Genomic DNA, 72089 nt, shown 5'->3' on the forward strand with positions numbered 1-72089 from the left:
AACCAAGGGCCCTTAAAAGGGCCTTTTGTAGGGCATTGCCCTAAGCCAAACAGCTCTTTTGCTAACAAAAAAACAAACACCCCCTAAAAAAATACACAAAATAATAAACAAATTATCAAAAATAATAAAAATTATTCACACACTACACATAAAATCTCACAACATGTCACTTGGGAAAGAGAGCTAGGTTTTTCCGCAGACATTGATATCTGGCAAGCTAGAATTATAGTAACTAAAAAGCTATTACATTCTGCTACTCTTTGGGAGCTACACTACAAAATCCTTATTCGCTGGCACCTAGTTCCGGCCACATTACACAGAATCTATGACACCCACTCACCTCAATGCTGGAGACGATGTAAACACATATGCACAGCACAACATATTTGGTGGTCTTGTCCAGTTATCCAGCCGCTGTGGAAAAAAGTTTATAACCTTCTCCACACCTTAGGAATCACCTTGCAGTTCACCCCAGAGACAGCCCTGCTCCACTTCCAGATGTCAAATCTTAATCCTCCAAAGGAAGCCCTTGTGATTTATGCTCTTATGGCCACGAAACTAACTATAGCCAGATCATGGAAGGAAGAGAGCCCTCCATCTCTCTCCCAGACCCTAGCTGTAATATATCATATTGGGCAAATGGAACAGTACTCATACAAATTGCTAGACAGAGTCGACTCATTCTTTGAGATTTGGTCTCCGTGGCTAATGAAATTCCCTAGTTGGGGCACAACCCGAATTACAAATCCTCCCACTTAGGCCCCTTCTCCTGCCTCATTAACCTATGTGCCCACGCCGATTCCTCTAAACCACCCCTTATGTTGTCTGCTGCCCCCCTTCCCCCCCTCCTTTTTTTTTTTTTTTTTTTTTTTAATCTTCTTCTTCTTTCCCTCTCCCCCCCCCCCCCCCGGGTTCGCATACTACTTCACTCTCACACCTCTTCCTGGTACCTATGTTTTACACCTTCTCTTATATAGCCACACTTATATCATGGCAATAACTACTCATTCTAATTGTACAACATGCAAATACCCCCCCCTCTAAAAAAAAAAAAAAAAGAATTGAGACTGTATTGAGTTACTAGTCAGGTCATTATTCCTTCATAAGAATGCCAAAAATATGAAGCTGTGATGATATTTGAGACTATATATTGCATGCAAATTTGTAATGACCATGTTAAACTTTGTTAACATTATAACTGTTTATTCAATGATCCTTTCATCAAAATGTTATTGTTTTATTCCTGTCTTAATAAAAAAACTTAAATAAAAAAAAATAATAATAAGTATTCCTATTCTAATACCCATTAAAAAAAACACACCACAAAATAAAAAAAAACCTTTTTTTCTAGAATAAACTACTAGTGGCCCTTAAGGGCATTGCCCTTAAGATATCAGCTCTTTTTCTGGAAAAAAAAAATACAAATACCCACTAACATTACAACCCCCCCCCCCCCCTCCCAAGCCCACAAAATAAAAAAAAACTATCTAAAAAACCTAATCTACCCATTTTCCTGAAAAGGGCATTTGGATGGGCATTGCCTTTAAAAGGGCATTTTGCTCTTTTACTGCCCAAACCCTAATCTAAAATTAAAACCCACCAAAAAACCCTTAAAAAAACCTAACACTAACCCCCGATGATACACTTACAGTTTTTGAAGTCCCGCTTGAACGATCTTCATCCCGGCATTGAAGTCTTCATCCAGGCAGTGAGAAGTCTTCAGGGCAATGGGTAGCTTAGTTTTTTTTAGAATTAGGTTTTTTTTATTTTGGGGGGTTGGATGGGTGGTGGGTTTTACTGTTGGGGGGTCTTTGTGTTTTTTTTACAGGTAAAAGAGCTGATTTCTTTGGGGCAATGCCCCACAAAATACCCTTTTAAGGGCCATTGGTAGTTTATTGTAGGCTAGGCTTTTTTTTTTTTTTGGATGGGCCTTTTTATTTTGATAGGGCTATTAGATTAGGTGTAATTCTTTTTTATTTAGGATAATTTCATTTGTTAATTTAGTGTTTGTTATTTCTTGTAAATTATAGTGGCGGCGGTGTAGGGCTTAATGACTTTAGTATAGTGGGGGCGATGTGGGCAGACGGCAGATTAGGGGTTAATAATATTTAAATAGTGTTTTGCGATGCAGGAGGGTGGTGGTTTAGGTGTTAATAACTTTAGCACAATGGTGACAATGTCGGGGATTGGCGGGATAGGGGTTAATAAATTTTATTAGTGGCGCCCAATGTTGGGAGCGCCAGATTAGGGGTTAATAATTTTATTATAGTGTTTGCTATGCAGGAGGGCCTTGGTTTAGGGGTTAATAGGTAGTTTATGGGTGTTAGTGTACTTTTTAACACCTTAGTTATAAATTTTATGCTACCGCTTTGTAGTGTAAAACTCATAACTACTGACTTTAGATAGCGGTACAGATCTTGTAGTTATAGAGTGTAACGCTCACTTTTTAGCCTCACTGCAAAACTCGCAAAACCATTGCTATGGAAATCCCATTAAAAAACATCACTTTTAAGTGCGGTACTGATGTTGTGGTACAGGCTAAAAGGCTTGCGGTACACCTATACCGACAAGACTTGCAATGGCTGCTGTGCTGTTTTAACGCTGAAAATACCATATTTTCAGCATTAAAGGACTAAAGCACAAACTTGTAATCTAGCTGAGTGTCAGCTACTTGCAATTAATGTCTGTAATGTATTTTATCTCTGTTAAAGGCACACTCTCTTAAAGGTACATTCATACAAGTTAAAGCAAGTGTTACATGAGCAATTACTTCAACCATTTTCCTTATACTCCCTTTCCTCATCTCCCCTTCTTCTGCTCACTTTCTTCATGGTATTTTGTTCTCATTTTCCCACATTTTATTGAATTCCGTAGTGTGTCTCTCTCTCTCTCTCTCCCCCGTGAGTTCTCTCTCTTTCTTTCCCCCTGTGAGGTCTCTCTCTCTCTCTTTCCCCCTGTGAGGTCTCTCTCTCTCTCTTTCCCCCTGTGAGGTCTCTCTCTCTCTCTTTCCCCCTGTGAGGTCTCTCTCTCTCTCTTTCCCCCTGTGAGGTCTCTCTCTCTCTCTTTCCCCCTGTGAGGTCTCTCTCTCTCTCTTTCCCCCTGTGAGGTCTCTCTCTCATTTCTGATATTACAATAAGCTGTGGACACTCTTACACTTTTCCAGTTAAATAGATAACATCTATAATGCAGTTAACCCACACTGTGCAGTTTTGTAATATCCAAATTAACAGTAATTAACATTGACCATGGAATTTAAGGGAAAGTAAAGTTAAAGGGACATTAAACCCAAATTTTTTCTTTCATGATTCAAATAGAGAATACAATTTTAAACAACTTTCCAATTTACATCTATTATTTAATTTGCTTCCTTCTCTTGTTATCCTTTGCTGAAAGCTTTATCTAGGAAAGCTCAAGAGCAGCAGAGAACCTAAGTTCTAGCTGTTGATGGGTAGCTGCATATATATATATATATCGAATGTGATTGGCTCACCCATGAGTTCACTTAGAAACCATTAGTGCATTGCTGCTACTTCAACAAATGATAACAAGAGAATGAAACAAATTAGATAATAGAAGTAAATTAGAAAGTTGTTTAAAATTGTATTCTATATCTGAATCATGAAAGAAAAAATTTGAGTTTCATGTCCCTTTAAAGTTAAACTTTCATGATTCAAATATAGTATATAATTGTAAACAACTTTTCAATTTACTGCTATAATCAAATTTGCTTTAAAGTCCTGGTATCCATTGTTGAAGAGCATACCTAGGTAGGTTCAAATGTAGGAATGCACTACTGGGAGCTGGTTGCTTGTGGCTGTGCATATATACATCTTGGCATTGGTTGTTTTCAGCTAGCTAACCAACAGTACATTGCTCTTCCTTCAACAAAAGATACAAAGACAATGAAGCAAACGTTGATAATAGAAGTATATTGCAAATATACGTAAAATTGCACTGTTTGAATCATGAAAGTTATATTTTGACTTTGATATCACTTTAACCATAATAATGTATCAATTTAAAATAAATTGTATCATAACTGGACTTGGTAGATTAATAGATCTTTATCTCCTGCTAAATGTTATAAAGTTTCTATAAAATTAAATATGCATTGACATTTAATAAGAGCAGGCAATGAAACAGAATCGCCCCCTTTTTGTTTTTTTCTTTTGCTAAACTCTAGTCCCATTTGAAGATAGCAATAGAGTTTCACTTGTTCATTTTAACCACATGCTGAAGAGAGCTGTATATTTCATCAGAATTAAAGCACACTGTCTCCTGTGAAACATGGTTGACAGCTCAGATGACCATAAGGTAAGCATTGTATTATCGGAATTATTTTAATTTATAATATTTTATTTATTACTTTCAAATTACAGAGAAAAAAAAATGAGTAAAAGAACTGAAAATTAATAAACAAAACTAATATTTTTATATATACACGCCTTGTACAGGAAATTCATATTTCTATACATGTATAGCTTTATAGCTATATAACTGTACATGTCATGTTTATGAAAACTTTATAGCAGCATACTTTTTTTTTTAAAAGAAGGTTTCTTAGTAGTGGAAAAAAACAGTTTGGACAAAATTCTTCCCTTTATGCAAAGTTCATTCACCATAAATTATGTCATTTTAGATTATTTTACAGGTGTCATATAATGGGAAACACAGATATTTATTAATTTGTTTTTATTAAAAATAAAGCAGCCGGAAAATAAATATCTCTATTTACACATAATAAATGGATCTCAGGTTAAAAAAAGAAAATTAATTCCATTTTGGTTCTTTTTAATACAAATGCTGCAAATAAAACATTTCAATTACTATTATACAGCTCTATAAGAATTAGCTTTAATGAAGCATTATTGTAAATGTATCATACCTGCACAATATGTCTGTTTTTTTATACTTTAATTTAAAATATAAATAATTAATCTAGATCAATAACTCTAATCCATGGTGTCATTTTGGGATGTAACAGATTATGCTGTAATAGAATCTATCTAATCTATCTCTCTATCTATCTAATCTATCTATCATCTATCTATCTATCTATCCGTCTATCTATCTATCTATCTATCTATCTATCTATATATCCATCTATCTATCTATCTATCTATCTAGCTGTCAGTCTATCGATCTATAAAAGCATAACATTCTTTATATTGATAAAACAAGATTTTCTCCTAATTACAGTAAATTCATTTTTATCTCCCGTACTTGCGATAGTGTTGATCTTGTTGCATCACTAGTAGGGTTGCCAAGTGTTCTATAATTAAATGGACACAAAAGTAAAAAATCAAATATGCATTAAGACACTTAAAATAATGAACTGTCTGGTTGAAGGGACATAGAATTTAAACATGCAAGTGAATTTTTTTAAATTGTAAATACATGGTTTTAGACAATATAGTGCATTAGCAAAACTGCTTATAGGTAACATATTCAGTGTTTCAGTTATAGCTATTAAAGTGCACAGGGCATATGTACATATGTGCACCCTCATTCAAGCACTGTGCCTTTTCAGAGAGCATTTATTGTGTTGATGATGACTTAATTTGTATCATTGCTGACAAATGGATCTCCCATCAGGCTTTGTTTTGTATGAGGGTGCATACAGCTTGTGTACACTGAAACATATAGGGCTGTTCAGAAAAATAAATATACAAAATAGACATTTAACTGGGTCTCATCAGTGGTCTAATGTGGGCCATAAAACTGACAGGAATTTCAGGACCGTGAGTCAGATTTGAGTTCTGATGTTGGCTTACAACTGACAGCTTAAGGACCATGGGTCCCATTTAAAGTCTGATGTGGACACACAACTGCCAAAGAGTTCAGGCGAAGGGGTCTAATCTAAGGTTTGATGTGGGCATTTGTTGAGAAGGGCTTCACTTTTCTACTTTTTTCTTGCTAAGTGATTTCTCTCTTTCTGCACTTCACATGGACCTTGTGCTCCTTGGCATAAATACATCACCGTGAAATCTGAGCGGATATGTTATTCTTTTATGAAATCAAAATAAGCTGTGGATGCTCCTACACTTGGCTAGTTAAATAGATAACACCCATATTGCACCCAACACTGTACAATTACATAATTCCCCAAATTGACAGTAATCAACATAGATCATGAAATTGAAGGGACATTAAAGGGACATTAAACACTAAATAAATGCTAGATAGAATGATGCATTTAATAAAAAGATTAGTCTGAGAATAACATGTAGATATATTTTCATAAGTTTCATTAGCTGTTTAAATATGGATAAAACAAGTATAAAGTTGTAATGTCTATAAAACAATGGGAGCTGCCATGTTGTAACTTAGGTTACTTTCTCTACTGTGGCCAATTAGAGACAGTTATAAATAGGTCACTACAGTGTGCAGCCAATGGCTGTGTGATATATAGCAGTGTTCTGCACTTCCATTTCTAACAGCAACTGAAAAGCTTACAATTCCAGGATTTAATTACAGGAAAAGTGGACAAAATAAATAACTAAAGTAAATTGCACAGCCCTTTTTTATATATATACAGTTTATCATTTTATATTTCCATCTCAAAGTGTTTATCCTTTGTTGAAAAAAAACATACCTAGGTAGGTTCAACAGCAGCAACGCACTACTGGAAGCTAGCTGTTGAGTGATGAATGCACATATATGCCTCTTGACATCAGCTCACCAGACTTGTTCAGCTAGCTCCCACTAAAGAATTTATGATGCTTCTACAAAAGATACCAAGAGAATCCAGATAATATAATATAATTACAGTCTGACAGCAACAAATGTGGCTAAATTGGATGAAGTATTAACTATAATAAAAACATTTTTGTACAGTATGATTTATACAGCAGCACATATACTAACATTCAAGGGACAGTCTGCAATATATTTTTTTATTATTTTAAAGATAAATAATCCCTTTATTACCCATTCCCCAGTTTTGCATAACCAACACTGTTATATTAATATACTTTTTACCTTTGTGATTACCTTGTATATAAGCATCTTCTGACAGCCCCCTGATCACATGACTTTTTATTTATTATCTATTGACTTGCATTTAGTGCTGTGTGGGGTAAATCTTAAATAACTCCTCATGCGTGAGCACAATGTTATCTATTAAAAGCTAATAAAAAAGCAAGTGATAAGAGGCTGTCTGTCGTGGCTTAGAAACAGGCAGACATTTAGAGGTTTAAATTTTACAAAGTATATTATAGGGCCACTGAACCCTATTTTTTTCTTTCATGATTCAGATAGAGCATGCAATTTTAAGCAACTTTCTAATTTACTCCTATTATCATTTTTTTTTCTTTCTCTTGGTATATTTATTTGAAAAGCAAGAATGTAAGTTTAGATGCCGGCCCATTTTTGGTGAACAACCTTGGTTGTTCTTGTTGATTGGTGGATATATTCACCGCCAATAAACAAGTGCTGTTCAGTGTTGATATTAGGAGTAAATTAGAAAGTTTCTTAAAATTGCATGATCTATCTGAATCATGAAAGAAAAAAATTTGGGTTCAGTGTCCCTTTAATATAACAATGTTGGTTGTGCAATGCTGGGGAATGGGCAGTAAAGGCATTACCTATCTTTTTAAACAATAACAATTTTAGTGTGGACTGTCCCTTTAACATTAGAGAAGCTAAGTTGATAAACAAAAATGCTAACATGGATGTGTGATGTACTACAATTATGTTTAGTAACCGATTATAGCACCTTTGAAGCACTTCCTTTTCATTTATATCACTTGTGATGGCATTTGTTTCAGTTTTGTTATTAACTGTTTAGTTCTTTCATATTTTACTATGAGCCAACTACTTTTAAAGTTGCTGAATATAAGAACACATTATAACAAAACTGAAAGCCTTATGATTAAATTAAGTAGTCTTGTAATATGAATATCTTCATGGACATTAATATATTTCCAAGACGGATTGTACTTAAAGGGACAGTCAAGTCAAAATTAAATATGATTTAGATAGAGAGTGCAATTTTAAATAACTTTCCAATATAATCATCATCAAATTTGCTTTGTTCTCATGCTATTCTTTGTTAAAAGCTAAACCTAGGTAGGTTCATAATCTGGTTTCTAAGCCATTGAAGCTGACTTTTATCTCAGTGCATTTTGACAGTTTTTCACAGTTAGACAGTGTTAGTTCGTGTGTGTCATATAGATAGCATTTTGCTCACTCCCATGGAGTTATTTATAAGTCAATACTGGCTAAAATGTGTCTGTCAAAAGAACTGAGATAAAGGGACAGTCTGCAGAGGCAAGTAGACTGTCCCTTTAACTCAATACCAGTATTTTAGTACTAGTTTGAATCTTTTATAACTGTCTTTGCAAATGTGTTATTACGAAATACTGAGGAGATTGTAAAGACCAGAGTAATTCTATTCTATCATAATGAAATTAAGTAAAGATCAGAGTGCCATCATGCTTGATGGGAATTTTCTTTCACAGAAAAATATGGATAAAAAGTTTTTGTAAAATTAAGTGTTTTAATCCATTACTGTAATTGTTGTGCACCATATCACCTGTCTTTGAAATTAAATATTTCAAGAAAATATATGTGTGCTATAACTAACACTATGGAAATATTGTCTTTAGCAAATGCAAGTTTTTCAACTTAACAACATCCTGGTATTTCATAGCTCTATAATTGGTCCCCCTTTAATGTGTTCTCAATTATCTTAATAATTATCCTAACTGGGGTTTGATAGAGAGACCAGCCCATTTGAAAGGATGCTTCTGTAGCATTTTTAAATACAATGAACTCTCATCAGCTGCTTTAATGTGTACATTGCTCCTTGTCACTATGAATTAGGACAGAGTAATGTTCTTGGTATTTTAGTGTGTAACATTTGCCTAAAAAATTGTCTTCTACATATCTCTGCAAATAAAAACTATAGGGTCCCTTTTATGCCACAATACACATAAAATGACTTTTTTTGTGATCACTGTCACCACATTGATCACCTGACTATACAGACCAAAAAAAATAAAAAAAAAATAAAAAAATAATAATATATATATATATATATATATATATATATATATATATATATATATATATTTTTTATTTTTTTTTAAGGGACTTGTCCACTATAAAATAAACTATACTGGGGGGGGTATACAAACTTTTCATTTTGTTTTAGTATGTGTCCCTAAAGACCCCTCCCCAGTAAAACCCTGTGTTTTAACTTTTTAAACTTTTTAGGGTTTGGTGCTTTTCAAATGAGGTGCCTTGTCTGTTGTTGCTATGGTAGTTGAGACCAAGTGGTGTGAATAACCTTCCCCAACCCAGCTCCCTTGCAGCTACACTAACACCGCCCCTTTGTGACATCACCACACATTTGTAGTGATGCCACTGGCCACCACTAAAGCCTTAGAAATAGGAAACACTGTTAAATTACAGGAAAAGGAGGGAAAATAAATAATGAAAGTTCTGTAATTAAATTATTTTTTGTTCAATTATGAATAATTCAAATATTATAGGAAATTAAAGGAAAATGAAACCCAATTTTTTTCTTTCATGATTCAGATAGAGAAAACAAGTTTTTTAAAAATTCAAATTTTCAGGGGGCGTGGCCAGGAGGCAGTCATGGCGGATGGAAAATCCTACAGCTCTGCAGCTTAACAAACTAAACTAATGATTTTATATGAAGCCATCTGCAGTCTGACCAGATTAATTATATATTTGGTTTGCTGAAAATACCCACATCTGAAATGTATGCTCTTATCGCCACTTCACATTTGGAGTTTGCTGGTATAAGCAGATTAATATGAGACGGAGGCCTACCACATAGATACGCATCTCATTCAGACCCAATTAAAGAAGCTAAAGTGAGGGAGGCACCAAGCTATACTACCGGAACCCTTATAGAAGAGAACATCGGACACCTCTTTAATACTCCCTGCTCTCGGCCGCTACATCGCTGCCTGCCCATAGCGCATTATGGAGATAGAGATTGAGACAGTGGTGGCCCTCCTCGAAGGCCTAGGACAATGGATGGACCTAAACTATAACCAGCTTGCCTTTGACATCCGCTCTTTGGGTGCAAGAGAGGACCGCCTTAATGTTTACATCATGCCAGTTGAGACATCAGAAAAGCAGTGCAGAGAGGAGCAATTCTCAGACGCTCAAAAATATATGAAGATCTGCGCTACCGCACTACTGCAAGTCTCTCAGTACACATCCAGGCCTCCCACCTACTTTTCATCCGATGTTACGTTCAGTCGGACTGACAGGGGGGAAGGCTTCTCTTCTGAGCAGACCGTGAGTGTACTAGACCTCTCTCTTTTGCCTTTCTCATCCGAAGTAGCTACACCTCCACTTCAGTCCAGATCCACACTGGGTATTCTGGTCCGCCAGCCCACTCAGCCAAGTACCGGACTGCAGATACAACCTAGACCACCCACCTGGAGACGACTAAGGGATCCTCACACCATAATAATAAGGTCTGATGAATAGCACGCTATCTTGCCTATCCAAGCTCCTTTAATGAGTTGCATACCCACAATAACCCACAGTAACTTGGGTATAGCTTTTTTGCAGGGTTATGAGAGGTATGGGATCCTCAGAAAAGCAGATGAACAAACTCATATTGGACAGCTGATTGACTCTTTTGATCCGGGAGGATAGCTCTAATGTTGGTCTGCCTGACTAATAGGTCTGTTTCATAAGACACTATCACAGTTGAATAGTTTTAAATCACTAAGGTTGAGAATGCCAGCACCCCACGCATTCCTTATTATTATAGAATATGTCGGTTTATTGAGCAGAAAATGCATGTTTGCTGTGTTTATATTTACATATATATGTACTTACATTTAGTTTACTGAAGATGATCCAAAATAAGGGGTAATATTGATCTCAGAGTACCTGTCGTCCCACTAGGACCCCTGTCACTCCTATTTAGGCCCCTGACTGAGCTATTATTTATGCCAGTGAATTCTGTAGGTTTTTATCAGTCTATGCAATTAATCTATTACAAGCACCTAGTCTTCTTTGTATTAGATGGGGAAGTGTATATGTACACTGCTCTTAGGATAGCCTCCTTACACTCAATATTTGACTCCACTTAATTTATGAACCTCTGTTGCATGGTATATGCAATATCTATTCTCCAATTGTTACTGTCGGGAGTATCGGGCCTAATTATCACTTATGGGGGCTTAGCTTCTAATAACCTATCAGTTTAACTAAGGATCCCTAGATAGTGTGACCTTCAAGCCCAGAAAACCACACAGTCACATGGTTACCTATCCCACTGACAGAAGCAGCACAACTAAGGCCATAGACAGGTTGCATACTCCATCCATCTACCATGTCCACATGCCTAGATGTCAACATTAGCTATAACCTAAATACCACATCTGCAATAACTGCAACCTTATATTAGGAGGCGCAGATAATAACCGGCCCATTGTATGAGTATTAATCCTCCACCTCTGATATATGCAAATAAGTTTATTCACCCTCAGTAACCTTCAATCCCACACTTCGCTATTAGAGAAACCTAACCCCCCAAATAACAGAATCATATACTGCTATCACGTTTATAGGGCTCCCTGTTCATACCAATAGTTAGCTAGATCCTAGAAATGCCAGCTGATCTTAGTAAGATGAAAGGATTGGACAGCTTTAACTACGTGTGGACCTAGAGTCATCTTTAAATGTGGTGATTAAAAATTAGGAATTGAACTACCGTTATACTTGTCTAATGCATTTCATAAAAGTCCTTTTTAGTAACTTCTAGGTAATTATTTCGGGGGACAATGTTTTGATGACATATGTTTCAGATTCTAGCTAATGGTTTATGTTATTGTACACCCCGTATAATACATCGTTGCTTCTGAAGCTTTGATTGTTTTAGTGACAGTGCTCTAAGTTATATATTCCATAGACTATACAATGACCATAAAAGAACCCTACCTGTACATGAGCCTCATTATCATAATTAACGTAACAATTTTTTGCCACGCCCCTCCTCACCCCCTCCCTTTTATCTTTGAGCAGCTCTTGCCTGCTGTAACCCCCCCACCTCTAAATCTATTTCATTTACTATTATGCACCAAATGTAGACCACCGGAAAAAAAAGAGATCCCTTTAAGCTAAGTCCACTTACTTTCTCATTGGTTGCTTCATAGATGCATGTATTACATGTCTATAATTGAAAATGTTTATTGTTGTTTCATATTCTGCTATATTGATGAAGACTTTCATACATATTGGGAACCTATCTAGTATTCCTCCACCAACATTTTCTTATTCCCTTTAAACGAATTAGCACTGACATGTACGCCTCTGGATTCACACATTTTTGGTATACCTTATAACGCATACTTCCAACCTGTATATATTATACAAGTATTGTTACTGTAACTGGACAAATGCCTTGTACTTTGAAAATCTAATATCTCAATAAAAAATATATTTAAAAAAAAAATATTCAAATTTTCTTCTATTATCAAATTGGCTTCGTTCTCATGTTATTTAATTTTTGAAGAGATAGGTAGGTAGCGTGCACATGCCTGAAGCACTTCATGACAGGAAACAGTGCTGCCATCTAGTGCTCTTGATAATGTAGAACATTGTTGCAAAACTGCTGCCAGATAGTGTTGCAGACACTTCACACTCTTGAGCTTACATCCCTGCATTTCAACAAAGGATACCAAAGAAAATGAAGACAAATTCATAATTGAAGTCAATTGGAAAGCTGTTTAAAATGGTATGCTTGGTCTGAATCATGAAGTTGAGTTTTGATATTGACTGTTTTACCTGTGCACATGTAGGACAATCTTCTAACTCTGGCCTGTTAGTTCTCCTTGAGGACTGCAATTGAGAAGCATTCTGTTAATATATGCTATGAGTTTAATGTCCATTTGTGTTTTATGTTAAAGGGACAGTAATATCAAAATTAAACTTTTTTAGCAAGAGTATGTCATTTTAAACATCTTTCTGATTTACTACTATGATCAAATAGGCTTATATTTCATTTCTTTATATTTAATGAATTGTGTTAGATATAGGTTTTTATATTGTGCATATACACTAAAGGCCAGATTATGAGTTTTGCGTTGGAGGTTATGCGGTGCTATCAAGCAGTTTTCTCTCAAGGCTCAGTTACTGCAGTGCTGGTATTACAGGTTTTTACAAACCCGGCGTTAAAAGACAAGAAGTGAGCGTTGAGCAAAATTTTGCTCCTTACCGCACTCCAATACCAGCGCTGCTTAAGTCAGCGGTGAGCTGGTCGTACATGCTCGTGCACGATTTCCCCATAGGAATCAACGGGGAGAGCCGGCTGAGAAAAAGTCCAATACCTGCAAAAAAGCAGCGTAAAACTCAGTAACGCAGCCCCATTGATTCCTATGGGGAAATAAAATGTATGTCTACACCTAACACCCTAACATGAACCCTGAGTCTAAACATCCCTAATCTTACACTTATTAACCCCTAATCTGCCGCCCCCGATATCGCCAACACCTGCTTTATATTTATTAACCCCTAATCTGCCACTCCGGACACCGCCGCCACCTACATTATACTTATGAACCCATAATCTGCTGCCACCAACATCGACGACATCTACATTATATTTATTAACCCCTAATCTGCCGCCCTCAATGTCGCCGCAACCTACCTTCACTTATTAACCCCTAATCTGCTTCCCCCAACGTCGCTGCCACTATAATAAACATATTAACACCTAAACCACCACACTCCCACCTCGCAAACATTAGTTAAATATTATTAACCCCTAATCTGCCATCCCTAACATCTCCGCCACCTACCTACATTTATTAACCCCTAATAACCCCTAATCTGCCGCCACTATACTAAATTTATTAACCCCTAAATCTAAGTCTAACCCTAACCTTAACACCCCCTAACTTAAATATAATTAAAATAAATCTAACTAAAAAATCCTATCATTAACTAAATAATTCCTATTGAAAACTAAATACTTACCTATAAAATAAACCCTAAGATAGCTACAATATAACTAATAGTTACATTGTATCTAGCTTAGGGTTTATTTTTATTTTACAGGCAAGTTTGTATTTATTTTAACTAGGTAGAATAGTTATTAAATAGTTATTAACTATTTAATAACTACCTAGCTAAAATAAATACAAAAGTACCTGTAAAATAAAACCTAACCTAAGTTACAATAACACCTAACACTACACTATAATTAAATCAATTAACTAAATTAACAACAATTCAATAAATTAAATTAAATTAGCTAAAGTACAAAAAACAAACACTAAATTACGGAAAATAATGAACAAATTACAAGATATTTAAACTAATTACACCTAATCTAATAGCCCTATCAAAATAAAAAGCCCCCCAAAATAAAAAAAAACTAGCCTAAACTAAACTATCAATAGCCGTTAAAAGGGCCTTTTGCTGGGCATTGCCCCAAAGTAATCCGCTCTTTTACCTGTACAAAAATACAAACAACCCCCCCAACAGTAAAAACCACCACCCACACAACCAAACCCCCAAATAAAATACTATCTAAAAAAAACTAAATTCCCATTGCCCTGAAAAGGGCATTTGGATGGGCATTGCCCTTAAAAGGGCAGTTAGTTCTTATGCGGCCTAAACTCTAATCTAAAAAATAAAACCCACCCAATACACCCTTAAAAAACCTAACACTAACCCCCCTGAAGATTTACTTACTGTTCTGAAGACCGGATATCCATCCTCAAGGAAGCGGCAGAAGTCTTCATCCAACCGATCCGAAGTCCTCAACGAAGCCGGGAGAAGTCTTCATCCAAGCCGGGCGAAGTGGTCCTCCAGACGGGCAGAAGTCTTCATCCAGATGGCATCTTCTATCTTCATCCATCCAACGCGGAGCAGCTCCATCTTCAAGACATCCGACGCGGACCATCCTCTTCAAACAAAGTCTTCTTACTAAATGACTGTTCCTTTAAGTGACGTCATCCAAGAATTCTATCAGCTAATCGGAATTAAGGTAGAAAAAATCCTATTGGCTGATGCAATCAGCCAATAGGATTGAGCTCACATTCTATTGGCTGTTCCAAACAGTCAATAGAATGTGAGCTCAATCCTATTGGCAGATTGGATCAGCCAATAGGATTGAACTTCAATCCTATTGGCTGATTGCATCAGCCAATAGGATTTTTTCTACCTTAATTCTGATTGGCTGATAGAATTCTATCAGCCAATCGTAATCTAAGGGACGCCATCTTGGATGACGTCACTTAAAGGAACAGTCATTCAGTAAGAAGACTTTGTTTGAAGAGGATGCTCCGCGTCGGATGTCTTGAAGATGGAGCCGCTCCGAGTCGGATGGATGAAGATAGAAGATGCCGCCTGGATGAAGACTTCTGCCCATCTGGAGGACCATTTCACCCGGCTTGGATGAAGACTTCTCCTGGCTTCATTGAGGACTTCAGCCCAGTTGGATGAAGACTTCTGCCGCTTCCTTGAGGATGGATGTCCGGTCTTCAGAACAGTAAGTCGATCTTCAGGGGGTTAGTGTTAGGTTTTTTTTAAGGGTGTATTGGGTGGGTTTTATTTTTTAGATTAGGGTTTGGGCCGCAAAAGAGCTAACTGCCCTTTTAAGGGCAATGCACATCCAAAAGCCCTTTTCAGGGCAATGGGGAGCTTAGGTTTTTTTAGTTAGTATTTTATTTGAGGGGGTTGGTTGTGAGGGTGGTGGGTTTTACTGTTGGGGGTTTGTTTGTATTTTTTTTTATAGGTAAAAGAGCTGATTACTTTGGGGCAATGCCCCGCAAAAAGCCCTTTTTCGGGGGGGTTTATTTTGACAAGGCTATTCGATTAGGTGTAATTAGTTTAAATATCTTGCAATTTGTTTATTATTTTCTGTAATGTAGTGTTTGTTTTTTTGTACTTTAGCTAATTTAATTTAATTTATTGAATTGTTGTTAATTTAGTTAATTGATTTAATTATAGTGTATTGTTAGGTATTATTGTAACTTAGGTTAGGTTTTATTTTACAGGTACTTTTGTATTTATTTTAACTAGGTAGAAAAGTCATTAAATAGTAATTAACTATTTAATATCTATTCTACCTAGTTAAAATAAATACAAACTTGCCTGTAAAATAAAAATAAACCCTTAGCTAGCTACAATGTAACTATTAGTTATATTGTAGCTATCTTAGAGTTTATTTTATAGGTAAGTATTTATTTTTAAATAGGAATTATTTAGTTAATGATAGGAATTTTTAGTTAGATTTATTTTAATTATATTTAAGTTTGGGGGTGTTAGGGTTAGACTTAGGTTTAGGGGTTAATAAATTTAGTATAGATTAGGGGTTAATAAATGTAGGTAGGTGGCGGCGATGTTGGGGACGGCAGATTAGGGGTTAATCATATTTAACTAATGTTTGCGAGGCGGGAGTGTGGCGGTTTAGGGGTTAATATGTTTATTATAATGGCGGCGACGTTGGGGGCATCAGATTAGGGGTTAATAAGTTTAGGTAGGTTGCGGCAACATTGGGGGCGGCAGATTAGGGGTTAATAAATATAATGTAATGTAGGGTTAATATGTTTATTATAGTTGCGACGATGTCCAGAGCGGCAGATTAGGGGTTAAAAATTGTATTATAGTGTTTGCGATGCGGGAGGGCCTCGGTTTAGGGGTTAATAGGTAGTTTATGGGTGTTAGTGTACTTTTTAGCACTTTAGTTATGAGTTTTATGCTATGGCGTTGTACCATAAAACTCTTAACTACTGACTTTTAAATGCATTAGGACTCTTGACGGGGTAGAGTGTACCGCTTACTTTTTGGCCTCCCAGGTCAGACACGTAATACCAGGGATATGGAAGTCCCATAGAAAAAAGACTTTACGAAGGTTACGTAAGTCGTTTTGCGGTAAGTCCAAAGAAGTGTGCGGTGCCCCTAAACCTGCAAGACTTGTAATAGCAGCGATAGGGAAAAAACAGCGTTAGGACCTGTTAACGCTGCTTTTTCCGCCTAACGCACAACTCGTAATCTAGCCGTTTGTCTTTCAAGTTGAATGTGGCATTGAGCTTATGTTTGCTTTGTTTTCATTTTGGGTTGATTAGATACAGGTGTAAAAAAAAAATTTCAACAAGTTAGTCAATTTTAAATTTTAATGATTTAGATAGAGCATGCAATTTTAAACAACTCCTATTTACTACTGTTATCCAATCGGCTAAGATCGGACTTCAGGAGTGTGCACGTCTTAAGCACTCCATAGTAGCAGTGTCAGCAACTTTATATTCCTTTGCTACAAACTTTGCTACACTGCCATCACAGAGTGCTAAAGACAAATGCACACTCCTGAAAGGGACATTAAACACTGAGGGCCAGATTACGAGTGGAACGCTATTTAGCTAGAAGTATACTTTCTGCTTGCGTCAGGTTGCGCTCGTATTACAATTTGAAAGCAAAAAGTTATTGCTTGCGTGCTAACCCGCAATGCGCACAAAAAGCAGAAATAAGAATATCATGCACTAACACCCCACTCGTGCGCTAACCTGAACACATATTCAATAGTATGCTAACCTGACATAAAATTATGAATCTTTCAAATGGCAATGTTCTGCACATAGAAGAATATGTTCTATTTATTCATAAATACATATTTCTACATATATCTGATGTTTTTTTCTGGACAATATATATATATATATATATATATATATATATATACCTACATATCTATATGATTATATAGATATAAAAACTAACACCCTACTCGCGCGCAGACCCAAACGCTTATTCTAAAGTGTGCTAACCCGAAAAGAAAATATCAATATTTCCCATTCCCATGTTCTTCACATAGAAGAATATTTTCTATTTAATTATTAATACATAGCTCTATATATTTCTAATGTCTTTCTGCGCAATACAGTATATTTATACCTTTGTATATAGATGATTATTTATAGTTATAGATATATACAGATAAATATAGAAATGTCTATTTATAAATACATAGAACATGTTCTGCTATGTGCAGAACATTGGAATGTGAAATATTTGCAGTAAATACACAGTATAACATTTTGTTAAAAATTAAAATTGCATAATTATGCTTTAACATGTTTACTTCTACTTAACTACAAAGGGCTCCAATGCATTTATATATATATATAACTATATGTGTGTACAGATGTATTTATGTGTTTATATGTGTATATATGTCTGTAAATACATAAAGACACATACAAATACATAAATACATCTGTACACAAATATTTATATATATATATATATATACTGTATATATATATATATATATATATATATATATATATATACATATGAATCTTTAGATATGTATATGTATGTATCTTAATGTTAAAGCCCTTTGGATGCCTTTTTTTTCCTAACACCTGAAATTTTATATCTTTGAGCCCTTATAACCTTTTTTTTTGTGCAATATTTTTTTATTATTTTTTATAAGATGGTGTTATGAGTGTAAATGAACTTTGTAATGTATTTTTGATGTGTTTTTTAACACTTTTTGTTTTGCAAAACAGTTACCAGAGTTCTAAGGACTCGTTATCCCAACGAACATTAACTTCAATTGTGCTCAAGCGATCGCGTTTACTTTCAACCAGCGAAAAACCCGACGCACACAAACACCTACGATAAAATCCTTTTCGCTTGAACATAACAGCAAGTGCTCTACTTGTAATCTGGCCATTTATAAGTATAGTATTTAAGTTATGCCCCACCTTCCTCTAGTCAAGGGTGTTGCCAGGTTTCACTACATTCCAGTGCAGTTGTTTTGCAGATGTGCTCTACTTCAGATACCTGCAGTGTAACCTATGTTACAAAATGGCAGCACCCACGATTACAGGGAGGTGCATGAAATGTATTTAGAGTTCAGTATCCCTTGAAGAGCAAAGCAAATTTGATAATAATAGTAAATTGGAAAAAAAAATTAAAATTGAATGCTTTGTCGGAATCATGAAAGTTTAATTTGGACTAACTGATTGGAAACAATTATATTTACATCTATATCTATTAATCCCAAAATAAGTTCATGGGCCCTTTCAACTGAAAGACTTATATGCACAATATAAAAGTCTCCCGTATCCAACACAAATAATTAGATATAAGGAACTGAAATTGGTTTTTCAATCCATTCATATTTAAATAGGAAGTTGAAAAGACTCTTTAAAAGACAACTTCTAATTATAAGTTCAAAAACACGAATAGAGTGTTAGTCATTAAATTTAAAGTCATAAAACCACACATCCCAATTTGGGCTAGAAGTAATCTTTTGTGTACGGGGGTTAGCGCGCGTATTACAAGGTGAAAATTAAAAGTTTTGCGCAAGAGCGAAGCCCGACTCGTGATAACTTCAGGACTACGGATATTGCAACCACGCTAACATATTTGTCTCATAGACTTCAATGGAGAGTGTAGACGAAAAAAAACTAACATTTATCTCTTGCGCACTAACCTGACAGAGATTAATAATAAATCATTATTAATGTTCTTGACATACAGGAACATTTTATTTTTATTGTAAATACAAACACACATTTATATATATTTATACACATATGTATATACCTATAACTGTGTATGTATTCCTATAGATAAATAGGTATATATATGTATTTTACTTTAACATTATATATAAAAAATTCTATTTGAAGAACATAGTAATGCAATTCGTGTTTCACAATGTAAGTCAAACTTCGTGTCGCATTAGCGCACATGAAAACTAAGTTATCTTAAAGGGATAGTAAACACCAAAAATGTTACTGTTTAAAAAGATAGATAATCCCTTTATTTACCATTCCCCAGTTTTGCACAACCAACATTGTTATAGAAATATACTTTTTACCTCTGTAATTACCTTGTACCTAAGCTTCTGCAGACTGCCTGCTTATCTCAGATCTTTTGACAGACATGCATTTAAGGCAATCATTGCTGACTCTTAAATAGCTCCACGTGCATGAGCACAATGTTATTTATATGAAACACATGAACTAACGCCCTTTAGCTGTGAAAAACTGTCAAAGGCATTCAGATAAAAGGTGGCCTTCAAGGGCTAATACAATAGCATATAAACCTACCTAGGTTTAGTTTTCATCTAAGAATACAAAGTGAACAAAGCAAATTTGATGATAAAAGTAAATTAGAAAATTGTTTAAAATTACATGCCGTATCTGAATAATGAAAGTTTAATTTAGAATTGACTATTTCTTTAAGGTGCAATAGTGAAATATTAAACAAAAAATGTTAAAAAATAATAATAATTATTAAAAATGATTATAGGTACTTTAAAAAAAAAAAAAAAAATAAAAAAATATATATATATATATATATATATATATATATATATTCTATGAATTATTTAGAAATGTTTACAGTATTTATAATCATTTTTAATAAAATAAGATAACTACGTTTTCATGGGTGCTTACCCGACATTGCGTTAGATTAGCCCTACATTGCAAAACGCAAAGCTTGTTATGCATATTTTACATTCCCATGTTCTTCACATAGAAAAAATTTAATTTGTATTATTAAATATATATTTATATATATATATATATATATATATATGATAATGTTTATTGTAAAATGTATATCTATACCTATAGATCTATAATAATAGATATACAGGTATAGGTGTATATATATATATATATATATATATATATATATATATATATATATATATATATATATATATAATATATATATATACATACATACACAGTTGTATGCAAAAGTTTAGGCACCCCTGACAATTTCCAGGATTTTCATTTATAAATAATTGGGTGTTTGGATCAGCAATTTCATTTTGATCTATCAAATAACTGAAGGACACAGTAATACTTCAGTAGTGAAATGAGGTTTATTGGATTAACAGAAAATGTGCAATATGCATCAAAACTAAATTAGATAGGTGCATACATTTTGGCACCCTTGTCATTTTGTTGATTTAAATACCTGTAACTACCTAGTACTGATTAATTGGAACACAAAATTAGTTTGGTGAGCCCATTAAGCCTTGAACTTTATAGACAGGTGCATCCAATCATGAGAAAAGGTATTTAAGGTGGCCAATTGCAAGTTGTTGTTTTCTTTGACCCTCCTCTGAAGAGTGACAACATGGGGGCCTCAAAACAATTCTCAAATGACCTGAAAACAAAGATTGTTCAAAATTATGGTTTAGGGGAAAGCTACAAAAAGCTATTGCAGAGATTTAAGCTGTCAGTATCCACTGTGAGGAACTAACGGCTAGATAATGAGTTTTGCGTTATGAGGGGTGCGGTACTAACTTGCACGTTATTGTCACCGCTCACTTACCTACAGCACTGGTATTACAGGTTTTAAAAAACCCGGCGTTAAAAGACGTGAGCATAGAGCAAAATTGAGCTTCATACCGCACTTCAATACCCCCGCTGCTTAAGTCAGCGGTGAGCTGGTTGTACATGCTCGTGCACGATTTCCCCATAGACATCAATGGGGAGAGCCGGCTGAAAAAAAGTCTAACACCTGCAAAAAAGCAGCGTAAATCTCCGTAACGCAACCCCATTAATTCCTATGGGGAAACAAAAGTTATGTTTACACCTAACACCCTAACTTGAACCCCGAGTCTAAACACCCCTAATCTTACACGTATTAACCCCTAATCTGCTGCCCCCAACATCGTCGACATCTACATTATACTTATTAACCCCTAATCTACCGCCCTGACATCGCCGACACCTACATTATACTTATTAACCCCTAATCTGCCACTCCTGACATCATCGCCACTATAATAAACATATTAACCCCTAAACCGCCACACTCCCGCATCTCAAACACTAATTAAATATTATTAACCCCTAATCTGCCGCCCCTAACATCGCCGCCACCTACCTACAGTTATTAACCCCTAATAGTGGTGGCGATGTTGGGAGCGGCAGATTAGGGGTTAATAATTTTATTTTAGTGTTTGCAATGCAGGAGGGCCTCGGTTTAGGGGTTAATAGGTAGTTTATGGGTGTTAGTGTACTTTTTAACACTTTAGTTATGAGTTTTATGCTATCGGCGCAGTGGAAGTCCCATTGAAAAAAGACTTTAGGAAAATTGCGTAAGTTAATTTGCGGTACGGCCAAAAAAGTATGCGGGACAGCTGTACCTACAAGACTCGTAATAGCAGCGGTAGTGAAAAAGCAGCGTTATGAGCCTTAACGCTGCTTTTTTGCTCATAACGCAAAACTCGTAATCTAGCCGATAGTGAGGAAATGGAAGACCACAGGCACAGTTCTTGTTAAGGCCAGAAGTAAAATATCGGAGAGGCAAAGGCAAAGGATGGTGAGAATGGTCAAACACAGCCCAAAGACCACCTCCAAAGACCTACAACATCATCTTGCTGCAGATGGTGTCACTGTGCATCATTCCAACAATTCAGGGTATGGGAGAGGGATGAGGAAGAAGCCTTTTCTGCACACACACCCCAAACAGAGTTGCTTGAGGTATGCAAACACACATTTGGACAAGCCAGCTTAATTTTGGAAGAAGGTGCTGTGGACTAATGAAACAAAGATTGAGTTATTTGGTCATAACAAGGGGCGTTATGCATGGCGGCAAAAGAACACAGCATTCCAAGACAAACACTTGCTAGCCACAGTAAAATTTGGTGGATGTTCCATCATGCTGTGGGACTGTGGGGCTAGTCCCAGTACTGGGAATCTTGTTAAAGTTGAGGGTCGCATGGATTCCACTCAATATCAGCAGATACTTGAGAATAATGTTGAGGAATCAGTCACAAAGTTGAAGTTACGCCGGAGCTGGATATTTTAAGACAACGACCCAAAACACTGCTCAATTCTCAAAATCTACTCTGGCATTTATGCAGAGGAACAAGTACAATGTTCTGGAATGGCCAGCCCAGTCCCCAGACCTGAATATCATTGAAAACCTGTGGGGTGATTTGAAGCGGGCTGTCCATGCTCGGCAGCTATCAAACCTAACTGAACTGGAGATGTTTTGCAAGGAGGAATGGTCCAAAATACCTTCCAGACACTCATTACAAGCTATAGGAAGCATCTAGAGGCTGTTTCTGCTAAAGGAGACTCTACTAAATATTGATGCAATATTTCTGTCGGGGTGCCCAAATGTATGCACCTGTCTAATTTTGTTTTGATGCAAATCCAATAAACCTCATTTCACTACTGAAATATTACTGTGTCCTTCAGTTATTTGATAGATCAAAATGAAATTGCTGATCCAAACACCCAATTGTTTATACATGAAAATCATGTAAATTGTCAGGGGTGCCTAAACTTTTGCATACAACTGTATAGTGTGTGTGTGTTTGTGTGAAGATAATTGTAATGTGAAATATTTACAGTAAATACACAGTAAAACACATTAAATATTATTATGCAATTATTATTTAGATATAAATCTATTATAGCCTTTTGCAGTCAAATGCATGGCCATATACCTTATAATTTTAACCCTTATACATATTTTTTAAAATATTTATATGACTAATTTTAATAAGATAGTGTTTAAATGAGCATATCAGTACATTTTAATGTATTTATGTTGTGTTTGTGCAACTTATTGTATCCCTAACCCTTTAAGCAAGGTTTTCAGTCGATCTAACCTGATGCACTTTAAATTTGATTGTGCTCAAGCAAACGCGTTTACTTTCAACTTCACATGTTGCTAATGTTAGCGTTCCACTTGTAATCTATCCCTATAGCAATAGACACATTAAATCAAGATATCAACAAAATACAGAATATGACCTAGATTACAAGTGGAACTCAAACATATTATTGTGTGTTAACATTACTCAAGGCCAATCACTTCTATTTTTGCTCCTTTTAGTCCAAAGTTTCTTTTTATCACTTGAGCGATAGTCTAGGGTACACTAACATGTTCATGTCAGATAGTGTGCATGTTGTATTCTCTAAGCATGTTACACCTGCAGGACTAGCTGTTTCATCTAGCCAAATAAAAAGTGTCACGTTTGTCTCAACATAGTTCATGTATTCATGCACTGATAGAAAATGATATGTAAAAATAGAAACAAATGCCAGTATGCTGAAAATAAAGAAAATTGTTATTTGTGCTTCAAAATCTTATCAGTGCCAGGTCCACACTGTTGCAACTGCTCGCCCCTGTAAGATTCTGCATTCCAGGAAGCTTTATTACTTTCTATAGGAGGAGGCAACTCCGCACTCAAAGAAACCTTCAGGATCTTTTAGGTTATTTTTTTAAGAGAATTGAATAAGGTTTGCCCATATGTATTATTTTAGATAATAAGGCCCTTGCACTCATGTCTGTTCCCTATTATGTTTTTACCTTGAACCTGGATTCTATCTTGCATTACCATTTGTGGGACTGATCATGTGAATGGTTGGGGCTTGTAAGAACCCACTTCCTGCCAAACTGATTCTTTGATTATTGTGGTTGAATAGACCATTGATCTATCTGTTTCCTGTTGCTTACTTAATTGTCATTACTACAGATTGCATGGACTATTCTATTTTCACTACAACTAGACATTTTATCTTTGCCTGCCTTTACTAGCTACAGAATTTCAATATGAAAAGCATTATTATTGTTTTATGGTGTTTAATTAGGAAATACTACACATTCTGAACAGGGGAAAAACTATTCCCTGCCATAATTAAAACACTGCACAAACACTCTACCAAAATCACATTGAAACCAAATATTGTTAGTCAGTTGGACAGCATGTCACCAGAATGACAACTTCATTCAAACTCTAAAAATCAAACTCCAAGGGCAGCCGGAATTTAAGGTTGCTATTTCTTTCCTAAGATATGGTGAGTCCATGGCTTGAGTAATTACTGTTGGGAATATCACTCCTGACCAGCAGGAGGAGGCAAAGATCACCACAGTTAAACTGCTAAGTATCACTAACTTACCCACAACCCCCAGTCATTCTCTTTACCTCAGTGCATGGAGGAGGTGAAGTTTAGGTGTCTGAAGAAAAAATTTGATTTTATCTACAAGCAAGTTTTGGGGTATAGCCATATTCTACATCATTCCTTGCAGTCGGGTAGTGGTTGTCACGCCGCACCGCTCTAGCTGTTGCTAGGGACGCGGCACTTGCTGTTCTGCTCGTTGCCTAGGGGGGAGTCGGCTCCTCTCTGCGAGAGGCGATGACATCATCACCGCACTATTCCTCCGTTCTAAAGCCAGTCAGGCTATCCTGTGGCGCAAACCTTGTGCCTATGTAAGTTACTAACTTGCTACCTATCACTGCCCAAGTATAGGTGTTACTTAGTGTTCTCCTGGGTGTTATTATTGCTGCATGCTGGACTGTTATATTGTTGCTGACCTCTGCTTGTCTGACCACTCTGCCTGTTAACCCCTAAACTGCTGGATTGATTTACTGCTGCTGAACTCTGCTTGTCTGACCACTCTGCCTGTTAACCCCTAAACTGCTGGATTGATTTACTGTTGCTGAACTCTGCTTGCGTGACCACTCTGCCTGTTTACCACTAAACTGCTGGATTGATATACTATTGCTGAATGCTGAACCCTGCCTGTCTGACTACTCTGCTTGATTAACCCCTATTGCTCTGGATTGCCTCTGTTGGTAAACCCTGCCTGCCTGACCATTCAAGTGGTTTACCTCTGGACTGCTTTACCGTTGCCAAACCCTGCCTGCCGGACCATTCTAGTAGTTTACCTTTGAACTGCTTTTCTCTGATTCCCTGCCTGTTGCTGCCGAAGACTATCCTGCCTGTGGTGAGTGCCGCTTACCTGATCTTGCAAACTTTCTCTGCTCTGAGATATTCCCTATCATTCCGGCTCGACGCCGGGATAAAAAGACTACTGGCCGAGTTCGGTCTGATAGTGTAATATCCCCACAAGCATTATAGTGGTGGCTTTAAAGCAGCTAGGAACTTGCAAAGAGGTACTTACTACATTTTCCTAACAATTGCTGCCCTAGTTGGATACTCTGTTCTTTCTTTTTCAAAGGTCTCTGTGAGGAACTGTGTCCTCTCATACCTTGTAACTGTCTACATGCCGGACAGTGGAGCAGGTAAGAACTTTTTCTTCCAGTTGGGGAGACCATGCACATAACAAATTAAAAACACTACTTTTTTATTGGGACATAGATAATCCTGTTGTATGGGTTACACTGGGGCATGAAGCAGGCACTGTAGCATGTGTGAGACTAACATTTAAACTCTTTTAAAAAGAAAGGGTAAAACGTTTTTATTAGGCTTTCTTTTCTGAAACATATTTACTTGATAAAACAATACAAGTTTAAACTGAAAGTAAGGCTGAATTTTCTATTTCAGCAGCATATTCATTTCCCTTTTGTTTTAAAATAAAAAGATGCAGCATTTTAAACTGTCAGGTTTGAAAACATGGCTATTTCTGGTACTCAGTGTACTAGGAAGTAGTGCCTCTCTGTGTCGCAGCAGTAATTTGAGCTTGGCAGTTGCGGTCACATGGCCGGCTTTACTTCATAACGTTTCTGAGGAAAAAGTTGTTTTTCTCCATTTCTGGGTGATCCGGTCTTAATTGGTAGTGGTAAGACACCTCAGTAATTGAGGTGTGGGGTTACCTGAGAGGTATTTTAGAAGTTTATTTGATGTTTATTAAATGTTTTTTTCTTAACTTTTCTCACATAATTTTAGCTTCGGATCGATCCTAAATTGGGATAAAATTGAAAGTGTATTTTTTCCTTGGCTTATTTTAATTGAATATTAAAATCTTTGAAACGTATCTGTACAAGTTTATTTACTTTTTCACAACATGTCTGAAATGGAGCAAGAGCCTGCTCTCATTAATTCATGCTTATTATGTTTAGATGCATAAATTGCAGCTCCTATGCAATTTTGTTCTTCATGTGTCAAGAAAACCTTGCAAAATAAAGGTAAAATGTTTAAACCTAATGTCTCTCAGGGGGATGCTGTTAAAATAATACCTCAGATTTCTCCTGCTATGTCCCAAGACTCAATGGCATCACATGCAGTGCCCTGTAGTTCCTCTATAACTCCTAGTGGAGTTTATTCAAAAGCAGAAATTGCTGCCCATGTATCTTCAGCGGTATCTGCGGCATTAGCTGCCATTCCCAGATTACAGGGAAAACGCAAGAGGAAATCTAGAAATTCAGAAAGTAAGGTGCCTGTCCTCAGTTCTGCTTCCCAAGTTAACCTTTCTCATAAGTCTAATGACGAAGATACATCTGGACTTTCTGAGGGTGAAATCTTAGATTCGGACAGTATAATTCCTTCTTCTGAGCCTGAGGTGGTATCCTTCAGATTTAAGCTTGAACACCTTTGTGTATTGTTAAAGGAGGTTTTAGCTACTTTAGATGACTCTGATACCCCTGTCGTTGTCACTCCTAAGAAATCTAGTAAACTTAATAGTTTCTTTGATGAACCTTCCACTTCTGAGCTTTTTCCTATGCCAAACCGTACTAGGGAGATTATCTCACAGGAATGGGAGAAACCAGGGGAGTCTTTTTCCCCATCTCCCATTTTTAAGAAAATGTTTCCTGTCGAGGATTCAATTAAAGACCCTTGTATAAAGTACCCAACGTTGAAGGGGCCATTTCCACTCTGGCTAAGAGAACCACTATTCCTATTGAGGATAGCTGCTCTTTTAAGGATCCGATGGACAAGAAGCTAGAGGCTTATTTGAAAAAGATTTATGTTTATGAAGGTTTCCAATGGCAACCTGCAGTGTGTATTGCCACCGTGACTAGTGCGGCATCTTATTGGTTCGACATCTTGTCTGATTCTCTTCAAGTAGAGACTTCCTTGGATGAAATTCAAGATAGGATTAAAGCTCTTAAATTGGCCAATTCCTTTATTACAGATGCAATTTTACAGGTTCTTAGACTAGGAGCTAAAACTTCTAGTTTCGCTGTCCTAGCCCGCAGGGTGTTATGGTTGAAATACTGGTCTGTGGACGTTTCCTCTAAAGTCAGGCTTCTGACGATTCCTTACAAGGGCAAAACCTTGTTTGGACCCGGTTTGGCAGAAATTATCTCTGATATTACGGATGGAAAAGGGTCTTTTCTACCTCAAGTTAAGAAGAAGAGGCCTAAAGGACGTCAGAGTAATTTTTGGTTCTTTTCGTAATTTCAGAGGAAAGCCTTACCCTTCTTCTTCCAAGCAGGAACAATCCAAGTCTTCTTGGAAACCCAATCAGTCTTGGAACAAGGGGAAACAATCAAAGAAACCCACAGCTCATTCCAAATCAGCATGAAGGGTTTGCCCCCGATCCTGGATTGGATCAGGTGGGGGCAGACTTTCTTAGTTCTCTCAAGCCTAGATATGAGATGTCGCAGATCCCTGGACTGTGGACATAGTATCCCAGGGTTACAAATTGGACTTCAAGACATTTCCTCCCAGAGGCAGATTCCATCTCTCAAGATTATCTGTAGACCAGATAAAGAGAGAGATGTTCTTGAAATGTATACAACATCTTTCCTCCCTGGGAGTGATAGTTCCAGTTCCAGTGCAGTAACAGGGTCTTGGGTGCTACTCCAACCTATTTGTGGTTCCCAAAAAAGAGGGAAATTTCTGCCCCATTCTTGACTTGAAGTGTCTAAACAAGTTTCTCAAAGTTCCATCCTTCAAGAATTAGACTGTACACTCCATTCTTCCTTTAGTACAAGAGGGTCAGTTCTTGACAACAAAAGACCTTGTCGGGTTAGGTAAAGTCCCGAATCAGACCCAAATGCTAGAATGATTATTAACAAACACACTAGCACACTGAGTATAAACCAGGACCTGACCCCATGACAGCCTCACTGGAAAAGAATGAAACAAGGTGAGAAAGTACTCACAGATTCCAGGGAATACCACCAGGAAGCTTGATTGTAGTTAGGGGGTCAGGAAATAGATGTAGTCAGGCGGGCAATGATTTGGCAGCGAGATATCAAGCAACAAGGTAAACTCAGATTTTAGAGGGTTAAGCAGAGACGTGGTCAGACAAGCAAAGTCCGTTAACAGTTTATTAGGTAGCAAAGTATCCTCAGGTTTGAAAGGTTTAAACAGAGACGTGGTCAAGCAAGCAAAGTTCGTTAACAGTATAGCAGGCAGCAAAGTATCCTCAGGGTTGAAAGGGTTAAACAGAGACGTAGTCAAGCAAGCAAAGTTAGTTAACAGTATATCAGGCAGCAAAGTATCCTTAGGTTTGAAAGGGTTAAACAGAGACGTAGTCAAGCAAGCAAAGTCCATTAACAGTATATCAGGCAGCAAAGTATTCAAATGAGTACTCACAAAGCCACAGCAAGGAAAAACAAACAGGCATCAGGTGAAGGACACGCCGTAATTTGAACCTGGGCTGACGTCAGCAGAATGGGACGGCTTCAGGGAGCATGTCAGCAGAGTGAGACAACTTCAAAGGCAAAGGATGTTGCTAAGCAACGCAGCAACAGAGCCGTCAAAGCGAGGAGCGTGACAGACCTAAAGGATGTGTATCTCCATGTTCCTATTCACAGGGACCATCATAGATTCCAGAGATTTGCCTTTCTGGACAAACATTTTCAGGTCATGACCTTTCCATTTGGTCTAGCCACGGCTCCCAGAATTTTTTCAAAGGTTCTGTTTTATTTTTGGCAGTGATCCGTTTTCGTGGAATTGCTGTGGCACGCTACCTGGATGACATATTGGTTCAGGCGCAATCTTTTCAACAAGCAAAATCTCACACAGAGATATTGTATTTTCTTTGTTCCCATGGATGGAATGTGAATCTAGAAAAAAACTCCCTTTCCCCTGCTACAAGAGTAGTGTTCTTAGGGACCATAATAGATTCTCTATTTATGAAGATTTTTTTGACAGAGGTCAGGAAAAACAAAATCACTTCCTCTTGCCTCTCTCTTCAGGCTACTGCTTATCCTTCAGGGGCTCAATGTATGGAGGTAATCGGTCTGATGGTGACTTCCATGGACATTATTCCTTTTGCTCGATTCCATTTGAGAGCTCTATAGTTGTGCATGTTCACACAATGGAATGGTGACGATGCATATCTATCTCAGTGAATAGAGTTAGATCAGCCATCAAGGGACTCTCTACCAGGGCATTTGGAGTCTGGAGGAGTCTGCTCTTCCCATCAACATCTTGGAGTTGAGGGCGATTTATAATGCTCTGCTCTATTGGTTTGGCCTCAGTTGTCCTCAGTCCAGTTTATCAGGTTCCAGTCGGACAACATAACCTCTGTGGCTTACATCAATCACCAGAGAGGAACTCAGAGTTCCCTAACCATGAAGGAGGTTACTCGGATTCTTCAGTGGGCAGAGACCCACAATTTCTGTCTATCTGCCATCCACATTCCAGGAGTAGACAACTGGGAAGAGGATTTTCTGAACAGACAGACTTTTCATCCAAAATCAGGCCTGTCTTTAAGTCTGTTGTTCCTCCTTGGAGCCTTAATCTTTTTCTTAAAGTTTTACAGCTTGCTCCATTTGAGCCATGGCATTCCATAGACATTAAGATGTTATATTGAAAGGTTTTGTTTTTTGTTGCTTTCTCTTCTGCTCGAAGAGTCTCAAAACTCTCAGCTCTGCAGTGTGATTCCCCTTATCTTATGTTTCACGCCGATAAGGTGGTTCTTCATACTAAGTTAGGTTTCCTTCTTAAGGTTGTTTCTAATAGAAATATCAATCATGAAATTATTGTTCCCTCTCTGTGTCCTAATTCTTCTTCTTCCAAAGAACGTTTGTTACACAATTTGGATGTTGTACGTGCTCTTAAATTCTACTTACAGGCGACTAAGATTTTTCGCCAGTCCTCTGCCCTCTTTGTCTGTTTCTCTGGGAAACGTAAAGGTCAGAAAGCTACTGCTACTACTCTTTCTTTTTGGTTGTATAGTATAATTCGTTTGGCTTATGAGACTGCTGGACAGCAGCCTACTGAGAGAATTACGGCTCATTCCACAAGAGCTGTTACCTCTTCTTGCGCTTTCAAAAATGAAGCTTCTGTGGAACAAAGTTGCAAGGCTGCAACTTGGTCTTCTCTACATACTTTTTCCAAATTTTCCAAATTTGATATTTTTGCCTCGGCTGAGACAGGTTCTTCAAGCAGTGGTGCCTTCTGTTTAGGACTGCCTGTCTTGTCCCTCCCTATTTATCCGTGTCCTCTAGCTTAGGTATTGGTTCCCAACAGTAATTACTCAAGCCATGGACTCACCATATCTTAGGAAAGAAAAACAAAATGTATGCTTACCTGATAAATTTATTTATTTGAATGACTGGGGGTTGTAGGTAAGGGAGTGATACTTAGAAGTTTAACTGTGGTGCTCTTTGCCTCCTCCTGTTGGTCAGGAGTGATATTCCCAACAGTAATTACTCAATCCGTAGACTCACCATATCCCGAAAGAACGAAATGTATCAGTTAAGCATTAATTTTGTTTTTTGCACTTGCGTGCAATCCCGCCCCTTGCCCGCGCACAGCCAATCACACTCGGGCAGGAGCTGTCAATCTCCCCAGTCGGACAAGACCAGGGAGATTGAAATTTTCCACCTAAGATGTGGAGAAGAATCTAGGAAGCAGCGGTCTGATGACCTCTGCTTGATAAATATGGCCTGCAGGTTCTCTTGTGAGAACCTGCAGTTGTAGGCAGATAAAGCCCTTGATAAATTGAGCCCTAAATCACTTAAGATACTGGAATAAAAGTGAATTCAGTGTTCTTGACATTTTACCTGTTTTTTTCTTTTGTTTTGTTTTTTTGTTATACACCTCCTTCATCTGGTTACTAGTATTTAATATTTTACATATACAAAGCCCTTACCACTACCTATCCTCACTAATCAAAAAATATACTCCAGCCCACCACTAATATCCAACAATGACCTGGTCCTTGCATCTTCTATTATCACCTCTTCCCATGCTAGACCGCAGGACTTCTCTCATGCAGTACCTACCCTCTGGAACGCTTACCCTCATGCTGTCAGACTTTTCCATAATCTGCTTTCTTTTAAACAATCCCTGAAGACATTTCTTGTTCAGGAAGCCTACTGCCCAACTTAGTAACAAATGAATTCCACTTACCTAATAATTGCCCTCATCTGACTCTGTATATTTCTCATTTCTGTAGTCTTGACCTCCTTTTTCTCTCTCTCTTTCTTCTAGACTCTCAGGGGAATAGGACCCTCAATTCCTCCGGTATGTGTTTGTTAAATATTTTTCTTGTTTCCTATAATTTTTTTATCTATCATTGTTTCATTTAATTGAATTGTACCCTACAAAAGGCCCTTTTAAGGGCTATTGGTAGTTTAGTGTTAGATTAGGGGGTGTTTTTATTTTGGGGTGGCTTTTTTGCCCAGAGGCAGAACTTTTTTTTCTATTGTCTAAGATGATAATTTTTTAGTGAAAAATGTTCTGCAGTGTCTCTAAGGAGTCGGTGTTGCTGTGTTTGGTACCCTTACTCGGTGTGCATGAGGACAGGTTCATGTACAGCCTCGCTGATGTCTGCTGTACGTTCCCACAGTGTCAGTCTGGCTAGGAACCTGCTCTACTGTACTGCTGGGGTCTATATGCTTATTTTGGAGGGGCTGCAGCTCCATGCTTATATTGCTGATGTATAATGTATAATTCCTAAAGGATGGCACTTAGAAATTAGTGTGTGTATATATATATATATATATATATATACATATACAAATATACACATACAAACACATACTGTATATTATTTATATATTTATTACAACCTCAGTGTTGATTCCAGTAAAGAGATCTTAAAAAAAACACACAAAAAACACTTAAAAATCAAATATAATACACACCCATTTTAAAAAAAAATTATGTTATACATCACAAAGGCTGATGCTTTCCCCAAATGAGTTAAAGGGATATTCTTGGTAAGGGTCCGCAACCCCATTTTTCCAATACTGTGCATATCCAATCTTATTTGGTAAAGTTTCAGCTTCCGTAATCTCTACACACACGATATATATATATACATACATACACACACACATACACACACACCATATACATATACATATATACATATACACACACACCATATATATATATATATATATATATATATATATACACACACACACCATATATACACACACGCACCATATACACACACCATATATACACACACGCACCATATACACACACCATATATACACAAACACACACCATATATACACACACCATATACTGTATATATATATATATATATATATATATATATATATACACATACACACTCACAACATATACACACACACAACATATACACACGCACCACATATACACACACACCGCATATACACACCCACACACAACACATACACAACATATACACACTATACACACACACACATTTATTAAAGGAAAAAAAATATCTGTCTGCTAAGTATTTTGGTTGGCTCCTTTACTCCTAGAATACATTTGTTAAGCCCTGACTTACCTTTTCTGCAATGAGCTGTTTCCCTGTACCACACTGAAGTTCAGGGAGAGGAAATTGAACATTGAGATAGAACTGAACAGTGACACCTGCAGGCAGAAATTAAAAGTGCAGGCAAAAAAATAATTTTAACAGCCACTGCCGTTCTTTCTGCAGGGACCCATCAGTTCCTGCAATAAGAACGCAGATCACACAGTGTTCTGCCTTGGGGCTTTTTTGTTTTATATAGGTTTCATTTTTTTATTTTTGATAATTTCCTTTATTATTTTTTGTAATCTTAGATTTTTTTTATTTTTCATTATTTTAGACTATTATTTTTTGTAATATAAGGTTGTTGTTTTTTTCGTAGTGTTAGGAATTTTTAATTTTGTAATTTAGGTTTTTTATTTTTAGTATCTTTTATTTTTTTAAATAGTATTGTTAGGTTTATTTATAGTTTAAGCTTAGTTTTTTTTTTATTTCACAGGTAAGTTATATTGTAACGTTAATTTAAAGTTAGGGGGCTGTTAGGTGTAGAGTTTAATAGTTAAATTTAGTTTTTCGCGGTTTTCAGTGTTTGGCCGATTAGGGGTTAATAGGTTTATTATTTGCAATGTTGGTGTTTGGTGGTTTAGGGGTTAATATAGGTTTAGTTTAGTATTTGTGATGTGGGTGTTTGACGGTTTAGGGGTTAATAGGTTTAGTTTAATATTTGCGATGCGGGGGGCGGTGGATTAGGGTTTAATAGGTTTAGGTTAGTATTTGTGATGCGGGGGTGGCACACTAGGGGTTTTTAGTTTTATTTAGGTGTTTATGTGGGGGGTAGCGGTTTATGGGTTAATAGTTTTATTTAGTGTTGGCAATGTGGGGGCGGCGGATTAGGGGTTAATACTTTAATTTAGTGTTGGCGATGCGGGGGACGGCAGATTAGGGGCTTATAGGTTTATTTATGTGAGTGGGCGATGGATTAGGGGTTAATAGGTTTATTTAGTGTTGGCGATGTGGGTGGGCAGCAGATTAGGGTTAACAGGTTTATTACAGTATTTGCGATGCATGGGAGTGGTGGTTTAGGGGTTAATAGGTAGTTTATAGGTGTTAGTGTACTTTGTAACATTTTTGTTATGAGTTTTGTGAAACATTTTTGTTTCGCAAAATCCATAACTACTGTTTTTTTATTGCGGAATGGATCGTTATGGTATAAACTGTAATGCTAGCCGGACCGTACAACCTGTAATACAGGTGAGCTGAATATTCCACACTCAAAAGCAATTTTTTGAGTGCGGAATGGATCGTTGCAGTAAAGGCTAAAACGCTAGCGGTATAGCCGTACCGTTGCGACTTGTAATACGGGTGAGCTGAATATTCCGCTCGCAAAAGCCAATTTTTCAGCGGTATAGCTGTACCGCACAACTTGTAATCTAGGTTATAGCTTGTTATTTGTGCAGAAAAATTGCATTAAATCCAGTGGAAACATATAAATATATACATATACATATATAGACAAATATAAGTGCATTGAAGCCATTTGCAGCCAAGTAGATGAACACATGAAAAAGCATATTTATGCAATGTTCATTTTTCTCCTGTTAAGTGTGGTCAGTCCACGGGTCATCATTACTTCTGGGATATTAACTCCTCCCCAACAGGAAGTGCAAGAGGATCACCCAAGCAGAGCTGCTATATAGCTCCTCCCCTCTACGTCACACCCAGTCATTCTCTTGCACCCAACTAATAGATAGGATGTGTGAGAGGACTGTGGTGATTATACTTAGTTTTTATACCTTCAATCAAAAGTTTGTTATTTTATAACAGCACCGGAGTGTGTTGTTCCTTCTCAGGTAGAATTTGAAGAAGAATCTACCTGAGTTTTTGTATGATTTTAGCCGGCGTAGTTAAGATCATTTTGCTGTTCTCGGCCATCTGAGGAGTGAGGTAAACTTCAGATCAGGGGACAGCGGGCAGGTTCACCTGCAAAGAGGTATGTAGCAGTATATTATTTTCTGAGGAATGGAATTGACTGAGAAAATACTGCCAATACCGATATAATGTAAGTTCAGCCTTAAATGCAGTAGTAGCAACTGGTATCAGGCTGTCATGTATGTATATTTACACTTCAGTATTCTGGGGAATGGCACTTCACTGGGATAATACTGTATGCATAAAACTTTTAGCCTAACTTGCAGTGGGAACGACTAGCAGCAGGCTTTCTAATGACACTTCATTTTATTTGATGTTAAACGTTTTGCTGGCATGTTAAATCGTTTATTTATCTGAGGTACTGGGAGAAAAATTGTTTTGGGCACTGTTTTTTTTTCACTTGGCTGTCGTTTTATTTAATTTAAGACAGTTTACTGATCTCCCTCACTGTTGTGTGTGAGGGGGAGGGGCCTATTTTGGCGCTTTTACTACGCATCAGAAATTCAGTCACAAGTCTGTTTTCTTCCCTGCATGATCCGGATCGTCTCTACATAGCTCAAGGGTCTTCAAAAATTACTTTGAGGGAGGTAATCACTCACAGCAGACCTGTGAGATTGTGCTTTGACTGTGATAAAAAAGGTTTATTTTCTGTACTTTTTTTCTGCTGTTTAAGGGTTAGTTATCCATTGCTAATGGGGGCAATCCTTTGCTAAATTGTATTTTTTACCGGAAAAAATTTGATTTTATAGTTTCTCCGGTTCATTGTTACTCAACTGTCATAATTTCTTTCTGTGCTTCTTAAAGGCACAGTACGTTTTTCATATTACTTGTAAATTGAGTTGAAAAGTATTTCCAAGTTTGCTAGTTTAATTGCTAGTGTGTTAAACATGTCTGACTCAGAGGAATATCTCTGTGCTATATGTGCTAAAGCCAAGGTGGAGCCCAATAGAAATTTATGTACTAATTGCATTGATGCTACTTTAAATAAATGTCAATCTGTACAAATTGAACATCATTCACCAAACAACGAGGGGAAAGTTATGCCGACTAACTTGCCTCACATGTCAGTACCTGCATCTCCCGCTCGGGAGGTGCGTGATATTGTAACGCCGGGTACTTCAGGGCGGCCATTACAGATCACATTACAGGACATGGCTAATGTTATGACTGAAGTTTTGTCTAAACTACCAGAACTTAGAGGTAAGCGAGATCACTCTGGGGTGAGAACAGAGTGCGCTGATAATAATAGGGCCATGTCAGATACTGCGTCACAATTTGCAGAACATGAGGACGGAGAACTTCAATCTGCAGGTGACGGAGCTGATCCCAATAGAGTGGATTCAGACATTTCAAACTTTAAGTTTAAGCTAGAAAACCTCCGTGTACTGCTAGGGGAGGTATTAGCGGCTCTGAATGATTGTAACACCGTTGCAATCCCAGAGAAATTATGTAGGCTGGATAGATACTATGCGGTACCGACGAGTACTGACGTATTTCCTATACCTAAGAGGCTTACAGAGATTATTACTAAGGAGTGGGATAGGCCCGGTGTACCCTTTTCCCCCCCTCCTGTATTTAGAAAAATGTTTCCAATAGACGCCACCACACGGGACTTATGGCAGACGGTCCCTAAGGTGGAGGGAGCGGTTTCTACTCTGGCTAAGCATACCACTATCCCGGTGGAGGATAGCTGTGCCTTTTCAGATCCAATGGATAAAAAATTAGAGGGTTACCTTAAGAAAATGTTTGCTCAACAAGGTTTTATATTACAACCCCTTGCATGTATTGCGTCTGTCATGGCTGCGGCCGCTTTTTGGTCCGAGTCTCTGGAAGAAACTCTTGACTCAATAACTATAGATGAGATTTCAAATAAGCTTAAAACACTTAAGCTAGCTAATTCATTTGTTTCAGATGCCGTAGTACATTTAACTAAACTTACGGCTAAGAATTCCGGATTCGCCATTCAGGCACACAGAGCACTGTGGCTGAAATCCTGGTCAGCTGATGTTACTTCTAAATCTAAATTACTTAACATACCTTTCAAAGGGCAGACCTTATTCGGGCCCGGTTTGAAAGAAATTATCGCTGACATTACAGGAGGTAAAGGCCATGCCCTGCCTCAAGACAGAGCCAAACCTAGGGCTAGACAGTCTAATTTTCGTACCTTTCGTAATTTCAAGGCAGGAGCAGCATCAACTTCCTCTGCTCCAAAACAGGAAGGAGCTGTTGCTCGCTACAGACAAGGCTGGAGACCTAACCAGTCCTGGAACAAGGGCAAGCAGGCCAGAAAACCTGCTGCTGCCCCTAAGACAGCATGAATCGAGGGCCCTCGATCCGGGAACGGATCTAGTGGGGGGCAGACTTTCTCTCTTCGCCCAGGCTTGGCCAAGAGATGTCCAGGATCCCTGGGCTTTAGAGATCATATCTCAGGGATATCTTCTGGACTTCAAGACCTCTCCCCCAAAAGGGAGATTTCATCTTTCAAGGTTGTCAACAGACCAAATAAAGAAAGAGGCGTTCCTATGCTGTGTACAAGATCTCTTACTAATGGGAGTGATCCACCCGGTTCCGCGGTCGGAACACGGACAGGGGTTTTACTCAAATCTGTTTGTGGTTCCCAAGAAAGAGGGAACCTTCAGACCAATCTTGGATTTAAAGATCCTAAACAAATTCCTAAGAGTTCCATCGTTCAAAATGGAAACTATTCAGACAATCCTACCCATGATCCAAGAGGGTCAGTACATGACCACAGTGGATTTAAAGGACGCTTACCTTCACATACCGATTCACAAAGATCATTACCGGTATCTAAGGTTTGCCTTCCTAGACAGGCATTACCAGTTTGTAGCTCTTCCATTCGGATTGGCTACGGCTCCAAGAATCTTCACAAAGGTTCTGGGCGCTCTTCTGGCGGTACTAAGACCGCGAGGAATTTCGGTAGCTCCGTACCTAGACGACATTCTGATACAAGCTTCAAGCTTTCAAACTGCCAAGTCTCATACAGAGTTAGTACTGGCATTTCTAAGGTCGCATGGGTGGAAGGTGAACGAAAAGAAGAGTTCTCTCTTTCCACTCACAAGAGTTCCCTTCTTGGGGACTCTTATAGATTCTGTAGAAATGAAGATCTACCTGACAGAAGACAGGTTAACAAAGCTTCAAAATGCTTGCCGTGTCCTTCATTCCATTCAACACCCGTCAGTGGCTCAATGCATGGAGGTAATCGGCTTAATGGTAGCGGCAATGGACATAGTACCCTTTGCACGCCTGCATCTCAGACCGCTGCAATTGTGCATGCTAAGTCAGTGGAATGGGGATTACTCAGATTTGTCCCCTACTCTGAATCTGGATCAAGAGACAAGAAATTCTCTTCTATGGTGGCTTTCTCGGCCACATCTGTCCAGGGGGATGCCATTCAGCAGGCCAGATTGGACAATTGTAACAACAGACGCCAGCCTACTAGGTTGGGGCGCTGTCTGGAATTCTCTGAAGGCTCAGGGATCATGGACTCAGGAGGAGAGTCTCCTTCCAATAAACATTCTGGAATTGAGAGCAGTTCTCAATGCCCTTCTGGCTTGGCCCCAGTTAACAACTCGGGGGTTCATCAGGTTTCAGTCGGACAATATCACGACTGTAGCTTACATCAACCATCAAGGAGGGACAAGAAGCTCCCTAGCGATGATGGAAGTATCAAAGATAATTCGCTGGGCAGAGTCTCACTCTTGCCACCTGTCAGCAATCCACATCCCGGGAGTGGAGAACTGGGAGGTGGATTTCCTAAGTCGTCAGACTTTCCATCCGGGGGAGTGGGAACTTCATCCGGAGGTCTTTGCCCAAATACTTTGACGTTGGGGCAAACCAGAGATAGATCTCATGGCGTCTCGACAGAACGCCAAGCTTCCGTGTTACGGGTCCAGATCCAGGGATCCGGGAGCGGTCCTGGTAGATGCTTTGACAGCACCTTGGACCTTCGGGATGGCTTATGTGTTTCCACCCTTTCCGATGCTTCCTCGATTGATTGCCAGGATCAAACAGGAGAGAGCATCGGTGATTCTAATAGCACCTGCGTGGCCACGCAGGACCTGGTATGCAGATCTAGTGGACATGTCATCCTGTCCACCTTGGTCTCTGCCTCTGAGACAGGACCTTCTGATCCTGGGTCCCTTCAAACATCAAAATCTAATTTCTCTGAAGCTGACTGCTTGGAAATTGAACGCTTGATTTTATCAAAACGTGGATTTTCCGAGTCAGTAATTGATACCTTAATACAGGCTAGGAAGCCTGTTACCAGAAAGATTTACCATAAAATATGGCGTAAATACTTACATTGGTGCGAATCCAAGAGTTACTCATGGAGTAAGGTTAGGATTCCTAGGATATTGTCTTTTCTACAAGAAGGTTTAGAAAAGGGTTTATCCGCTAGTTCCTTAAAGGGACAGATTTCAGCTCTGTCCATTCTTTTACACAAACGTCTGTCAGAAGTTCCAGACGTTCAGGCTTTTTGTCAGGCTTTGGCCAGGATTAAGCCTGTGTTTAAAACTGTTGCTCCACCATGGAGCTTAAACTTAGTTCTTAACGTTTTACAGGGTGTTCCGTTTGAACCCCTTCATTCCATTGATATCAAATTGTTATCTTGGAAAGTTCTGTTTTTAATGGCTATTTCCTCGGCTCGAAGAGTCTCTGAGTTATCGGCCTTACATTGTGATTCTCCTTATCTGATTTTTCATTCAGACAAGGTAGTTCTGCGTACTAAACCTGGGTTCTTACCTAAGGTGGTCACTAACAGGAATATCAATCAAGAGATTGTTGTTCCATCATTGTGTCCTAATCCTTCTTCAAAGAAGGAACGACTTCTACACAATCTAGATGTAGTCCGTGCCCTGAAATTTTATTTACAGGCAACTAAAGATTTTCGACAAACTTCTTCCCTGTTTGTCGTTTATTCTGGACAGAGGAGAGGTCAAAAAGCTTCTGCTACCTCTCTCTCTTTTTGGCTTCGTAGCATAATACGTTTAGCTTATGAGACTGCTGGACAGCAGCCTCCTGAAAGAATTACAGCTCATTCTACTAGAGCTGTGGCTTCCACTTGGGCCTTTAAGAATGAGGCCTCTGTTGAACAGATTTGCAAGGCTGCAACTTGGTCTTCTCTTCATACTTTTTCCAAATTTTACAAATTTGACACTTTTGCTTCATCGGAGGCTGTTTTTGGGAGAAAGGTTCTTCAGGCAGTGGTTCCTTCCGTATAAAGATCCTGCCTGTCCCTCCCGTCATCCGTGTACTTTAGCTTTGGTATTGGTATCCCAGAAGTAATGATGACCCGTGGACTGATCACACTTAACAGGAGAAAACATAATTTATGCTTACCTGATAAATTCCTTTCTTCTGTAGTGTGGTCAGTCCACGGCCCGCCCTGTTTTTTATGGCAGGTCTAAATTTTTAAATTATACTCCAGTCACCACTGCACCCTTTAGCTTCTCCTTTCTCGTTGGTTCTCGGTCGAATGACTGGGTGTGACGTAGAGGGGAGGAGCTATATAGCAGCTCTGCTTGGGTGATCCTCTTGCACTTCCTGTTGGGGAGGAGTTAATATCCCAGAAGTAATGATGACCCGTGGACTGACCACACTACAGGAGAAAGGAATTTATCAGGTAAGCATAAATTATGTTTTTTTTTATTATTTTTTTTAAATTTTTATTGAGACAATCAAAAATATAACAATATAGAACCATAAAAACATGTGTGCAATGTGACATGAAGGAATATAGGCAAATAATGTAATAGTTGAAACTGAGAGCATCGCTGCAAGGATTGCAACCCTTGACTTGTCATACACACTACGTTACATATAGATAAAGACTTGAAAGTAGGATTCTCATAAATGGATGGGGTGTCTCATTTTCTGTATAAAAGTATATGGTAATCGTACACTTAGAACAGACAGTTATATCTGTTAAATGTGGAGGACTAACACGAGTAGCCCTCCATGAATTATCTGGAATATTTATTAGAGATATGTATGTTTCGGGATTAGTGATGTCGGCCCAGAGGTAGAGGGGAGGGTAGAGGGGGAAAAGGAGTAGAGAGAGGGGGTGTTTAAGCAAAAGGGTTTTGTAGTGTGAGGTCTAGTCTGGGAAAATTGTGAGCCATGGGGCCCATGTTTCTAAATGGAAATCAACTTTGTTTAAGACCTTGTGGGGGTATTGTTCCATTAATCTAATATGCTGTACAATGGGCAGTACTTGTGTGAAAGATGGAGGTTTTTTATTTTTCCAGGACCTGGCTATGGCTAGCTTCATTGCCATGAAAAGGTAAATCGTTAGTGCTTCTGTAGGGTCAATTAAGTTTGGTATTTGCATATGAAGAAGAGTGACCTCCAGGAGATAAGGGGGTCTAATATTGAGAGTGTTGAAAGTAGTATATAGCTTCCTCCATAGAGGTTGTATTTTGGGGCAGGACCACCAGACATGCAGGGGCGTACCAGTGTGGCTGCATAGTCTCCAGGGTGAGAATTGTATATCTTATGTAAAGTAGTTGGAACCAAATGCCATCTAACCAAAATTTTGTAGAAATATTCATTTTTAATAAAGTGTTAAACTGTGTATTTACTGTAAATATTTCACATTCCAATGTTCTGCACATAGCGGGAATATGTTCTATGTATTTATAAATAGTTCATTCCTATACCTATATATATATATATATATATATATATATATATATATATATATATATATGTGTATATATCTATACCTATATGTATTCATCTATATATGTAGTTATAGATATATTTTGTATCAAAATACCATCAGATATATGTAGAAATATGCATTTAAGAATAAATAGAATATATTCTGCTATGTGAAGAACATTGGAATGTGAAATATTCTTATTTTCATGTCAGTTTAGCACAGTTGAGAAAATGCAAGCAGGTTTGCAATTCAAGTAGGGTGTTAGGTTTTTTTTCTCCACTTTTTGGGTTCCATTAAAATTGATGGTGGAATACGTTAATGCAGTTGAGATATTCAAATTTCGGCTTTTTGCAGACATTGCGTTAACGCTTGTGTGAAAACCTTTTATTTTCAACGTGTAATATGTTGACTATCCGGATGCGCACAAAAATCTTTCTTTTCTAACGGAGTCAAAGCGTAAGCGGGAGTGATAAATAGCACTCCACTTGTAATCTAGCCCAAAGTCTGTACAAAGATGTGACTAATCAGCAAAGCGGTCAAACTGTCTTAGAAAAGAAAAGACAATGGAGACACACACAGGCAAACCCAAACACACATTCACACAGACACCCACAGGAAGTAAAATTTTTGCACCTTGCCTTATGATAATTCATCAGTAACATGCATGATAAAAATTAGCAGAAATTAAGATATCACTCTTAAAATAATCATATTTGTAAATATGCAAATAACAATACTGTGAATTCAAAATTGTACATTAATGATCTGTCAAAATAGGTAGATGAAGAAAAGTCATTTGGAAAGGATGACCATAGATCTGTTATATAATGCCTTTACTAGGAAAGACCTACCTTCTGCAAATGTAAGTGACCCACAGTCTGACTAAAAACACACAGTGTACAAACTGATGTGCCAGGCCTGTCTCTCACTGACTTAGTGCACAGTAATCCTCTCAAATCTCATTTTATTCCTCCTATTGACATTTCCCACACTCAATAGCAGACATCCCAATCTGCAAAAACAAATTTCAGGGAGGTGGCTTCACCCGCTACTGTGCCGCCACCCGCCCCCTCCCAGTTACATATTGGACACCTTGCAACCCTAAATAAGATAGAGACTTGTCATTAAAGTAGATCCCCACTAAAGTCACATTTAAAAAAGTTGCTTTATTGCACAAACACATACAACAAACCTTTTGTTCAGTGATCGTACGCTTGTTGAATGCCTAAATATTTTAGAATACGAAGTTGAATTACGTGAGTGTCAAAGTGTCCCAAAATTTGGTGCACTTTTTAAAAATAGATGTGCTGGCCGGTACCCCTGGCCCACAGAGGCCTCGTGATAAGTTCCCATGTTTACCCCTGATGGTGGCCCTGCTTGTTACTAACATCTAACTTTTCTAAAATAACCTCAATAATGAGCTATGTAATACCAACAGACATAAATGTCTTACTACTATGATTCCTAATTTGCAATCTTACTTTATTTATTCATTAATTTTATTCTTTTTTTCCAGATATTTTATTTTTCTGACTACGAGCCACTTGAAAACAGCAGTTTGGAGTTTGGCTATTCCGATAGTTCTGCTCATCTGTCATGTAACCAGCAACAGGCCAAGACATTTGATGGACGTTTTCTGCCAGCATTTTACAGTCCTTTATTCATATTGGGAATGCTGGGAAATGTGTTGGTAGTTGTTGTTCTCCTGAAGAATAGACAGAGACTTCAGAGCACTGAAATCTTCATCATGCACCTAGCTGTGGCTGACATACTATTGGTTATGACCTTGCCTTTCTGGGCAGTGCAGGCGGTGTCTGGTTGGCTGTTTGGAGAAGTCCTATGTAAAATGATGGCCTCAGTCTTCAAAATTAATTTCTATGCTGGCATTTTCCTGCTAATGTGCATCAGCATTGATCGCTACATGTCTATTGTCTATGCTGTCCAGATATATAAAAAACACAGATCACATATGGTGCACTGGAGCTGTCTGCTGGTTTGGGGATTGTGTATTATCTTAAGTATTCCTGACATCATGTTTTCCCAAGTTTTGCATGAATATCGTACTAATGTGACAGAGTGCCAGCTTAACTTTCCAATTTCTAGCTCTCAACATTGGAGAATTACCATGATATTACTTTATAATGTGTTGGGATTCTTGTTACCACTCTGTGGCATGTTGTACTGCTACACTCATATAATTCTTACGTTGGTCAGATCTCAAGGCTTTAAGAAGCACAGAGCACTACGAGTTATCATAGCTGTGGTAGTTGCTTTCTTCTTATGCTGGGCTCCATATAACATTGCCGTTTTGATTAATGCCTTGATCATGCTGCAAATCTTTGTGTCTAGCTGTGCACAAGAAAAAAACCTTGATATTGCAATGTCAGTTACTCTTGGCCTGTGTTATTTTCATTGCTGTCTCAATCCTGTTCTTTATGCCTTTGTTGGTGCTAAATTTAAGAATAAGTTTGTAGAACTTTTAAGTCATACTGGCATCTGTCCAAAGTTTGTTAACCTACCTGCAAGGCCTTCAACCACCTGGTCAGAATCTGCAGACACTTCCCATTCAGGGATTTAAAAAAGTATTTATATCGAGAATCAAAAATCAGTATGTGGACTTGGTTTATCCATCAAGACTCAAATGTATATGCAATTTCCACAATGTATAGAATGTAGAAAAAGGGATGATTTAATGACTGGTCAAATTGGTAAGATGTGTGAAAGACATATAAAGCAATAGGAAAGTGTTTAGCCTCGGGCTGGCCTTTGTTTTGAGACAGCAATTGAATTGCAGGGGTATTATTATTGTTGTTATTATTAAAGGGACAGTTTACTCAAAATTTTTCTCTTCTTTAATTTGTTTCCAATAATCCACTTTACCTGCTGGAGTGAATTTAATTGTTTACAAGTAGCTCCTTTACCCTTATATTGGCATATGAAATAGTTGATTTAGCGTGTGGTATCCCCACCTGAAAGTTTGTGGCCGCAGGTCCAAGCTACAGATAATCTTTGTAAACACAGGCAGCAGAAGAAATTATACTCCCAGTGGGATATAGTAGAGATAAGGTGATAAAATGTTTATATCCCATTGTTCTCTCCAAGTACTGGTGATTGTTTTATGGACAGATATAAGATAAAGAAGCAGGTATATGTACACAATGTGATAAAGTAATGAGATCTGATTATACCTACAAGCTCAACCCATTTTATTAGGTTGTAGCTTCAAAACACAAAATCAGAACTTTAATATACACAAATAAACCTTAAAAGGCTAATTTTCATACATTTTTTACTCTGCAGTTGGTAAAAAAAGTAATTATAAACACATTAAGGGAAAAACAATTTTACAGTATACTGTCCCTTTAATGTTATCATTTATTTGCATAGCACCGCAAAATTCTATAGCACTAGGTACAATTGTAAGTCATATTGTGACTCTATCACTGCACCAATTAAAAGGAAAATAAAGTAGTAGCTGTATAATTATTTAAAATGAAGAAAGAGAGAGAAAGAGAGAGAGAAAAAGAAAGAGACACAAAGAAAAAAATCAGAAATACAGTGTAGTATTACAAAATGGACATTGTTAGTGAATGTTTTGGCTTCTTAGCTTTTCAGTTTATAATATCAACTCTTTTTAGATGTCAGGAACTCTCTATTTTTAATCTTAATTTTAACAATTAATTTTAGAATAGTCAACTCCCCTGTAAACCTGAAGTGAAACCAATGTTACAACCTTCTGCTATCTTCCTTACTGTGCAGTGTAGAACATTATTCCTCAGGTTTATATACAGATAATGTTGCTATGTGAAATGTGACATTTTAAAGGGAGAGTCAAGTCCAAAAAAACTTTCATGATTCAAATAGGGCATGTGATTTTAAACAACTTTCACTTTTTATCACCAATTTATCACCAATTTTGCTTTCTTCTCTTGGGGGCCTATCTATCAAGCTCCGAATGGAGCTTGAGGGCCCGTGTTTCTGGCAAGCCTGCAGACTCGCCAGAAACAGCAGTTATGAAGCAGCGGTCTAAAGACTGCTGCTCCATAACCCTGTCTGCCTGCTCTGACAGACATCGCCAGACATTGAGAACGATTGGGTTGATTGACCCTCCTGCTGGCGGTTGATTGGCCGCGAATCTGCAGGTTGTGGCGTAGCAAAACTAAGGAATGGGTAATTAAGGGATTATTTATCTTTTAAAACAACAAACATTCTGATTTTGACTGTCCCTTTAAATGCAACATTAATCATTACAATTTTGCTTTAAATAAGATTCCAATGTACCTTCTTTCATTATTAATTTAGGCCACATTTTCTTTAATTTAACTGTCCCCCGTATCCCTATAAAAACTAAAGAAAAACCTGCAGCAGTCGTAACCTACCAATGCAACATGCTACACAAACATAGATTGAACATGATAAGAGTCTTCTATATGGTAGAGCAATGACTATTGTTCTAGCAATATTACAGTTTTAAATGTTTGTAAAACATACTTCTATCAAATTTGTGTGGTTCTCATGATATTCTTTGTTGAAGAAATATCTAGATAGTTACAGTACATATGTCTGGAGCACTACATGACAGGAAATAGTGCTGCCATCTAGTGCTCTTGATAATGTATAATATTGTTGCAAAACTGCTGCCATATAGTGCTGCAGACATATGCATACTTAGAAAGTTTGATAAGAGAAGTTCCTATTCTCAAGCGATTGGTTGCGTGTGAGAAGGGGCGGGCTTTACACGCTCAAGTGATACATATTGGCAGCAGATCCTGTTCATCCGCTGCCCATATGCAGGGAAGGCGAGAGGACAACTTCTCAAATTGAGAAGCTTGTCCACTCGCATTTTAGTACATAGAGCCCATATTGTCATTTCTTAGAGCAATTTTTTTTTCATCATTGAGCCTAGCTAACTTGTTGGTGATTGGAGGGTTGTACAGCTATTGCTCCTAATGGACCGGTCACAAGTGGTTTCATGGTTGAGTTTCCTGCTCCAGATTGGAACTTTACTAATGTGTTTAACCCCTTTGTGGGGGCTAAATTTATATGGGTCTATAAAGACCCTTTTAAAAAGCTTATTATAGGCTAGTTTACGAGTTGAATTGTAGTTTATGCTCCCACTCACACATTAACCCTGCTTGACTTCTGCTTTTTGCGCACATTGGGTTGCACACGTACTAGAATTTCAAAATATTTTTTTTCGATTACACTCTAACCCAATGTATCCAAAATGCTGAACTTCAAATATCTAGACTGCATTAACGCATTCTGCCCTAGACTTCAATGGAGCCAAAAAATGGAAAAAAAACTAACACCCTACTCTTTTGCAATCCCGAATGCATTTTTGCAAGTGGTCTAACCCAACAAGAAATATGAATATTTCACATTCCAATGTTCTTCACATAGAAAAACATGTTCTGTTTATTCATAAATACATATTTATTTTTTTATATATACAGTATATATATATATTAATATATACAGGTGAAACTCGAAAAATTAGAATATTGTGCAAAAGTTCATTTATTTCACTAATGCAACTTAAAAGGTGAAACTAATATATGAGATAGACTCATTACATGCAAAGCAAGATAGTTCAAGCCATGATTTGTCATAATTGTGATGATTATGGCTTACAGCTCATGAAAACCCCAAATCCACAATCTCAGAAAATTAGAATATTGTGAAAAGGTGCAATATTCTAGGCTCAAAATGTCCACTCTAATCAGCTAATTAAGCCATAACACCTGCAAAGGGTTCCTGAGCTTTTAAATGGTCTCTCAGTCTGGTTCAGTAGGAATCACAATCATGGGAAAGACTGCTGACCTGTATATATATATATATATATTAATGTATATACTGTATATATAAACAGCATCCATGGAGCTCAGCACACACTTTTCCTTAGTTCCAGCAACCTGGGGTGCATTCAAAGTTTACACAAAGACCACAGCTCAGATCAGTGCATGTAATTTGTACATTAAAATATCTATTGATCAATATATAATAGCTTTATTTAAATATTTTTTTTAAACATAGAAATTAATGTAATCAGGGCAGTAAAAAAAAAAAATTCTTCTTTTCATTTTATTTGTAATTGGTCTTAACTGCTTATAAATTACTCTGTGCTAAAACACAAACAGAAAAAAAATAATGCAAAACAGTAAGATTTGCGTAGTTCAGTATTTTTTTAATCACTTTTCTGAAGTATGATTTTATATTGTATACATTGTATGATATAATTTTATATACATGACTATTTCTCTGTTGTAATCAAAATGTTATGTTTTATGTAATGTGTAATATAAGGAGCTGTGTATAATTAAGAATGATAAAAGTCACCCTATAAAAAAAGACAGAATTTTAGTAATGTTTTGTCATGTGTTTAAAAGTGTTTTGTTTTTTTGCTTTTTGTTTTTCAAAACGTGTTTTAGCAGGGGAAGTAAAATGTGTTTTTATTTCTTGTTAAACATACACACATTTTCCGAGCCATATTACTCTACTAACATTAAAAAAACATATAGATTTTTTTATACTTAAAGGGATACTAAACCCAATTTTTTTCTTTCATTTTAGGTTCAGCACCCTAGATAGCGCTTGCTTATTAGTGGCTACATTTAGCCACCAATAAGCAAGCGTAACTCAGGTTCTGGACCAAAAATGGGCCGACTCCTAAGCTTTACAATCCCGCTTTTTAAATAAAGATAGCAAGAGAATGAAGAAAAATTTATAAAAGTAATGTAAATGTTGCTTAAAATTGCATGCTCTATCTGAATGATACTAATCGAAACGCATAGAGCTATCTTAATAAACATTTGTTCCTTTAATATATACATTGATTCTGCTGTTTTTTGTGAAATTGCCGGACCTTGGATTCCAAGGAACTGAGTATTTGCTGTATTTTTCTGGATTTTGCTACAACATCAATATCGGAGTATCCTTTATATCCCCAGTTAATCTGCATCCGTAGACTTGAGGAATCCTACCGTGAGGAGCTCACTTCTGATATATATCAGAGTGAGTATACTGCGCCTTTATTACGTGGTTAAAGTTTACATACACCAGTGAAGTTTTTCTTATCCTCAGTGATATCTGGGAGAACTGTTTCAAGAGGAATACAGGACCTGCGCTATTTCTATCTGAATCTGAATCATTAAAGAAAAAAATTGGGTTTAGTATCCCTTTAATTTTAACTTTGTTGTTCTGCCACTCAATATAATGGCTTTTTCTGTAGTACACTTTTTTGTAGTGTGTTTAGGTTTAGTGTATGATTGTATTGTGTGCGTATGTGTAGTGTGAGAATAGTGTGTCTGTATTGATGTGTAGTTTGAGTGTTGACTGTGTATGAGGTTGTTTGTGTGTAGTGATACAAATCCAAGCATAAGTCTGTACGTAAGTAGCTTAGCCTTTACCTAGCTTTTGTTAAAAATAACATGTTCATTCTAGCAGTCACTTGTAGGTCGGCAAACACTTATAATAACACTATCTAATAAGTATTATTTAAAAACAAATTGGCACTAAAAAGTTATAAGAGCTCAGAAATATTAGGTTTCAGGTGTTAGAGAAAAAAAAGGCTGCAAAAGGCTTTAACGCTTTAACATAGAGATACATATGTATACATAAATATTAGATATGTGCATGGCGAAATAATTCGGTTCAGTTAGATTCGGAATTTTTCAAAGTTCGGTTCGGATCGATTCAAATTCGGAAAATTCTGAATCGATTAATTTCGGATTGGTTTCGGATTCATTCAGATTCGAAGAAATTCGGCTGGATTTGGTTCGATTCGGAAATTCGGAATTTCGGTAAGTTTTAAGTGGGATTAGACTAGTATTATACTGTATATTAGGTGTTAACCTAACATACTGTACAATACTAGTGTAATCCAATGGCCATCCGAATTTACGAATCGATTCAAACTAATTCAGTTCAATTCGGAAAATTCGGCAGAATTTGAATTCGGAAATTCGGTTCTGTCCGAATCGCCGAATTTTCCGAATTTCCGAATTGAACCGAACCGAATCACACATATCTAATAAATATGTTTATCGTGTGTACATATATATATGTTTATTTATACGTATTTACAGACATATATCTACATATAAATGCATAAATACATATGTTCACATATATAGACATATAGAGGCATATTTATCAAGCTCCGTATGGAGCTTGATGCCCCGTGTTTGAAGGATTGCCGGAAACAGAAGTTATAAAGCAGCAGTCTAAAGACCGCTGCTCCATAACCTGTCCGCCTGCTCTGAGGAAATCGTCAGAAATTGAATACGATCTGGTTGATTGACACCCCCTGCTAGCAGCCACAAGAACTGCTGGTGCAATGATAAATGCAGAGAGTGTATGCTGTCGGCATTTATCGATGTGCAGCAAACATGATCCGCTATATCATAAATATGCCCCATAGAGATGTGCATTAAATCTCTTTGCAGTGAAATAGATGAAAACATGTTAAAGCATAGCTATGCAATATTCATATTTAATAACTGTTTTAACTATTTATTTACTGTAAATAGTTCACATGCCAATGTTCTACACATAGGGGAATATGTTATTTGTATTTATAAACAGATGTTTCTTCATATATCTGTAAATATCTATACCTATTTATAGTGTTTGATATATATACATATAATTAGAATCTTGTACTAAATCAGAACAATCAATATGGTAAAAAAGCACAAATACAAAACAATGGTGGAACATGTAACTTATATAGCCTTGGTGTTGAAGGGAAGTGATCCGAAGAAATTCTTAGACTCAATCTACTCCAGACTCTCTACGATATTGCATAGGGCCTTTCAGAGACAGTTCACCCGAGGAGTCATATCTATTGATGAAATCAAGCAAAATGTCTGTATTTAGAACAGATTTATTAGTTTAACAGTACCTATTCCTACCTGCACCAAGTCACTGTGCTCCAAAAGAGAGCTGCCCCTTCCACCAGAATGGTTTCCTGTGAAGTTCAAACCCCTTATATTTCTGCAGAGAGTCTGCATTATGAACATCATGGCTACACTTATTGTTCCCAAGAAGCTGGCCGGTCTCTCTCATCTGGGTTCAAGGTTGTATCATGTGAGATGTCTTCATATCAGGTAAGTTGGGGCATAAACCTGTCTTAAAGGGATCCCTGTTCTTAGAGACTTCGGAGATAACAGCAGTCTCCTTGTATTAGACTCTGAATAGGGAGGCAAGTTGCTCACCCTGTTGGCTGCTTGTGGTTTGTACTGTCTGTTAGGTAGCGTAATTTGATTTGGGAAATCTTCTTATGTCTACCTAACTTTCCATATAGCAGTGGATGCCTTGTCAGGACAGTATTGCCATCCATCTCCTCAGCCAGTTTAAGACTAACATCTGCAGATTGGCCGGAGTCTGTAGGCAACAAAGACAGCACAGATCAGCACACATCTTGCTTCTCAAGATGTTGGAAGTGCCGGGCTGTTAACAGTTGTATCCCCTGTTCTTAGTCCTCCACAGCTTCCATAGTATTGGATCTGCATACACTAAGGGCTAGATTTGATGTGAGGCCCAAATGGTTTTACACTAGTATAATCGTGTTTTTGTGAGACATTTACATTTCACTGATATTACAAGTGAATCGAAATCATGATTGTGCTAGCGCAATTGACCTTTACGCTTCAATCCTTTCCGCAATCTCAGAGCTGTGGTTACTTGTTTTTCGAAACTAAAAAGTTACCCAAAACACTTAAAAAAATACACAACAAAGTACAGTTACACTCATATTAACAATAATAAAAATGATTTATAAAAATATTGCACAAAAAAGTTATAAGGGCTCAAAGATTGGAGATCTCGGGTGTAAAAAAAAAAAAGGCAGGCATATGGCTTTAACATTGAGACACATACATATACATTGCTAAGATGTATTTGTGTGTATATATATATATATTTATATATATATATATATATTTATTTATATATATATGTACACACATATATATATATATATATATATATATATATATATATATATATATATATATATATACAGGTATAAGTGCATTATAGCCTTTGCCATTAAGCAGAAAAAAACATGATAAAACATTTATGCAATATTCATATTTAATAAGGATTTTAACTATATATTTACTATAGATATTTCACATTTACTAATGTGAATATGTTATGTTGTTTGCGCAATGAGTGTTTGGGTGTTATGTTTTTTTCCCCTTTGTTTCCTCCATTGATCTCTATAAGGGAATACATGCATGTGCACGCTAAAAATACAGTTTGTTTTTTCGCGCTATTCGGGTTAACACTAACGCAAAATAATTAATTTTTTTTGGAAGTTGTAATACGAACGTAACCCCAATAGCACAAAAATGAAAATCCAAGCAGAGTTTTTGCTTACGAAAATAATACGGCACCACTTATAATCTAGCCATTTGTGTCTCAGAATTAATCACAAAGGTTGAATATAGATTTTAAGGTTTAGTATTAGTAGACAGACGAGTAAAGCTCAAGTTATAGCAATTTGAGTCAGACTGCTTTACGAGGATCATTAGGGGGAGTATTGAGAATTTTTTTGCTAGGCCGCACCCGGAAAATTACCAAAAGTCTAGATTAGAGATGCAGTTACAGAAATAACATCCAGAGCAGCAGCTTCTTCTTCGGTAATATCTGGTATCTGTTATTAAGGATGTCACTGGGAGCTTCTAATTTTGAGATTTATCATGGCTGCTGCCCAGAAACATCTCCATATATATTTTTGTCCCCTTTTATCAAAAAAATTTTTATAACGGTTTCTTATTTTTCCACATCACTCAAACAATTTGATTTTTTATTACGTATCAAAAGTAATGAATTATTTAGCATTCAGAATTACACATTTACAAAAGTAGACATTGTAACAAGTTGAAATTATTATTCTTTGTATTTGCATTTTTAAGAAACTAAAAGGTAAAATCTTGAACAAACATTTAGAGGCCTATTTATCAAAGGTCTTGCGGACCTGATCCGACAGTGCGGATCAGGTCCGCAAGACCTCACTGAATGCGGAGAGCAATACGCTCTTCGTATTCAGCATTGCACCAGCAGCTCACAAGAGCTGCTGGTGCAACGCCACCCCCTGCAGACTCACGGTCAATCGGACACTAGCAGGGAGGTGTCAATCAACCCGATCGTACTTGATCGGGTTGAATTCCGGCGATGTCTGTCCGCCTGCTCAGAGCAGGCGGACATGGTTATAGAGCAGCGGTCTTTAGACTGCTGCTTCATAAGCACTGTTTCTGGTGAGCGTACAGGCTCGCCAGAAACACGGGCCCTCAAGCTCCATTCGGAGCTTGATAGGTACCCCCCTTAATCTATTTGGCCACTATGAAAGCAGTTCTTGCACCATCTGAAAATGGCAAAAAACACACCTCATTGAGCCTCGGAAGGAGTGAGCTGTCACTTCCCTCTCTTGGTTAGTGTCACTCTTGACACTCCTGTTGTTTGGGACTCATTTATCGTAACTCAATCCCATTATTATATAATTTGAGTGTAATACCCATTTATGTTTGGGTTACCATTTATGTAAACACATCATACACAGATTTCTTTTAATCTACTAGGTGCACAGTTAAACACATTTTTATAAGGTACGAGATTGGCGCTTCCAGTTTTTTTGCCATATGTTCTTTCACCATCTGTTTCTGCACTTGAAATAACTACTAAATATAATATGGGTGAGATTACAATTGTAGCTGAAAAATATTGGCACTATTGTATATTAGTATTGCTCAAGCACAATCAATAGCCCTTCTATTTTTGAGCTCGTGTTACAAGACCAAAGTTAATTTTGTATTGCTCAAGCAAAGCTGTGATCAAGCCGTTGGATGATAATGTCTGTGCTCCACAAAAATATATACTATATTGTAAGTTTCCATGGGAATAGGGCCTTCTATTCCTCCTGTATATATTTGAAGAATTTTGTTGTGTCTCTTAAAAAGATTGTATCATTTTTGTACTTTTATCTTTTGTACCTATGGAAAGCACTGCAGAATTTGTTGATGCTTTATAAATAAAAATAGTAATAATAATAATAATAAAAATAATAAAGCATATTTATTGAATACTTTACAATAATTTTAAATAATGAAAGTAAAAAAACACAAGCTTAAGGGCCAGATTGCAAGTGGAGAATTGTTTAACAATCCCACTCGCATGTAAACTCCACTAGAAGTAAGCTTTCTGTGTGCATTGGTTAGCGCTCATATTACAAGTTTAAAGTTTTCACTTGTGTGCTAAACCGCAAAAAGCTGATGTTAGAATATCACAAACACCTTTACATATTTCCCCATAGAAGTCAATAGAGTAAAAAAAAGTGGTGAAAAAAACAGCCTACTCAGGTAGCGCTCGTATTACAAGTTGAAGGTAAACTGTTTTCACTTGTGCGCTAACCCAACATGCATAAAAAGACGAACTTAGAATATTGCACACTTGATAGCGTACTCCCCCATAGAAGTCAATGGAGCAAAAAAGTGTGTGTGTGTGTGTGGAGGGGGGGGGGGGACACCCTAATTGCTCGCAAACCTGATAGCATATTCTCAAGTGCACTAACCCAACATAAAAATATGAATATTTCACATTCCAAAGTTCTTCACATAACAGAAAATGTTCTATTTATTAATAAATACATATTTCTACATATATATGATGGTATTTTGGTACAATATAGCTATACCTATACCTATAAATATAGATGATTACATGTACACACATATAAACTTTTATATATATATATAAATATACTGTATATATATATATTTATATACATATCCATCTTTAGAGATGATTGGCCGTGAATCTGCAGGGGGCGGCATTGCACCAGCAGTTCACCAGGACTGCTGGTGCAATGATAAATGCCGACAGCATATGCTGTTGGCATTTATCGATGTGTGGCGGACATGATGTGCTACTTCGTATAATGTCCGCTCGCACATTGATAAATATGCCCCATAGCATATTTTTGTTTTAAGGTGCTTTATTCACCATGGTGTTGGCTTTTTCAGTAGTGGAGGCCTGCAAATATTTAAAAGGACAGTCTACTCCAGAATTTTTATTGTTTAAAAAAATAGATAATCCGTTTATTACCCAATCCACAGTTTTGCATAACCAACACAGTTTTATTAAAATACTTTTTACCTCTGTGATTACCTTGTATCTAAACCTCTGCAGACAGCCCCCTTATTTAATCACTTTTGACAGAAGTACATTTTAGCCAATCAGTGCTGACTCCTAGATAACCTAGATATTTATATGGCACACAGGAACTAACACCCTCTAACTGTGAAAAACTGTTAAAATTGCCTGAGATAAGAGGCGGCCTTTAAGGGCTTATAAATTAGCATATGAGTCTTCCTAGGTTTTGCTTTCAACAAAGAATACCAATAGAACAAAGAAAAGTTGATGATAAAAATAAATTGGAAAGTGGTGCACTATCTGAATCATGAAAGATTAATTTTGACTAGACTGTCCCTTAAATGCAACATAATTTTGTAATAGCTTCAGTAATGCTTATCTTACTGAATTTTGGAGATTGTCAACTCAGATTATTCTTTAGGCAATAAGGGTAGTGCAGAGTACAACAAAACCAACAGCAGTTCGCACTCAGCAACACAAAGGAGCAGTCCAGGTTGATTGAAATATATACAGCATCATTGAATGTGTCATATCAAAGCATAAGTACACACTGGCCTCTAGTTATCAAGGTCTGTTGGACCTGATCCGACAGTGCGGATCAGGTCCGACAGACCTCTCTGAATACGGCGAGCAATACGCTCGCAGTTTTCAGCATTGCACCAGCAGCTCACAAGAGCTGTTGGTGTAATGCCGCCCCCTGCATATTCGCTGCCAATCGGCCGCCAGCAGGGGGTGTCAATCAACCCGATCGTACTCGATCGGGTTGATTTCCGGCTATGTCTGTCCACCTGCTCAGAGCAGGCGGACAGGTTATGGAGCAGCGATCTTTGTGACCGCTGCTTCATAACTGCTGTTTCTGGCGAGTCTGCAGGCTCGCCAGAAACACGGGGCATCAAGCTCCATTCGGAGCTTGATAAATATGCCCCACTGAATAGGCACAAAAGGTCAAACGTGTTTCTTAGTAACATATAACTTTCTCAATGACCTTAAATAAACTAAACATCACACTGCCTATTTAAAGGGAAAAACCACTCCCATTAAGCATATGTACAGTGCAGAGTACAGTCCACAGGAAAATCAGAACACATTCTAGACCATGAAACATTCCAGTGATGGTATTTGTTTTGCGCCTGAACACTGAACAATTTTCAGTGGAAACGGTTTTACTGATAGACAGTCATGATAGGCTTTCATATTTGTACTTTTTTAATTTAATCTATCTTTATAGTCCTTGATCAAATTAATCTATACCATAAGGCCTATTTAATAAAGGTCTGTCGGACCTGATCCGACAGTGCGGATCAGGTCCGACAGACATCGCTGAATGCAGAGAGCAATACACTCTCCGTATTCAGCATTGCACCAGCAGCTCTTGTGAGCTGCTGGTGCAACACTGCCCCCTGCAGACTGGCAGACAATTGGCCACCAGCAGGGGGGTGTCAATCAACCCGATCGTTCTCGATCAGGTTGAATTCCGGCGATTCCTGTCCGCCTCATCAGAGCAGGCGGACAGGGTTATGGAGCAGCGGTCTTTAGACCGCTGCTTCATAACTGGTGTTTCTGGCGAGCGTGCAGGCTTGATAGATATGCCCCCTTATGTTTATTTTCCTCATGTTGTACAAAATTTTAACATTTGAAAAAAAAAGTTTGAAAGAGGAAATGATTCAAATAATTTTATTCAAAAATGTTAGTGGATAAGAAGTTAATATTTTAAAAAATATGAAAAATTATTAAGTTCTATTTTTTTTTTTTGAAGTGGAAACGTTTGGATTATCGCTTTTCATTTTCTGTTTCCATAATCTATACATTATAACATATGTAGTTTTAGTTATTGGGGAAATCACCATAAATATAAATAGTAATGCTTAAGCAGCACAATTGGATGAGACAGACAAAACATTAGAATATTTATTTGTACGTGTAGTACATTCCAACAATCACACATATATATATATATACACCTGTACATACACATATATTCTGTATATACTGTGTATGTGTATAAAATATGTAAACACATTACTATAGTCTCCCAGTCAGAGTAAAAAAATGTACTATACCCCCTCAGAACTAAAGGGACATGAAACCAAAATTGTTTCTTTCATGATTTAGGTAGAACATACAATTTTAAACAGCTTTCCCGTTTACTTCTATTATCAAATTTTTGCTTCATTCTCTTGGAATTATTTTTTGAAGGAGCAGCAATGCACATGGATGAGCCAATGACAATCGGTATTTATATGCAACCACCAATCAGCAGATAAAACCTAGGTTCTTTACTGCTCTTGAGCTTACCTAGATAAACATTTCAGCAATGGATAACAAGAGAAGGAAGCAAATTAAATAATAGAAGTAATTTGGAAAGTTATTTAAAATTGTATGACATTTCTAAATCATAAATGTCTAATTATGACTTTACTGTCCCTTTAAGAAAAATATAATTTATTACTTATATACTGTAAATTATTTTGTAATTTAAATCTATCAAAATATCTAGATTAGAAAGATGGCTAGATAGAGAGAGAGGTAGAATGATAGCTAGATAGATATATATAGATAGATAAATTAATAGATGAGATAGATGATTGCTAGATAGATAGATAGATAGATAGATAGATAGATAGATAGATAGATAGATTGATATATAGATAGATGTTAGATAGATATATGATAGATAAATAGATAGATATATGATAGATATAGATAGATAGATAGATAGATAGATAAATGAGATAGATAGATAGATGATAGATAGATAGATAGATAGATAGATAGATAGATGATAGATAGATAGATAGATAGATAGATAGATGATAGATAGATAGATAGATAGATAGATAGATAGATGATAGATAGATAGATAGATAGATAGATAGATAGATGAGGTAGAAGATATGTAGATATAAAATAGGTGTTATTGTGTCACAAATGCATTTGATTTTTTGAATTGGGTATATTTTGAAAACAAAATCAAAGAAAAGTCCAGCACACTTGTAGCAACTGTGCACGCTGCAGGGGAGACTGCAAAACCCCCAATATAGATACAAATCTCAAAGAGGCAGCAGCACAGTGTGAAATTACCATTTATTGGTGCCGATAAATGGTTATTTGACACTGTGCTGCTTCCTCTTTGAGATTTTTATCTATATTTTGAAAACCCCACAAGAAACGATATAATTCACAAGAATTCTGAATTATTCAATTATAAACTCAAATGAGAGCTCATGGAGCAGACAAGTGCCACAGATAGCAATGCTGTAGTGTTAAGTATGTTGCACTGCTATTTGAGATATCTATAGCTGAGCAATTTAAATAAAGTTTAAACTATCTGTTATATATTTTGTCAGTCCAGACATCCGGTTTAGTCTGTGCCACTTTATCAGGGAGACTGATCACATCCTCTTGAGGAAGTCTGCTTGAATGCAAATGAAACTGTGCCAATTGCCATAGCCCATCCATTTCTACTGTCATTTTTTATGATGCAAGAAGAATGTGGTTAATGATCTTTATTTATATATACTGTGTATATATATATATATATATATATATATATATATATATATATAGTATATGTATATATATATATATATAATTCATTAAAATTATGGGGGGAGTCACACCTCTCCCACTAGATAAGATTTAATTTATATTCCTGGAATGTAGGGGGAATTCATTCCCCTATCAAGAGGAAGTCGATTTTAACCCACCTAAGGAAAAAACGGGCCGAAATCGTATTTTTGCAGGAGACCCACCTCTCAGATCTAGAACATAATAAACTACAGACTGGCTGGGTGGGAAGGGTTGAATTCATCTCCTACAAATCAGCTAGCAGAGGTCTGGCTATACTCCTCGGTAAGCAACTGGAATATGAGATTCTGGATGTTCTTAAAGACCCTGAAAGTAGATACCTAGTGGTGCAGATTAGAGTCCTAGACAACACATACACCCTATGTAACATTTATGCCCCGAACCAAAGGGACAGGAAGTTTTGGGATTCCATTACTACCCTACTTACGTCCTACCTGGACACACATATCATTTTAGGTGGGGATTTCAATCTCGCCCCCAACCCCCACTGCGATAGGCTTAGAGACCCAAACAGATGCGCTGCGAGAAACCTGCCCAGAGTATCAGACAAATTTGAGAGAGAAGTCTTCGAGGGTTTGGGGGAAGCCTTAGATGTCTCTGACATCTGGCGCCAACTCAACCCTGATGGCAGAGATTATACCTGCGTTTCCAGGGCGACGCCCTCCATGTCACGCATAGATCTATTTCTGATTTCAAACTCGATGATCTCTCAGGTCATAGATACAAAGATAGGTGAAGTTATTGTCACGCCCCTATAGCACTTTTTCTAGACATCACACCTAAGGTGCCCAACAGACGTACCCTGCGTTTCCCAAAATACCTGGCAACCTCCCAAGAATTCCAGTCCTACCTAGTTCATTGCTGGGATGACTATAGGATAAACAATATCCAGCACCTAAATTCGCCAGAACTCTTCTGGAACACGGCTAAAGCTGTTCTTTCGGGTAACATTATAGCGTTTATGGCCAGCAGAAAAAGGCAATGCATGGAGAAAGTTGCGGGATTAAGAAATAGATTGGCGGAGGCTTACCGTGCGTACTGCTCTATTCCCTCCCACAACACCTACCGTGTTTATACCAACATCAAACTGGAGTATGACACACTCCTTGCATACCAGGCCTCTCAGGCACTCATAAGGACCAAGGGTAAATATTACCGGTACGGAGACAAATCTGGAAAACTTTTGGCTACCCTGGTGAAACTGAACACCTCCTCCAAACATATCGCGGCGATCAAGGTCGGGGGCAGAGTCCTTAGGGACTCAGGGGCCATTGCAGAAGCCTTTGCCTCCTACTACTCCTCTCTATACACAAGCGAACTCCCCACGGGGAGTGAGGCGAGAGATCGCTTCTGGGAGACGATCACTCTCCCAAAACTCTCGGAGGAGCAACTAGCCACGCTAAATGCCCCCATAACAAGAGATGAGGTGGAAAAAACCATTATGAGCATGTCAATGGGCAAGGCGCCAGGCCCTGACGGCCTACCAATAGAATTCTACCGCCTTCTTAAATCGCAAGTGGCTTCCCCCCTTGTGGATCTGTTTTCTGCCTACTCCGCAGGGGAGAAAACCCCCACCCCGGAATTCCTTGCGGCCTCAATTACATTAATCCATAAAGCAGGAAAGGATTGTCTACTACCTGAGTCATATAGGCCGATTTCTTTATTGAACTCGGACTATAAGATTCTTACCAAGCTGTTTGCCGAGAGGCTGAAGTTTATTCTGCCCAGCATCATTCATGAGGACCAGACTGGCTTCATGTACGCGCGCTCATCGACGGTTAATGTCCGAAGGGTCCTACAGATTGTCCAACACTTCTGGTCAGGTGCCCATACTCATAGAGAAGATAGGCCAGAGGCCTTTCTGCTCTCCCTAGACGCGGAGAAGGCCTTTGACCGTGTGGAGTGGGGTCATTTGTTTCATACCATGGCTCAAGCCAACTTTACCGGTCCCTTCCTTAACCTTATCAAAAATATCTATCAGACACCAATGGCAAATGTGCTGGTGAACAACACATTCTCTCCTAGCCTCCAATTGCATAGGGGTACTAGGCAGGGATGCCCTTTGTCGCCCCTCCTTTTCAATTTAGCATTGGAGCCGCTAGCCATCAAGCTTCGTCAAGCTTTCCCAGGTATAGATGTTGCGGGTGTCCCGCAACATCTGGCCCTATACGCGGACGACATGCTCTTATTTGTGCAGGACCCCAAAGCACACCTACCTAACATTCTGCGAAATCTTGCTGAATTTGGCCTCTTCTCCGGCTATAAAGTCAACGTGCAAAAGTCGGAGATTCTTTGGTTGAACCGCACTAGAGGCCCAGATCCGAGTTACCCTTTCTCGGTAGCTACCCAGGATATTACATATTTGGGTATCAGGATTTCTGCCAACCCCAACAGACTATATGCTAATAATCTGACCCCCATTTGCGCGAAACTCAGAGCTCAGATGAATAGTTGGAGATCTCTCCCACTTTCATTGTCAGGAAGGGTGGCCCTACTCAAGATGGTGGTACTCCCACGATTGCTTTACCCAATGCTCATGCTCCCCTTACTGCTGAACAAACCCGATGTCAAACTCTTAAACTCGGCAACGAGAGCCTTTATCTGGCAGGGGAAAAAATCAAGGATCTCAAGAGACAAACTCAGCCTGCCCTTTCTCCAGGGAGGACTGGCGCTCCCAGACTTCCGCCTGTACAATTGGGCCGCACTGATCCGGCTGGTGGTGGATTGGCAGGTTGTTATTGGACACTTTTGTCGCTTAAATCTTGAACAGGCGGTGCTGGGTAATGTCTCTTTGGCCTACCTTCCACACGCACCTGACGCAAAATCCCTCCGATCCTTGGGTCTTAGCATGTTATACAAAGATCCCTTGAAGGCCTGGCTGCTGGCACATAAATATCTGGGGAAAACTTGCCATGCCTCCCCTTATTTGCTGATCAGAGGAAATCCCGACTTTCCAGCAGGTTCTGAGACCCTGCCTTTTCGTATTTGGGAGACGCGGGGACTGTCTTCACTTAAACACCTGTTAGACCCCTTATCAAGAACAATCAAAACATTTGGTGCCTTACAGAGAGATTACAACATACCCAGAGCACACTTCTATGCCTACTTACAGGTTCGTCACTATACGGGGGCTCTGATCAGAGACAGTACTGATTTCTGGGAAGGTTCTCCCTTCCGCCTCTCTCAGACAATATTCGCCATGGGTAGGTTCTCGCTTTCGGAAATTTACCACGCACTTCTGCACCACCGCTCCACCTCCCATCAGTCTTCGATACAGACAGGCTGGGTTAGAGAGGGTATGAGAGAGGTCTCTTGGACAGAAGTAAGGAACAGCCTGGAAAAACCCAGGAAAGCGACTCTGTCTGCTTCATACCGGGAATCCCAAACACGTTTCTTGCATAGGGCCTACCTCACCCCAAGGGCACTGGCAAAATGGGCGCCTTCCTCCCTGAACAAGTGTACTAAATGCGCCTTAGCTAACCCCGGGCTTCTCCATTGCATATGGGAGTGCCCCCCAATTAGACAGTACTGGGGTACGATACAATTTTGGCTGAGAAGGCAGTTACAGATACAGATTGACTTACTGCTTGAGACTATAATATTTCTGATATGGGATGAGAGGCTTCGACAACAAGACTCGATACTAAGCTTGATTATTTTAGTGGCTAGGAAACACCTATTACAACACTGGATATCGGATAAAGGCCCCTCCTTTAGGGGTTTTAAAAATCTGCTAAAATCACAACTTTTCATAGAGCAGATGGATGTGAGATCCGATGTTCAGGACAGACTGAGCCGGTTCCTACGCAAATGGCGCAGACTTATACTCACTTTTGAGCTAGAGGTTCAAAGGTTACTCCTCAGGCCTTTTAGGGACTCCGTTGCCTTCATGGAGGACACACTTAGAGGAGACTGGGACCACCTTTTCAACTAAAAAAACCTATCCTAACCCATACACCTATTCCCCCTCCCCCCCCTCTTTCCCCCCCTTTTTTTTTTTTTTTTTTTTCTGCCAGCCAGGCCCCAACATTACACCGGCCCTGCCACGGCAGGCCCGTATCCACTACCTCTGACAGAGGTTTGACTTTTCTTTACAATTAGTTAGTTAGGGTTATATTGTTTAGTTAGGTTTATGGTTTTATTTGTTATAAAGAAAAAGGAAAGAAGTAGAGTTTGGGGTTAGGACTTATGCACTATTGCCATGCCTGTATTTTGATATTCACCGAAATCTAAATTTCAAATGGTATCTTGCTATAGCAATCAATGTGTCAAACATGTACTCTGTATTCTATACAATGACAATGTATTGAAACTCCAACTCTTGTTGTCATGTGAAAGCAACAGATAATCTTGTTTTGTATGTGCATTTTGTCCTCCCCAATAAAAATGATATTTAAAAGAAAAAATTATGGGGGGAGATAAAAAACTGAAATTAAAATCCTCCATGTCTCAAAATTAAATCAATGTAAATATTTGCATAGTAAATGGGGAAAAGCAAGCGGGGATACTTGCCTAGATGTGCTAATTTCCTATGCAAATATTTACATTGATTTAATTTTGAGACATGGAGGATTTTAATTTCAGTTTTTTATTTCTCCCCATAATTTTAATGAATTTTGGTTTAACCATGAAAATAGCTTTACCAATGCAGCAACCAGAAATCTATCTCCTACTGATGAGTTCCAAAAAGAACAAAACAGGCTGTCTAGTGAGTGATTTCTGGTTTGCAGTAATAATCCTGTTAAAAGGATCGCTGTGTCAAAACAGTATTTTGAAGCAAAAAAATGAGAATTTGCATAGCTAATTTGCATATCTTACCCACAATTCTCTTGTGCATTGGTAGCATTGTATATTAAGAATTTCTGGGGAAAAGCAAGTGGGGATACTTGCCTAGATGTGCTAATTTCATATGCAAATATTTACATTGATATATATAGATATATATACATACAGAGAGAAGTGCACTCACAGGAATGAACAACTGGCTCAATACCATTGTTAGCCTGTTCTATGGAGATTTACCACCTGGGTGCAACTTGGTGTAAGGTTTTGCGCACTTAAATAAACTTGATTGGATTAGAGCACGAGTATGTGTGTTTAGTTTTCCTTTCTGCACACTCCATTGAAGTCTATGGGAGAATGCATTAATGTGGTCACAATATTCAAAATACCACTTTTTGCGAGCATCTGGTTTTTGCTATTTTTTCCTTTTAACTCATAATACGAGCGCAACTTGACACGTGCAAAAAAGCTTCCGTATAGTGGATAACATGCAAGCTCAACTCATAATCTATCCCTATGTAGGTAAATAGACAGATTATGTAAGGAGCGCCTAAAACTTAAGGCTAAAGTAGCAAGATTTAGATAATTAAAATTTTATAGCAAAAAATTGTAAATTGTTAAACACACAAATATACATATACATTAAAACATGGATCCATATAAGAAGAATAAAATACAACAATAAAATGTATCCGTGGAGAGTACGATATATCTGACTTGTAGTGTGGTCTCTGTTCAATAAGGTGCGCCTGATTTGGTTTCAGGTGAAAAAATACTAATAGAAATCATTAGGTGCTATTATCGTGAGGATATATCCATAAGTGTGCAAAAGAAAAGAAGAAGAAAAAATGTTGTGAAGTAAAAAATATGGTGAAGTAAAAAGTTTGAAAAAATATAATCTGAACCATGTCTTCTAAAATAAACTCTTTTAAAAAAAAGAAAACAGAAGAAAAAACGTGAAAAAACATGCTGTGATGGATGATGTGAAAGTTGTTGCCAATGTGTAATTGTAATCCAAAGTGAGGTCCCACTGTGGGTGTGGAACATGATTCTCCTAAGACTCCTGGGTGGTGAATCTTGGTATTCCAAATGTACCTGTTAAAAATGTACAAAAAATAGTGCAAAACCGCTAAATCACCTTAATAGGATATTAGACATAGGCTTACCAGTAACTGTCAACACGTTTCGGCTCCCAGAAATGGGCCTTTATCAAGACTAAAAACTGGCTATTTCTCGTACCCTTATATAGGGAGAGAAGTATTTTCTAAATTTATGTGAATGTATTGTTTGGGCGCCAAACTTGTATCAGCTCCGCCCATTTCCAGTTTGTCATCATTGCGGTGACCAATCATTAGAACAAAAATCGCTTCTCTCACAAAAAGTGACCATTGCACCTTGGCGTCACTTCCATTTTCATTTTTTAATACAATGTTTATAGATGCTTATTAAGGCCTAGATTTAGAGTTTTGTCGGTAAAGACCCGCGTAGCTAACGCAGCTTTTTTTTCTACCGCTGCTTCCAAACAACGCTGGTATTTAGAGTTGTCTGAAGGGCTGCGTTAGGCTCCAAAAAGTGTGCGTTGAGCCGAATTTGCCGCCACTTCAACCCTCAATACCAGCGTTGCTTACGGTAGCGGTAAGCTGGCAAAATGTGCTCGTGCATGATTCCCCCATAGGAAACAATGGGGCAGTTTGGGCTGAAAAAAAACCTAACACCTGCAAAAAAGCATTGTTAAGCTCCCAACGCAGCCCCATTGTTTCCTATGGGGAAACAGTTTCTAAGTCTGCACCTAACACCCTAACATGAACCCCGAGTCTAAACACCCCTAACCTTACACTTATTAACCCCTAATCTGCCGCCCCGGCTATCGCTGACACCTGCATTACACAATTAACCCCTAATCTGCTGAACGGACTTCGCCGCCACCTACATTATCCCTATGAACCCCTAATCTGCTGCTCCTAACATCGCAGACCTCTATATTATATTTATTAACCCCTAATCTGCTCTCCCCCAAGTCGCCGCCACATAACTTCAAGTATTAACCCCTAATCTGCCAACCGGACCTTCGCCGCTACGATAATAAATGCATTAACCCCTAAAGCTAAGTCTAACCCTAACCCTAACACCCCCCTAAATTAAATATAATTTTAATCTAACAAAAAAAATGAACTCTTATTAACTAAAGTATTCCTATTTAAAACTAAATACTTACCTGTAAAATAAACTCTAATATAGCTACAATATAACGATTAATTATATTGTAGCTATTTTAGGATTTATATTTATTTTTTATTTTTTTAATTTTTTTTTTTAAATTCTTTTTATTGGGAATCCACAGTAGTCATACAACACAGAGCATTATAATAAAAAGGTCAAACAAAAGTTCAAACAATATTGTATACAGTCATTATGATCTCTGATCGAACAGGCCTGTGAAACAAATGAAGACATATCTCAGGTGGATTCTGGATATCAAAAACAAACATAACAAACCAAATAGGTCTTGTTGCCGAAACATAATACAAAAGATGCCACACTCTATAGCCTAAAAGTATAAAACCTTTAAGAATTACGAAAAACAAAATAATATTGTCTACCAGGAGCCAAAACAAACCACCTTCAGTCTGTGATAAAGCCATAGTCAAGGGGTACATAATCTATCGCGAAGTTCTCTATATAGTGTCCCCACGTGTATTGAAGTTCAATAAAAGTTTCCCTCTTATTTGGGGTATAGGAACCATACTCCTCCATCTCAATCAACTCAGTGACCTTCCTACGCCACATCTCAACTGATGGGAGCTCAGATGATTTCCAATTTTGTGCCACTAGTGTTTTAACCCCATTAATCATGATCCTCAACAGAGGTTTAAAATGTAATTGTGGTAACTTAACCGATTTGTTGAGTAGCCAGACCGAAGGGTCTAAGGGGAGCGTAGTCTGGAATATGTTTTCTATTTCTGCTATTATGGTCCTCCATAGCGTCTGCAGTTGATTACACCACCACCACATATGCCCCATCCCGCTGCCTACGTGCCCACATCTCCAGCAACAGTTGCTGGTACTAGGGAATAGTCTATGTAATCTCCTGGGTGTCAGGTACCAACAGTGTAATATTTTGTAGTTCAATTCTCTTATGGAGGCAGAGGAGGAGCTGGACTTTGTATTTAAAAGATATTAGTCGCCACATGTGGTGATTATCCCCAACTCCTTCTCCCAAAATTCAATGGATCTTGGCATGTTGCCCGGGGGTTGTTTGGTAATAATATTATATATTAGAGAGAGGCTATGTCTTACTGGCGGGGAAGAAGAGAACAACTTCTCAATGTTTGTCAGTGGTCTGGACATATTACCATAGTGCTCATGTGTTGTAATGTAATGATGGACCCTTCTATATGAGAACCAGTTAGTCGCCCAGTCTCGTCCCCTCTCAACTAGCAAACTCTGGCTACCCATTTGTTCATTGAAAATCAATTGAGCAATGTTGATCTCTCCCATCGGGGTATCTGCTGTCTGGTTCTTCAGAATAGACAGTAAAGAAAACTCATCATTATGAATAATGGATGTTAGAGTGCCGGGGCATGAGGATAGATAAGGGTTTGTCTTAGAGGTTTGGTCCCATATTCTGATTGTCTCCCTAGTTAAGGGATTGCCACTCTGGTTGTATACTGCATTAAACCCTGATTTCCAGCATATGGATGGGAGGTGGATGTCTGGGTTCAATTTTCCCTCCAAGTCAATCCATCTCTTGTGGTCCCCGTGGATTCTCCAGTCAAGAATTCTCTGTAGGAATATTGACTTGCGGTAAGAGTCAACATCAGGGACACCCAGACCACCCTGCGATGTGGAACGAGACATAGTCAGTTTATTAATTCTGGGGGGGTGTCTTTTCCAAATAAAAGAGCCAAACAATCTTTGGATCTGTGTGGTGTAATTACTGGGTAGGGGTATAGGGAGGGTCTGCATTATGTACAATAGGCGAGGGAAGGCATTCATTTTGATAGAGTTTATTCTGCCCAGCCAAGATAGGTTATTCCTAGTCCAGGATGACAGGTCTCTGACCAGAGTTTTCTTAATATGCTTATAGTTGCAGGAAAATAGTGACTCCTGGTTGTCTGCAAGGTAGATTCCCAGGTATCGCAAAGATCCCTTACACCATCTGAAGGGACAACTACTGGTGATCAGATCTCTTAGCTGGGGGTCCATAGCTACCCCCAGCATTTCAGATTTGGTTTGGTTTATTTTAAAATTTGATAATTTGTTAAATATTTCTAATTCGTGAAGTAGGGGTGGGATCGAGCCAACCGGGTTCGTCAAGGAGAAGAGGATGTCATCAGCAAAGAGTGATAACTTGTACTCCTCCCCCCCTATATTCAGCCCCCGGATGTTTGAGTTCATTCTAATTTTAGTCGCTAGGGTTTCTATAACGCACGTAAACAGTAGGGGTGACAGAGGGCATCCCTGTCTAGTCCCGTTCGATATCTGGAACTGGCCGGACAGGGTTCCATTAAGGGCAAGTCGGGCACTGGGCTGATTATATAAAGCAAAAATCCTTTGTACAGTCTTGTCCCAAAGGCCTCTAGGGTGGCTCTCAGAAAAGGCCATCCGACACGGTCGAATGCCTTCTCCGCATCAGTTGAGAGCCACAACGAAGGTATGTTTTGGGATCTAGCATACCACATTAGGTGTATGTTGCGGACTGTCTTGTCCTTTGCTTCACGATAGGGGACAAAACCGACCTGGTCCTGGTGAAAAATTTGGGGAATGATTGTATTTAATCTGTTTGCTAGGATCCTTGCATAAATTTTAATGTCTGTGTTCAGTAGCGAAATGGGCCTATAATTTGGGATGTGGGAACTAGGTTTGTCTGGTTTGGGATCAGAGTCAACTTAGCTTGTTGGGCCAGGGGTGGGAATGTGTAGTTGTCATCAATAGTTTGAAAGTAATTTAAGAGGTGTGGGATCAACAGGTCTCTGAAGGTCATATAATAATCGTTACTAAAGCCATCTGGGCCTGGGGATTTACCCTTTTTAAGAGATGTGATTGCCCTCTTAATTTCTCCTTCTGTGATCGGAGACTCCAGGTCTTCTTTTTGTTCTATAGAAATTTTAGGAAGATTCAGTCGTGTCAAATAGCTAAGTATGGCTGATTGTGTTGGGGTTGAGCAGGTCTGATCCAAGTTATATAGAGATTCATAATATCTTCTAAACTGTTCTGCAATGTCTGTGGATGTATGCCAGTCTTTGCCCCTATTGTCTTTTATGTGTAAGATATATCTGTCTGGAGTCCTCCATTTGAGTTGTCTGGCTAATTGTCTCCCTTGTTTGTTAGCCCCCTCGTAAAATTTCTTTTTTAGATATAATGCGTTCCTTTTAGCCTCCACCCCAAGATAGCAGTTAAGCTGTTGTCGTTTGTGTTCCAAGCTCTCTAAAAGAGAGCGGTCCTCTGGGAAGGTTTTGTGTATCTCTTGTAGTTTTTGTAGGTCAGTCAATAGAGAAGACATGTATGTCTGCTGCTGCTTCAGCTTGGCTGATTTTAAGGCTATTAAGTCGCCTCTAAGGACACATTTGTGAGCGTTCCAGAGGTGTTGTGGGTCAGTTTCGGGAGAGGTGTTCAATCTAAAGTATTCTTCTATAGATTTGGTTAACTGTAGAACAACTAAAGGGTCTTGCAAGAGGAATTCGTCTAGTCTCCATGATCTATGTGGGTTAGCCTGGCTATGTATGTCTAAGGTACAGCTAATCATGGCATGGTCTGACCATGTAATGGGAAGGATTTTGGATTGGATTACTTGGGACAAACAGGTGACATCTATCATTAGGTAATCTATCCGGGAATACTGCTGGTGCGGATATGAGTAAAATGTATAATCTTTGGTGTGAGGGTGTTCTAGACGCCAAATGTCGTGAATTGCCAAGTTAGATAAATGGGATTTGATCAAACGCAGTGCTTTGTTTGGTACTGATGATCTGCCTGCAGAGCAGTCCACAGAGGGGTCAAGGGCCACATTGAAATCCCCACCAACTATTAAACTAGTTCTCGGAGTCTCCAGTATCTTTTTGTAAATGTGATGGAAAAATCGGGGAGAATCGAGGTTGGGGGCATAAATATTGACTATCGTGATGTGTTTATGGTATAGTGTCCCTGTCAGGATCAGATACCTCCCAGCTCTATCTCTCACTATGGAGCGAACGTTAAATGGAACTTTGTTCCTAACCATTATACAGACCCCATTGTGCTTAGTCATATTGGAAGCGAAATACACTGTTCCAAACTTTTTAAAGGATGCTCGGGGTTCGCTACCCTTTTTAAAATGGGTTTCCTGGAGTAATACTACGTCACAGTGCAGTCTTTTATAGTCCCTAAAAGCTATAGACCGCTTCTGCGGTATATTAAAACCCTTGACATTATGGGATAGGATCTTGAGATTATGCATGGGTGTTGTTTTTATGGAAACTAGATTTAAGGCTTAGTTCTGTCAGCTCCATATGTTTATGCTTGTGGCTCCTGGCAGATCTGGGTCTCAGTGCTAGATAGGCAAACAACCTAAAATTGACAAACAACAAATTCTTAACAAAATAAAAACTGTAAACATTTTTAACAAGTAGTGTATCTGTATAACTATACACTTTCATTGGGGGTAAGTGGTGCCTCATATTGCTCTATTCATTTAGTTAGCAAATTAGGATGGGCAATGTTGGGCCATTGGGGTAATAATCACAGCCGTGTATTACCTCCAGTTTGGATATACAATCTATCTGCGTGTTAACTAAGTGATAAATCTAATCAACTGTACGAGCTATGACAAGTTGCACAGTAAGTGAAACTATGGTGTGATATTGAGAGGTAGTGACCGGGTACAAACTAGAAATAAACAAAGGGTTAGCAGAAATCCCTTAAGGGTTACCTAAATGTTAAACCCAGTTAATACAGAATCATATAATCATTATCATTATTGTCTTACCAACCATAGAGAAGAAAAACATGGCATGGGCCGACATCCGCCCACACGACCAGACTCAAGGATCTGTTTTAATGACGGGCCGATCAATAAAGTATTCAACAAATAAATTTAAGGGGCATAGTGATCAGCAAAAAGAGAAAATTCAACAGTGAGTCCGGTTCACAATGTCTGATAGTAGATGGATCCATGTTGCTCTTTTAGGGCTGGCAGTCTTCAATTCAGACCAGTCCAGATTGTACAGTAAGATCCTTTCAAGGTATCAGAAAACCAAAGGGGAAAAATAAGCATATCCCTGTAGCAGCTTGTCTAAGGGTTCTTTAGTGGAGGAGGTTCTGTCTTCCTTCTCTTTGGTTGTGATTTGATCCACTGTGGGCGTTGGTCTTTAGGTAGGAGTTGAAGTGAGTCTTTGGGCCTTGGAGGTAGGTCTAGCACACAATCTGTGGGGGGGGGGCTATTTTAATGTTCAGCTTCCTGGAAAAATCGTCCAGATCTTGGTAATTTCTGTATATGGCCTGAGTGCCATTGTGGTTAACTATCAGGCTAAAGGGGAATCCCCATCTGTATTTAACTCCATTATCTTGCAGGGCCGTAGTAATGAATTTCACCTCTTTTCTTCTTTGTATGGTTTGCGGGCTGATGTCTTGGTATATTTGCAGCGTGTGATCTCTGAAGATGATGTTGCGTCTTGTTCTTGCTGCTTGCCAAAAATCTTCTTTTGTAGTGAACCGTAAAAACTTTATAATTATATCCCTTGGGGGTGCTGGAGGTTTCGAAGGTGGTCTAAGGGCCCTATGCACACGTTCCAGATCATCATTCAGTAGCGCATTGGATCTAGGCAATAAAAATGAGTGTAACTCTTTCACGTATGCCCTTAATTGGTCTTGTGGAACTTCCTCCGGAATTCCCTGATCCGGAGGTTGTTTCTTCTCCCCCGATTATCTAGGTCCTCCAGCTTCTCTTGAAGGGATTGGACTACTGAATCTTGTATGGAGATCTGTGTTGTGTTAGCGCTAACTAGGTTATTAAGGGCCTCCTGGCCTTCCTCAAGGTACTCTATCCTAGAACCCATATCTGTCAGGTCCTTTCTTAGCTCTCTCATCTCATCCTTTATAAAGGACTTCAGGGGCTCGAGGTCAGATTTGGAAGGAAGGCCTGCTATCTGCGATTGTAGAGCCTGTAGCGGAGTGTCATTTACAGACAGAGGTTCCATCTGGCGTCCCAGGCCAGATCCATCTCTAGGTTGGGCCTCCTCAGGCATTGTAGAATCTGAGGCCTGGAAAAATGTAGAGACTGAGGGTGTATTCCCAGGGGGTTTAGTATGCTTCTCTGATTTAGGACCTTTACGTTGAGACATAACTGTGACCCTCAAAATTTGTGGTGGGGCCTCAGGTTATATATATGGCCCTGTTATGGAAGTGGCTAGGTGCCCTGTGAAATATAGTCTTATATAGTAGGGATTCTTCTAGTCAGACAGTTGTGATTAAGACATACAGCAGGGAGATTAATGTGCAGAGCAGATTACCCCTAGAGACCGCTAATTTTATGTGCTGTTTACTTTTTATTATAATACTTTGATCCACCTTTGTTGCGTGCCAAGGGTTCAGATAAATCAGGGCCTCAGCCCTCCTTCACAGCAGT

The 72089-nt window shown here is 38.2% G+C and overlaps 1 protein-coding gene across 1 annotated transcript; it reads left to right on the plus strand.

The window, feature by feature from the left end:
• The first annotated feature begins 4266 nt into the window (after positions 1-4266).
• On the plus strand, positions 4267-45067 carry CXCR3 (C-X-C motif chemokine receptor 3). Its single transcript, XM_053689973.1, has 2 exons — positions 4267-4314; positions 43476-45067. Exons 1-2 carry the CDS (start codon positions 4288-4290, stop codon positions 44535-44537), a joined length of 1089 nt encoding a protein of 362 aa, XP_053545948.1. The 5' UTR covers positions 4267-4287; the 3' UTR covers positions 44538-45067.
• The last annotated feature ends 27022 nt before the right edge of the window (positions 45068-72089 follow it).

The sequence above is a fragment of the Bombina bombina genome, chromosome 8 (genome assembly GCF_027579735.1).
Source record: "Bombina bombina isolate aBomBom1 chromosome 8, aBomBom1.pri, whole genome shotgun sequence".
Classification (NCBI taxonomy): domain Eukaryota; kingdom Metazoa; phylum Chordata; class Amphibia; order Anura; family Bombinatoridae; genus Bombina; species Bombina bombina.

Bases quoted from the DNA above. Each gene is read 5' to 3' on its own strand.
- CXCR3 (XM_053689973.1), top strand. From the start codon at position 4,288: ATGGTTGACAGCTCAGATGACCATAAG. The intron at 4,315-43,475 runs GTAAGCATTGTA...CTTTTTTTCCAG, and splicing joins ACAGCTCAGATGACCATAAG to ATATTTTATTTTTCTGACTA.